Raw genomic sequence first — 60,948 nt, forward strand, 5'->3', positions numbered from 1 at the left:
GTGAGAGAGATGCATTGATTGGTTGCCTCCCACACACTCCTCCACTGGGGCCGGGGATGGAGCCTGCAACTGAGGTATGTGTCCCTGGCTGGAATCGAACCCGGGACCCTTCAGTCCGCGAGCCCATGTTCCAACCACTGAGCCACACTGGCCAGGGCTGTTCCCAACCCTTTAGAGCACCTCTCACCATCTAAAGTAATTGTCATTGATTTGTTTACTGTTCATCTTCCCAATTAGAATGTTAATTCCATGAGGACAGGACCCGTCTTGTTCACCCTATCTCCCCTTGGGCTCATATGCTCAGCAAGTATTTGTTGAATCCATGTTTTGCCATAAATGCCTGCACCAGGTCTGGAAGGCTAAGTTTCAAACTGACAACCATAGTTACTTCTTAGGAGGGAACTGGGATTGAGGGTGACAGTCAAGCAGGAACTTTAGCTTTATTTTTAATTTTTTGATAATGAGAATGTATTCACTTCTAAATTGATAGTGAAAAAATAAAAATAAAAGCACTGCATGAAGGACCCAAAGCCCTTTGTCCTAATCCTGAAATTATGGCATGATTGGGCCAGTGACCTGACTTGCCCAGCTGCCTGTGGCTTCTGACCTCACCTGTAAACATAGTCTCTCCTCCTACCTGAATCCGGATTTACAGTCTACGCAGCATTTTTCCACCCATTATCTCACCTGATTACCCACGGCCCGGGAACATAGGCAAACAAAGATTATTATCGTGATTTTACAGGGTAGGAAATTGGGGTTCACAGGGGTGAGTTGTCTGGCCTGTGGTCATGCAGGCCCTCGCTTCCTATCATAGTGAGCTGACTCTAGTAATTTTATAAAATCCACAAATGGCTAATGGGGGCCCAGAGGGCTGTGCCGTGTAAGCTGTTATGGCAATGGGATCAAGGTCAGACCGGGAGCTATCTTCGGTGACCTGAAGTGAGCCCTAAGTGAGCCTGAAGTGAGCTGGTAAGGACAGGGTTTTAGTGAGAGAGTCCTAGTGGACTCTGAAGACCAAGGTGGGTGCCGGTATAGGGGTCCTGAGGCGATGTCCCAGATATAATGAGGCACCTGGAACCCTCCTTTCCTGGAGCTGCTTTCCCAGAGAGGACAGGGGAGGTAGGCTGGTTAAGGGCCAGGAGGGCTGGCGAGGCAGCCTGGCCCTAGGTAACCTGAGAGTCCACATTCTGGGCCTAGGTGGTAGCCTTCCAGCCTCAGATCCAGGCTGTGAGGTTGGCAAATTGGGGTCCCCTGCCCTGGGTCATCATGGTATCCTGGGCTGGGACTCAAGTGGATCTTTCAGGAGGTGAGATTCCCCAAGTCAGCCTCTCTGCTTGATAATTTACTCAAGGCCCAGGAGACAAGCTTGGTACGAAACGGTTTCAATCCATCTACCACATGTTTACCAGGTACCAGGTATCAATAGTATTTATGAATGATGACTGAAGGGGCAGGCACATCCTAATCCCCTTAGCCACCTTGTAAAGAAGAAATTTCCCCCCTCGCCGGTGTGGTGCAGTTGGTTGAGCATGGTCCTGTGTACCGAAGGGTCGCCAGTTGGATTCTTGGTCAGGGTACATACCCAGGTTGTGGGTTTGATCTCTGGTTGGGGTGTGTGTAGGAGGCAACCAATCGATGTTTCTCTTACACATCAATGTTTTGTTCTCTCTCTCTCCCTCTAAAAGATAAAATTTTAAAAACCATTTTTTAAAAAAAAGAAATTATTCTCGTTTTTAAGATGTAGAAACTGAGGTTCAGGGTGGTTCAAGATCACATGGCTGGGTGATCAGGAAAAGCCAGGATTTGAGCCTGGGTCAATATGACTCCCAAATCCTGCTTCTTTCCATTCCCCAGCCCCACCTCACCCCAGGGCTGAGGGGTGACACAGATGACTAAGACCCTGCTCCTTCTGTTGGGTGGGTGGTGTAGCCACAGACCTATCCTAGCTGACTAGCGCACTAGTCAAAGTGACATCAGGCCATGAGCCGGCAGCCAGCCAGGGGAAGGCTGATTCATCTCTTGGAGGAGAGGCCTCTGGGGAGGGGTCCCTGGCCCATGTCTTGAACGGGGAGCAGATGGAGAACCATTCCAGGCCAGGCCCCTAGTGTCCTGCCAGACAAGGGCCTGTTTCCCACAGGTCCTTCCTCTAGGGTCCCAACTCCCCCCCCCCCCAATTAGGGCAGGAGAGGAGCCCCAGTGGGGAGAGGGGTGACCCCCGAGCCTACACAGAGGGTGAGAATCCTGCAGGGCAGGTGGTCAGGCCCAGTGCATCACTGAGAGGACGCCTGGACTGATGGTGGTGGTGGGGAGCATGGTCTCCCCTGGCTGGCTACGGCGGGGGTGTTTTGGAATGGTGAGACAGGGTGAAGGTGCCATGTGGGGGTGCTTTTGAGTCTGCAGGGGAATTACCTGATTGGCCTGAGATGGGGGAAGCCTCCCCAAAGTTTCAGGTGGGTTTACCGACATCAGTGTGGAGGATTTGCAGGTCCTTAGGCCAAAGAGTGGGAAGGACTGAGGATGGGAGAGAGAGGAGAGTTCCCGGTGGGCAGCGTGGTGGAGGTGGCGGGGTGGAGGAAGTCACTGTGGGGAGGGGCTAGGTACGGGTGGGTGAGGGGTTCAGGGGCTGTCCCCGAGTTCTTCGAGGGGTCGCCCCGTGAGAGGGGTGACTGGGGGTCCCTGAGGAGAGGCGGTGGGTGTCGGGCGGGCGGCGAGGGGGTGTCCGCGTTTGGGGGCGGAGCCGCCGCTGGGTGGGGCGCCAGGCCGCCGCCCCCTCCCCGCTCCCCGGCGGCGGGCGGGGACCGAGGCCAGCGGGACGCGGGCGCCCGCGGCCGGCCCACGGCGAGGGGAGCGGGTGGCGGCGAGTGGGCGGCGGCCGGCCAGGCGGGTCCGGGCAGGTCCGGGCGGGGAGCAGGCAGCCGAGCGGGCCGCGCGGGAGCCGCAGCCGCAGCCGCGGCCGGAGCGAGGACACCAGGCCGCGGCCCCGCCTTCTCCCCGCCCCGCGCCCGCCGCCCGGCGCCGGGAGTTCGGAGCAGCCGGGCAGGGCCGCGCCGCAGCCGCCGCGGGTCTCGGCCCCGCGCGGGTCCGAGGGCGAAGCCCGAACCGGCGGCGCGCGAGCCCCCGGAGCCCCGCGCGACTCATGGCGGGGCCGCGGGGCGCGCTGCTGGCCTGGTGCCGCCGCCAGTGCGAGGGCTACCGCGGCGTGGACGTCCGCGACCTGAGCGGCTCCTTCCGGGACGGCCTGGCCTTCTGCGCCATCCTGCACCGGCACCGGCCCGACCTGCTGTGAGTGCCGGGGCGCGCGGCGGGCGCGGGCTGGGGACCCCCGCCCCCCTCAGTGACGCGGCCGGCCCGCCCCCAGCGGCGAGCCGCCGACCCTGCCCGGGCCGCGCCGCCGGAGGGGGGGGGCCCTGCGACCCCCACGCGGGGCGCCCCCGCCCCACCGGGCCTCTGGCCCCGCCCACTGGGAGCCGGACCCCGCGGGGCGCCGCTACCTCCGCGCCGGGGTTGGGGGTGGGGTGGGAGTGGCCCCGCCCACAAGGCACTGATTTCCGCCCAAGGGGACCCCCACCTCCCCGCGAGGCCTTGACTCTTTGAAGGGGCGCCCAGCCCCCTTTGGGGACCCAGCCTGTCCTGCGCTAAACTCTGGAACAGGCACACTGAGCGCCCCTCCCTGTGAGGCGCTGAGGCCTGTTCCCTCTGGGGCGCCCCCTTGCTCTCGGTTCCGTGAACCTCACTTCTCTGATTCCGGGCGATCCCGTCTCCAGGGCACCAGCACGGTGCCTGGCACGGCGGAGACTGGGGTTAACAGTGGTTGGGTGAGTGGATGTAAAGCCCCCAAGGCCCCCATTAGGACGCGGACCCGTCCCCCCAGGTGTGTGCCCCAAGGTCCTGCTGTGCGCAGTGGGACAGGAAGGCCAAGTGAGGACTCGTGGTGTCTGACAGCCACCAGCAGGCGTCTGCAGAGTGTGAGATGCCCCCTTCTTGTGCCCAGCTGCCCAGTGAGGTTCTCATGGGAGAAAGTATTCAGATCCCGCCGCCAGCAGTTGACTTGGGGCTTCTGTCTCAGCTCCCTCTGCTTTGGGCCCTGGCGCCTCTTCCATTCATTCATTCATTCATTCATTCATTCATTCATTCATTCGTTCATAAAACCCTGAGTGAAAGTTTATCTGGTGCCTGCCATTTCTCCCGCTTACAGCGCCCCCCACCAAGGGCACCCTGAGCCTGGCAGGGTCCAGAGTCTGTGTCTGTTCCATCTCCAGACCTGCCTCCCCAAGGACGGCACCTGAGAGGGCATTGAGGAAGGAGGGAAGGAAGGGAGGAAGGAAAGGACGCCTGGAGGATTCGCTGGCATGTGTGCTTAGTTTACTCTGTGTCATGTGGTACAATGTCTGTAGGTGGAGAGTTGGGCCCTGGAGGAGAGGGCTTTGGGGGTGTGAATGCAGAAGAGAACACACTGAGGTGCAGACAGACGTAGGTGGGCCCTGCCTGCTGTGGGACATGTGACAACTGCACTAGTAGATGCGAGGGGTTCTCAGGAGTGGGAGCCTGAAGGACCGAGAAGGTCACCCAGAATGGAGTGGAGGGCTTGAGGGGGTCTTCTATTTTGGCTGGGGGCAGGTGGTGAGGCAGGAGGCAGGGGACAGGGCCACATGTGAAGGGACTTGGGTGTCAAATTAAGCTGCTTGGTGGGCCTGAGCCTGCCAGCATCAAAGTGCAGGCTGCTGGATTTGTGTTCAGCGCCTCCGTGTCCCAGGTGTGCGACCTTGGGGAAAGCACTGGGTCCGTCCAGGCGTCAGTTCCCGAATGTGTAAAGTGGGTCTGATGATCGGCCTGACCTCGGAGGCTTACGTGAGGCAATGAGCATTCAATTAACATTAGTTATTATAGCGTTATTAGGCAGTAGGGGGATGAAGGTGAAAGTGTCTTATTCCTTCATTTATTCAACAAGTATTTACAGAGTTACTACTTTGCTGGGCACCGTGCCTGGTTATGGAGATAACACCCAACCAACAAAGAAACAAACCCCACACAGTCTCCCACGCTTCTACAGGGTGAATCTGGGAGGAACAGATGTAGAAGCAGGGGTGATCGTTCCCTGTGGGAAGTGCTATATCAGGGGGCCAGGATGGCGGGCCTCCCAGATGCCACATAGTCTTCAAGGGGATAGCAGGAGCCAGGTAAGGGCGTCCTGGGCAAAGGGGGCCACTGCTGGAGCCCATGGCCCACAACGGGGAGGGCCAGAGAAGTGGCTGGGCCAGAGTGCTTAGGGCCTCTTACTGGCTAAGGAAGGTGCACAGGGCCATGGGGAGCCATGCTGATTTTAAGCAGGGGAGGGATGTGGTTGATGTTGGTGGCTCCCCTCCTGAGAAGAGGTCCAGAATCTCACCCAGGCATTCATTTGTAAGGCAGGCCAGTGTTGGGGCTGCCGGACCATTGCATAGGACAAAAACTGAGGCCCAGGTCCCACATAAGGCATAGAGAGGGCCTCCGTGATGCGGAGGGGAGGATCTCCATGAGAGCAGGGTGTTGCAAGCATCGTCTTCTAAAGTGGTTCAAGCTCCTGGCACTGTGGGCCCTGCCTTTGCTGGGGGCAGGGTTCTGCTGCCATGTTCATTCCCTCTTCCCCCAATCCAGGCACCTTTAAGCTCCCTTGAGGGCAGAAACCATGTGGGTTTCACTTTTGTGCCCTTCATCTCTCCCAGAGCCAAATAGAACTTCCCGGGCCTTTGAAACTCTCAGAAAATCTCTGTTACGAAAGCCCAGATGTTGATTAGAGACAGAGATGGGGGCAGGGTAAGAGACTGGAGGAATAATTGTAGTGTCTTGGGGGCCTTTACAGTTTTCACACTGCTTTCGTGTTTCTTCATTCAGTAAACATTTATTGAGCACCTACTAAGTACCGGGAACTGTGTAGAGCGTTGGGGACTCAGGGTGAACAAAACATAATCCCATCCTTCTAAGAACACTATTGGGGAGATTGAAATAAATGGCCGAGACAAGTTGCTTTGTCTCATTTGGTCTGGGAACAAGCCTTAGTCAGGGGCTTATGCTGGTGTCTCTTTGGCCCCTTTACAGGTCACAGATCAGGAGGCTGAAGTTTAGGAGGTTACAGCTCGCTGAGGGTCATGCTCTTAGGCAGTGGCAAAGCAAAGGGAGTTAGGGACCCAGCCAAGGGGAGCAGGAAGTGGCTTGGCCAGAGGTGGCAAAAGGGGGCTGAAGCTCATCCACAGTCACCTCCCTTCTCTCCAGTCCACCCAACCTTGGGGCACCTCCTTCCTGGGTTCTCAACTTACTGTCCCTGGACTCTGCCTGGAGAAGCTAGGGGGTAGGAGGTCTAGGGGAGGGGGGTGTGCTTGCCTCTCCCTTGTCTGTGACGCCTGACCCTCACCAAGCCCAGACTCTACCCGTCCTCCCCACCAGCCTGGGAGGTGGTACTGGAGCTTTACCCAGCTCACAGATGAGAAAATGAAGGCTGCAAAGGCTGCCCACCTGCTCAAGGTCACACAGCTCAGCCTGGAAGAGCAGGGCCTGGGCCCCAGACCTTGGAGGATGCAGGGCCTGCTCCAGCCTCTGGGCCCACTGCATTGAGCAGCCAGGCTGCAGTTTTCAGCGGTAGAAGGGCAACGCTTTGGGCAGTGCACCCAGGAGGCTTGGAGCAAGAAGGCTGGGTTGCCTCCACCGGTTTCAGCCACTTTAGCAGCCTGGAGCAGGGGCGGGGGAGGGGGGTAAAGAAAGCCAGTAGGTTGGCCAGCTGTCCCCTCCAGGCCCCCAGGCTGGCCCTACTGCCTCTCACCTGTCTCAGCTCAGAAACTGGGAAACCCTTCAGTGCTCTCCCAGGAGTGGCCCAGCCGGGGCAGCCAGCTGTTCAGTGCCTGCCAGCAGCTCTAGTCTGTACAATTTCCATCTAGTTCAAACTTGTTCTAGTCCTCGCCCCATTAAAAAACATTCATCTTCCGGGCTGGGTTGGGAGTAAGCATGTTGATGTGGCTTCTCCAGGTTTGAGACACACAGCAGAAGGACCAGGAATGTGGATTTCCAGGGCTGGCTGGTTTCCCCTCTCTGGGCCTCAGTGTTCTCATCTGTAACGTGGGGTAAATACCTGCCAGATAGAGTTGAAAATAATGTAAATTCAAGACAGGAGCTCAGCACAGCACTGGCGTGAGGTCCTCAATCCACGGATGTCGGTGTTTTTATGAGCATTTGTCCTGGTCTGACCAGGATGTGACTTCCTGGGGAAGGGTGTACAGATTTGCAGTGAGTTAAGGGATCTTAAACATGATTGCTTGAACTTGAGCCCTGCCCCTTCCGAGTGATTTGTGGCCTCTGCTTGGATGCCTCTGGGTGCCAGGAGCTCATCCTGTGCCCCCACTGGAAAGGCCCAACTCTACAAGCATGTATGCTTGTTGCCTCAGTTTCCTCCTTGACAGTCCACAGACCCTCCCCTTGGGATGAGGTCACCTCCACCAGGCTCCTTCCAGACTCACACATTTGCCCAGTCACCTTCTCAATGCTTCTCCTCCCCTTTGCCTCTTGCAGAGATTTTGATTCACTTTCCAAGGAAAATGTCTTCGAGAATAATCGTTTGGTGAGTCCCCAGACAGACGGAAGCACAAGACGCTGTGGGGTGTGTGGGGGATGGGCAGGGGTCTTGCAGGGTAGGGTGAGGGGCTGCCCTGCACTCAGGGCCCTGGCTGCTCCTTTCCCCACCCCCTGCTTCCCTCTGGCCCACTTGTTGCTGGAGCACCAAGCCTCCCTCTTCTCCAGGTCATTATGTGGAGTCAGCTGAGGGGAGCCCATAGTCACCCCTGCCCTGGTTCCCCTCATCCCACAGAGGGGCGTCCACTAATCCTGCCTCCTCCCTCTCTTCCTGCTGTGGCTGCTTTCCCCCACCCCTACACTTGCCCCCACCCCAGGCCTTTGAAGTGGCTGAGAAGGAGCTGGGCATCCCTGCTCTCCTGGACCCCAATGACATGGTCTCCATGCGTGTCCCCGACTGCCTCAGCATCATGACCTACGTGTCCCAGTATTACAACCACTTCGCCAGCCATGGCCAAGGTGAGAAGGGGACAGCTCTTCGGGGAGACTGGCCCTGGCCCTGGGGCTGGGGACGGGTGGTAGTGTTCTGAGCTGCAAACAGGCAGCTGGGAGGCTACACATCATTCATTCACGGGATCATTCATTCATTCATTGAAATGCTACTTATTGAGTGAAACAGCACTGTGCTGGGGGTATAGCCGTGAACAGGCCGCTGCCCTCCCAGAGCTGAGTGCCCAGTCATGTGGAGGGGACAGATAACATACACGGCAACCCCTCACTGAGCAGAACATGCTCGAGGAGACAATGCAGGGCGGGTTCACCGCTGTCCCAGTTCACCTCTCTGCGCCCACCCTCACTTCCTGTTTGCAGACACTTCCCTGGGGTTTTTCCTCCAGCAGGGAAGTGGCCCTGTGGGCTGTTGTGCATCTGCCCCAGAAGTGACCTTTAAGGCCTAAGGACTGAGAGGCTGGGGAGTTGGGGGGGCCCCAGGGCACAAGGGTACTTCTCTGCTCTGAGTCACGTCACTGTGGGCTACAGGGCCTCCTGCCTGGAGAATCCCCATGCAGGAATCTCCTGGGGGCAGCTGGGCCTCTCCTGCAGAGAAGCGGGCCCAGAGAGGGGAAGCAAGGAGCCCACGGTCACACAGCAGGAAAGCAGAAAGGCTGAGTCGAGAATCCAGGTGTTCAGACTCCTGCTCTAGGTCACTGCTGTCCATGGGTGCTGAAGGGGTGGGCGCCTTGCCCCTCCCCTGCCCTGTTTCACCCCTGCCTCCCATCTCTGCTGTCCATGTGGACAATCCCAGCCCATCTCTTAAAAAAAGTGTTCTATAAAGTCAGGTCTTGTTTTTCTTCTTAAAAGTAAAACATGTCTACTGGAGACCATTTAGAACACAGAAAAGGGCATAAAAATTAAAATAATCTGGTACTTCCCTAGCCAGTTTGGCTCGGTGTTTAGAGCGTCGGCTCTTGGACTAAAGGGTCCCGGGTTCGATTTTGGCCAAGGGCCCGTGCCTCGGTTGCAGGCTCGATCCCCGGCCCTGGTCGAGGCATATGCAGAAGGCAACCAACCAACGTGTCTCTCTCACATCTATGTTTCTCTCTCTCTCCCTTCCACTCTCTGAAAGACAATGGAAAAAATATCCTCAGATAAGTGTTAAAAAAAAAGTATCTGTTACTACTCCTTCCCAAGACAGTGCTAGGGATTAATATTATACTTGAACAAATAGTGTATATTTCTACTTTGCTGTTGTTGTTGTCAATCTTTACCTGAGGATATTTTTCCATTAATTTTTTTTTTTAGAGAGAGTAGAAGAGGGAGAGAGAGAGATTGATTGGTTGCCTCCTGCACCAATCAGCTGGGGCCAGGCAACAAACCTGCAGCCCAGGTACTTGCCCTTCACCGGGAATCGAACCTGCAACCCACCAGTGCATTGGCTGATGCTCTAAACACTGAACCGCACTGGCCAGGGCATATGTATTTTAGTAGAAAGCAAATTAAAAGGATTTCTTGACCACTGAGTCTTTGGTGAGAGGTAATAGGGTGGAAGTTAAGAGCGCAGACTCAAAATTTTTTCTCTATTTACTATGTGGGTGACAGTGGCCACCATGGTGACCTCTCCACCTCAATTTCCCCTTTGCAATGGTGATAAGAATAGTGCCCATCTCACAGGGTTGATGTGACTAGTAAACGAGGAAATGTAAGCCTGTGTCTGGCTCTTATTTAGGACTCGGGGTTAGTATTATTATGACGTTTATTCTGTTTTCTGGAGCTTAACTTACTTAGAATCACAGTTCAGTCTTCTCTTCTGGGGCATTTCCTGACGCAAACCCCAGTTTCTCTCTACTAAGCTCTTCTCTGGAGGGTCACCTTCTGGGGAGCTGTGGGGTGGGTGGGACAGTGGGAGGCCCTTGGTCCTACCATTGGTGGTACCTACTTTGATCTTGGGTCCTCTCTGGGCACCCCTGTGGCCCAGCTCCCTGAGCTGTGCCTGGGCAGGAGCACCCTTTGGGCCTGTAGGGATTCTTGTTGCTAAAATTACAGCTTGTACTTTTCATATAACTTGGCCCCAAAATGTGAACCATTTTTATTCCACCTGCTGCTCAACCAAAGGACACCCAGCGATGTGTTCCAATCCTGGAGGCAAAGCTGGCTGCTAGGCTCCCCAGATGGTCCTGTTTTGTACTTGCTGGGCAAATGGAGGGATTTCAAGGGTGATTTTGACTGGACTTGACTCTCACTGGACTGGGTGGGTAACCTTGAACCTGGCCTCGACTGAGTCACTGAAGTGCCATGCTGAGCGCTCAGCTTGTGCCAGGCTCTGTGAGTGCCAGCAGCTGACCCCTGTCCTCCAGGAGCCACAGCCTGGTCTGGAGCCAGAGTATGAATACAGGAAGCCCAGCATCTGGGAAATCGGAGGAGAGGTACCAGCCCTCACAGGGTGGTAAGGGCAGGTGTCATCAGAATAAAGTCCAGCTTCTTAGTGGGGCCCCTGAGGGCCCCCACCCTTAGCTTGTGCCACTCACTGCCCCAGTTTCTTGTGCTTCTTGGACACGTCACATTCTTTACTGCTAAGCCGTTCTTCTTAGTGATCCTCCCACCCCAAACTCCATTTTCTGTTCCATCTCTTCCACTCCAGCAGATTCTTTCCTGCTGATCCTTTAGTCTTCACATTTTGCCTCCAAGTGCCTGCCCCGATATACTCCAGGTGCTCTTGTAGCCCCTGCCCCACGTTGAACATAGTAGACCGTGCCCACAATATAGTGATGACTCCTCTCTCTTCCCTTGCAGACCGTCTCTGTCTAGTTCACAGCTATGTAGCTCCAGCACTTATTCATTCATTTAACAGATATCTACGGAGCTCCTACTGTGTGTCAGGCACTGTGCTAGGGAGAGAGCTGGGGACAAGACAGATTCACACGGCTTGCAGTCTAATGGGTGGGGGAGGGAGAGAGCGAGCAAGGTAATAAGTAATGTAATTTTAGGAGAGGCCAGTAAGGGGACAAAGGAAGGTAATGGGCTGAAAGCAGTGGGAGGGGGGAGCGCCTACTTCAGATGAGTGGTCAGCGAGGGCATCTGAGCTAAGCCTTGAGCAAGGAGAAAGGCCCTGTGAAGATCTGGGGAGGAATGTCCCAGGCAAGAGGGCAGCAGGGGGCCTTGGTGCTTCAGGGGCGGGGGGGAAGGAGGAGATGGGACAGACAGGGGCTGGGACTTAATTAAGGCAGCTAGGCTTCCAGAATTTTCAACCATGATTTCCTGGTAAGAAATACAGCTCCCATCACAGTCGAAGTTCATGCACATGTATGTAACTGACACAAGCTTCAGGAAACGGTTCTTCCCCTCACAACATGTGATGCACACATATATTTTCTGTTTTATTTCATCTTTTAAATGTGCTGGTTGCAGTCCACTAAATTGATTTCAGGGCCCATTAATGGATTATGACCTGAAGTTTGGTAAATGCTATTTTAGACCACAGTAAGGAACTTGGGTTTTATTTTTAAAATTGTCACACAGTAAAATGTACTTTAAAAAATACATATATAAATATATATATATATTTTATTGATTTCAGAAAGAGGAAGGGAGAGGGAGAGAGAGAGATAGAAACATCAATGATGAGAGAGTCAGTCATTGATTGACTGTCTCCTGCACGACCCCTACTGGGGAGTCGAGCCCACAGCCCGGGCATGTGCCCTGACCAGGAATCAAACTGTGGTCTCTTGGATCCTAGGCTGATGCTCAACCACTGAGCCATGCCAGCCGGGTAGACTTTTTTTGTATATTGTTCTCTGAATTGGGGTTTTTAATTTAATTTTATTTTAATCACTGGATACAGAGTAGGTGCTTAGTGAATATTTGCTAAAGGAATGAAGGAGTTGGGTACTGGAGGAGGCTGAGTGGGCTGGGTGGGCGGGTTTCTTCTGGTGCGAGGGACTGCAGGCAGGGTTCTGGACCACAGCTGTCCACTGGGCATAGGTAGGGCAGCTCCATGCTGGCCCCAGGCAGCCAGCCCATTTTCCTGAACCTTCAGGCCAGCTCCATGTGGTTCCTTTCTTTTTCTTGCTGGTGGGAAAGGAGCTGCCCATCCTGCCACGAACTGGGCACTGTGAGTTCTGTGATTGTACTGTTGCCCCCGGTGCACACTGCCCCTGCGCAGTAGGCGTCACTGTCCAACTTTGCAGAGGCTCAGCGAGGTTACATAGCTTGCATTTGGCGCTGAGCTTGGAAGTGGAGGTGCCAGCTGGCCTGTGTGAAGTGGGAAACTGCTCTGGTCCCACTGCATTGGGACCAAAGCTGATGGCTGTGGAGCTCAAATAGGCCAGGTTGCGGCTTCTTTGGACCCCAGAGTCTCCACCTGCCTCAAGTCTGTTTTCTGTCTCTTGGCAGCTGGTGTCTCACCACCCAGAAAGGGCCTGGTACCCTCCTCCCTGCCATCTACTCCAGTAGAACCAGGAGACAGGCCTCAGGTACGCAGATGGCTGGGTGGGCAGGTGGGGTGCGGGTGAAGAGGGTCGGAGGGGCTGGGGACAGATGGCATTGCTGTGTTCAGAGGGCGCTTGGCCCTTTTCCCACTGGCTTTGGAAGTAGTCTCACAGGCCAGGACAGGTGTCAGGGTCAGGAGATGCCAGGACTGGGAAGGGGCACAGGGCAGTCCACAACACTGACTCTGCCACCCTGGGCCTGATGGGATTTACACAGTAATATGGCAGATACTCGCTTGATTCCTGGTGAGACAGAGCTTTTAACTTCCCTGGGTGATTTTGTTTAATCTTCTAATAACCCTGGGAGGTTGGTATTATGTGTCCTGACATACAGATGAGAAAACTGAGGCTCAGACAGGCTTGGTCATGTCCAGGGTCTCTCAGCTGAGAATTGGGGGCCACACTGCCAGCCTCCTGCTTCAAGGTGCTTAGAGGGGTGACACTAGCCCTTCACTTTCAGACAGCACTTCACAGTGTGCAGAGGGCTCTCCCACCTGCTCCCATCTGCTCCTTGCTGGAGCTCCTGAGGGACAAGGTGGCTGGCCAGGGTGGGTGCCCACTGAGTGTGTGCGGGGCTGAGACAGGCAGGGGTATAGGATTGCAATCTGCAGGTGGGAACCCAGGGCCCAGAGATGCCAGCAGCTTGCTCAAGGTCACGGTGCTTAGAAGTAGAGAAACTGGGATTTAAATCTGTTGGGGCTCTAGGAGGGGAGGCAGAGAAGGCAGATGAGGTGGGCCTAAGAGTTCAGTCATCCCCGGGGGCCAACCTGCAGGGATGGTAGATGGGAAGAGCAGCCAAGGGGAAGGGGTCCTGCAGCCCGGAGCCGCCTCTGGTGAGGAAGTCCCAGAAACTGCAAGTCAGGACTTGTATGTTTCCATCCTGACTCAGGGACCTTGCATATGTCTTTTACCCTCTCTGGGCTTTAGTCTTCTCATCTGTGAAACGGTGACACTTTCCCCTTTCTGGGCTCTGATGAAGCACATTAGCATTTGGGTGCACTTGAGGGACAGCGCCCATTAGAGGGGGGAACAGGATGGCTGGTGACCACCCCCTCACCCCCAATCTGCCCACTGTGTTCCCTGCAGGGCAAGGAGCTCTCCTCAGGTCACCTGTCGGAGCAGGGTGCCCAGCGGACCCCCAGCAGCACGTGCGCGGCCTGCGGGCAGCACGTGCACCTGGTGCAGCGCTACCTGGCCGAGGGCAAGCTGTACCACCGGCACTGCTTCCGGTGAGTGGCGGGGGGCCCGGGCAGGGGCCTGCACCCAGCACCCCAGTAGCAGGGCGGGGCTTCCATGGATTGAGCACCACAGTGCACCAGGCACCCTGGCGGGCTCTGTTTTACTGAGGAGCAAACAAAGGCCTGGCCAGGGGAAGGCCGGCTCAGCCGCATAGAGAGGCGCGGGGCTGGGCCCAGGGGCTCTGCCCGGTGCCTGGGCTCCCTGGGGCGAGCTACCTGATGATGTTTAAGGCACTTTAAAAGGCACTGAGGGCAAAAAGATTTTTTAAAAATCACAGTAACAACTTGCATTCTGTGTGTGGCTCCCAGGGGAAGCCAGGTTTAAAGAAAATGGAGTAAGACACAAGGAAAATGCAAATAACTTGGAAAATATATGATACAAAGCAGAAATCAGAAAAGGCCATTGAGGAGCCAAGGGAGCCGGTGCCGGACTCCCACGTGCACTCAGCTGTGGTTTAGTGTATGTGTGGGGCGGCTGCACCTGGAACCCGAGGACACACTCACCCACAATCAGGTGCAGGACTGAGGTGTCACGGGGGGGGGGCGATCCCGAGGAGGGGAACCGTTACACCCACACAGTCACTTCAGGCTGTCAGGGCCGTGTTTAAAGAACTTTTTACAGTGACCCCCTGCGCCCCCAGTAAGAAGTCCACTTGACTTTGTGACCAGTTGTGAGTACACACCTGAAGTAAAACTCGTATAAATAGATACACAACTGGAATTAGAGTTCGTAAAATGAGTGTGATACACTCTGACATTTATTTTTTTATGTCATTTTCTTCTATTCCATAAAACAAAACGAAACAAAGATCCCCTGGTTATTTGGAAACCACTGAATTGATTCCCTGAGCCACTAATGAGTGGCAGCCTGCACACTGGACTGTCCCTCTTCAGGGGAAACCTTTGCTTCCTCTTGCAGCACAAACTGAATGCATGTTTCACAATTTCTGTTGCTGATTTCACGTGGTTTTATTGCTCTCCTATGATCCTGACCGTTACCATTTTCCTTTCCCTCTGGGAAGTCCAGGGTATTGAGACTGGATCCAGGCTGGCAGCTGGGAGGAGGAGGGGGGGGGGAGCAGCCTGCTGGAGGAGGGGCAGCCCCAGGGGGCCAAGGCCTGGCCAGGTTGAAGACCCACCCTCCTTCTCTCTGGCAGGTGTCGGCAGTGCTCCAGCACCCTGATCCCTGGGGCTTACAGGAGTGGGCCTGAGGAGGGCACCTTTGTGTGTGCCGAGCACTGTGCCAGGCTGGGCCCAGGTGGGCGGTCAGGGGCCAAGCCCAGGTCCCCACTACAGCCAAAGCAACAGCAAGAAGACGCAACAAAAGCAGCAGAAGATGCCATGAGCGTGGAAGGAGGCGGCCTCAGCCCTAGTGAGGCTGCAGGGGCTGAGGCCCGGCCTCAGACCCCCACCAAGCCCTGCGTTCCCGACAAGCCACAGGACCTGGCCAGCCCCCAGGCCGGCCGCCCCATGCCCGCCCCCAGGAAGGCCTTGGAGAGCACAGCCCTGACGCCCCCCACGCCCCGGCCCCGGGCCAGTCTGCAGCCTGAGAACTTGGTGGAGCAGGGTGGCAGCGGTCTGGTGAATGGTGAGCAGGGTCTAGCTGGGACGGGCGCACACTGGGGAGTGTCTGGTGTTTGAATGGACGCATGCACTGGGAGTGTGGATGGGGCCACTCTCTGTGCCTGAGAGTCTCTGTGGGGGATAACTCTGTTTCCCAGGTTATTAGTTCATGCAACAAGTAGTGACTGAGGTTTCTGTGCCAGGCTGTTCTCCATGCTGGGGGAACAGCTCAGGCAGGAGAGATACATACAGATGCTGCCCCAGGCTGCCCCAGGCTGTGTATGTTGAATGTGTGTGTTCTTTTGTGTGTCTTGTGTGCTTCAGTTTTGGGGTGCGTAGCAGGTGCACACTGTGTGCCTGTGTCCCAACTGTATCTGGGACTCTTTGTGTCCAGCAGTTTGCATGCTCCTTCCAGGTGACCTTCCTCCCACGCCCAGCCCATGTACTTGTCTGTGTCTGGATGTCTGGCAGGGGAGTGCTCAGGAGCTCAGGGGCTGGGGGCAGGGGACAGGCTAGGATGGGTCCCTGGTCAGGTGGGCCTCTGGGAGCTCTTTTCAGGCTATTCAAGACTGCAGCAGAGACCCCTGCCCCAACCCTCATTGTAGGACCTTCCCAGATGAGCTCCCTGGACTTCCATGAGCTCATGCAGACAGGGCTCTTGGTAACTAACCTAGGATGTGCCAGGCAACCCTTCTCATTTGGTCAGAGAAGGCCGTTAGGCTAGGAAAGCCCATAGGGCCTGGGGGAGAGACTCTCTCTGGCTGCTCAGTTCTGCTCCGTGCTCATGGAGGCCTGCTCCGAGCCAGCCCTGAGCTGGGCACTGGGGACAGAGCTACTGCTCAGACCAGTGTGTGCCTTTGAGATGGGTACAGACACAGGGATTCAGTAGAACTAGGAGTCTGTTAAGATGGGGGCAGCAGAGGCCGTTGTGTGATTCATGGAGGACGCTTGGGAGTCAGGGGCCTTCCAGGAGAAGGTGATGCGGGGGCTGTGTTGAGAAAGTTTCCTGTCCATCCTGGGGAGGTGTCTGAGGGGCACTTGGGTTCCCCCTTCTCGACTGAAATGCAAATGGGGTCTCAGATGTCCTGTCCTTGTCCCTTTGACCTTCTGTATCTGTTACCTTTGGTGCCTATCTAATCTCCCTGAGCTCTGGGGTGGTGAGGTGCCCTTGTGCAGGTGAGGTTGCCATGGTCACCTGGAGTCCATGACCTGCCAGGTAGGAAGGAAGGGCACTCCTTGGTGAGGCAGGCACTCTGGCCAGCACCCCCGGGTGCCCTACTCCGTGCCCATCCCACAGCTGCTCATGAAGGCCTGTCTCACTTTCCTTTCCCATCTAGGAAGGCTTCACGAGCCCCCTGTCCCCAAGCCAAGAGGGACGCCCAAGCTGTCAGAGAGGTACGCTGGCTCTGGGAGGCTTTCAGGCCCTGGTGGTGGGAATGGGGGGCCCCTGGGGTCTGCTGGTGGTGGGGGAAGGCTTCCTGCAGGCATGGAACCCACTCCACACCCTCCCGAGAATGAGCTGGGTTCATTTTTGGGTGGGGAAGGAGTGCTGTGCCCACATCCCCTCTCCCAAGGCTCCCCTGGGAGCCCCTCTCCTGTGAGCACCAGTGCCTGGTGGAGACAGCCGCCTCTGCAGTCCCATCACCTCCCCAAACCTCCACTGCCTTTTAACATGGGAGGCCTAGTGGGAGAATTAGCAGCCCAGGTATGGAAAAGCCCAGAATAGCCCAGCTGTATACTGGCTCGGGTCTTCCACCCTGGGACCCTGCATCCCAGGCGAGGACAGCTATTTCCAGCTGTTCTTTGGAGCTTTGCTTCCCCTGTGTGATGTGTGAGGGCGAGAGGTGGGCCACGGCCGTAATAGTTGTTGAGGCTCCATGAGCACGTGCGGAGTGCCAGGTGCTGTGCCCGCTGGGCCTTACAGTGACCCTGTGAGGGAAGGGTTACTACTGTCCACGCTTCCTGGGTGGGAGACTGATGCAGAGCCAGGTGACTTTCTCAGCGTCACACACGGAGCCCTGTGGGTCCTTCCCTGGGCTGGGCTAATGGAGGCTGTGTGGCGGGAAGGCTCACCCTCTCTGGGCCTCTGGGGGTCCAGTGGGGATGTGACTGTAATAGTCCGCCTCAGCTTGGGGCACAGACCGGCCCCACTGTGCTGGGGCAGGAGAGGAGAAAGGCGGTTTCTCACCCATCCCCTTGGAAACGGACTCAGAACTGTCCAGAGAGAGAAGGACCCTGTCCCCTTACCTCCTAATGGTTTCTGCCTCTTCCTGCTGCCCTCCAGGACACCGGCCCCCAGGAAGGACCCTCCTTGGATCACACTGGTACAGGCAGAGCCAAAGAAGAAGCCGGCGCCGCTGCCCCCGAGCAGCAGCCCCCGGCCGCTGGGCAGGGACAGCCCGAGGGTGGAGAATGGAGGCTTGGAGGAGGTGGCCCCAAGGAGCCCGGCGGCGGCCAGCCTGGACCCCAAGCCCTACAACCCCTTCGAAGAGGAGGAGGAGGCGGAGGAGCCCCCCGCTGCACCCAGTCTGACCACCAGTCCTGCCCAGGCCCACCCAGAGTCCACACCCAAGTCCCTGCACCCCTGGTATGGGATCACCCCCACCAGTAGCCCCAAGACAAAGAAGCGCCCTGCCCCCCGAGCACCCAGTGCATCCCCACTCGGTGAGTGCCATCCCTGGTAGTTCTCTTGACCGTCGGGACTCTGGGGTCAGGGTCGGGAAGGGGTGTGTGGTTCAGTAGGATCCCTTCTCAGCCAGGTGCCAGGTGGGTCATGTGTGTCTTCATTTAATCCTGGAGCTAGCTTGTGAGGTAGGCATCATACCCCCATTTGCAGGTAGGGAAACTGAGGCACAGAGAGAGTAAGTGATTTGCCTAGGGCCTCACAGCACTTAAACAGTGGAGGCACAATTTGAATCCAGGCTCTAGACTCCATTCGTTTAACCCTTTGTGACCTACCTCACATGTCTGTTGTGAGAATTCACTGCACTTTCTGGTGAAGTGTTTAGTGTAAGTTGGCTCCCAGGAAAGCACGTGGCAGAGGATAGCTGGCATCCTGCCTAGCTAGTCATTCCCCTCCGGTTGCTGGCAGCCTTGGGCTCTGACTGGCTCGGTGTGACTTGGCCCTTGTGACTTTGAGCAGTTCTTTCCCTGTGTCTGTCCTCAGTCTGCTCATCTGGAAGATGGTAGCAGTGGGCCAGCTCCAGGGCACTGTGTTCCTCTGCCCAGCCTGCCCTCTCTCATCCACGCATGTTATATTTTTGGCTCTCACTGTCTTGCAGTCTTCTTAGGCCCTGGGCCCAGTCACCTTCTACCATGGCTGGGGTCCTGCTGCCTCCAAGACCTCAGGGAGAGCTCCTCAGACTGTGGGGCTGAGAGCATGTTGGAAATGATCAGAAGCAGGTGCTCAGGTGGTCTAGGGCCCCCACTCCTGCCCTGCTGGAGCCCTGGGACCCTCTAGCTGAACCAGGGAGGTGGTGGATGGGTGTGGGATGCAGCCAACAGGATGAGCTGAGTCAGACACAGCTGGGCCCAACTCCAGCATTGCCAGGGCCAGGGCCTTCTCTCTGAGCCTGTTGCCTTATCTGGGAAAGGGAGATGACAATGCTTTTGAGCCTGGTGTCTGTCGCCTGTAGGAAGATTAAAGTGGTGCAGGCAGGGCCCGGCCCGGAGCTGGCCGCTGCGAGGGCTGACCGCTCCTCCCTCTCCTGTGGCCCTCCCTCTCTCTGCTCCTGGGCGGAGGGACAGGAGGGGCCAGCCTTGGTTTTGTCTGTGCCCTCCCCTCCCCTGACAATTTGCCATTTATTTATTCATTTTTTAAAAATATGTTTTTATTGATTTCAGAGCGAGGAAGGGAGAGGGAGAGAGAGAGAGAAACATCAATGATAAGAGAGAATTATCAATCGGTTGCATCCTGTGAGCCCCCTACTGGGGATCGAGCCCGAAACCCTGGCATGTGCCCTGAGCGGGAATCAAACCAACTTCCTGGTTCATGGGTCAATGCTCAATCACTGAGCAACACTGGCCGGGCCAGATTTACCTTGGCCTTGAGTCAGATCAGATATGGGAGGGGAAGTGGAGATGGCAGCCATGCTGGGTTAGAAAGTGAGAGGCAGGGTCTCTGGGCCCTGGCTTCATCTGGATATGGAAGGACATGGGTGTCCAAGGCCACCTACAGATCTGTTGAGAGTAGGCCACGTTAGATGTGACGCCCTCTCGCTCATCTTTTGTACAGCTCTCCATGCCTCCCGCCTCTCACACTCAGAGCCACCTTCGGCTACCCCATCGCCAGCCCTCAGTGTGGAAAGCCTCTCATCCGAGGGCTCCAGCCAGACCGCCAGTGGGGAGCTTCTGGAGCCGCCAGTTGTGCCCAAGAGCTCCTCAGAGCCTGCTGTCCATGCTCCTGGCACTCCTGGGACCTCTGCCAGCCTCTCTGCCAACTCCTCCCTGTCCTCCTCTGGGGAGCTGGTGCAGCCCACTGTGGACCAGATGCCTCAAGCCAGCCCTGGCCTTGCCCCCAATACCAGGGTCAGCCTGGGTCCCCAGCCAGCCAAGCCCTGCAGTGGTGCTGCCCCCACCCCTCTCTTGTTGGTAGGAGACAAGATCCCCACGCCTCTCCCTGGCACCTCATCCCCGCAGCTCCAGGTAAAGGTGAGTGCGTCATCCTTGCTACAAGCTCCTGTCCTGTCTAGTGGATGGGGGTCTGGTCTCAGGGCAGGAATTTCCAGGGCTTTCCATCTTTGCTGGCCAATTCTTGACTGACCTGGCTGTGTCCATCTACCCATTCACCACTCCATTCACTGAGGCACAGAACGATCTATCATTCCATCCATCGGCCAGACCTCCCACCCATCTCTTCACCTGCCCACCTGCCTGTCCCTCCATGCATTGATGCATCCAGGCACCTGCTTACCTGCCTGTCCCACACACTTGCTCATTTGGGATCCACTCATCCAGCCACCATCCATCCCCACATCCTTCTGTCCACCCTTCCATTCACTGAGGCCCTATTTTTGCCAGAGGCCCCCTCCCCAGCCCATCCTGCACTCTGCCTCCTCTTGGAGGTGGTGTGGGCATGAGATGACCATTTCAGGGAGCTCAGGACCTATGTGGGCTATTTGTATACTTGTTCCAGTTCCACGCCAAGAACCAGGGATCACCAGGGGTCAGGACATTCCTCTGGGCACCTAGTTCCTGAGGGGCCTCTCTTGCAGCCGCAGCCCCTCTGGGCCACCAGGTCCTGATTGGCCACTTTTGCCCCACACTCTGCAGCTCTCTGAAGGCCCAAGCCTCATCCAGCCCCGGGGAGAGTGGCAGGAGAGCTCATTTGGGGCGGCTACGGTCATGGTCTGACCTTACAGAGGACAAGACTGGGGAGACAGCTGAGCTATTGGTTCAGCCCCTGCCCGTGTGCCTTTCAGACATTTAACCTTTCCTGACCTGGGCAACAGCCTCCTGTCCCCCTCTGCTACCCACCTGCTGTGAGACCTGGAGAGGGCCCTGCCCTGACCCTTCCCTGGGCCTCAGCAGCTCTGAGAAGCCCCAGGGTTCCTTGGTGGGAGGTGGGGGAGGGCGTTGACTTTGTACACCCTGTCCCCTTCAGGCAGCTCCTTGGGGGGCGGTGTGAAAGGTTGGTGTGAAGGAATTGTGTGCCTGAGAAAAGGCTGAGAACCCCCGAGGGGCTGGGGCTTCAAGCTGTTTGGCCTTGCTGGGCCCCTCTGGATACTATTGTGGAGGGAGGAGGCAGAGTCCCAAGTAGGCTTCCTTCTGGGGCACCCCCACACCCCACCCTAACCCGAAGATTAGGAGAGAATCACAGAGGCACTGGGGGCAGGAGACTTGTGTGGGTGCTGTTCTGCAAAAACCATACCCTGTCTCCCTGCCATGCCTGAGCTCAGAGCAACTACCCACCTGAGAGAATCTCTCCCTGGGCTGGCACAGGGGAGGTGATCAGGGCTCCCCATGCCTCCCCCAGCTGCTGGGAGAAAGCTGGGTAAACACTCTGGAACACTTCACAGCCACTGTGAGGCCTCTTCATGAGGCCCTGATGACTGCTCTGTTTCCAGTGAGGGAGGGGTGAGGGGTTGGGGGGGAGTTGTTGGAAGCTAGGGCTGCCTGGCTGTGCTGGCCTCAAGGCAGGGCTCTCCCTAGAGGGACAGAAAGATGCAGGGCTCTTGGTGCATGAAGGGGGCCGGCGGAGGATAAGGGTCTTTCCTGGGCAGGGAGGGAGCTACTCTCTTCCTCCACCTGCTGGCCAGATGGAAGGCGGGATCCTGCTTTCGTACTTCCTGACTGGGCCCGGCTGGGGAAGGGGTGGTTGGTTACGAGGCCTGAATGAGCTGCTACAGCTCTTTGTGCCCTAAACTCCATGTCCTGACCACTGCCCCCAGAGCTGATGGCTGCCCTGCCCTGAAACATTCTCAGCCTTGTTTGGGCCCTTGGGAAGTGTGTGACCTTGAGCCAATTACTTAACCTCTGTGAACTTGAGTTTCAGCTGTAAAATGGGCATTACAATACCCACTTTGCGGAGCAGCTGTGAGAATTAGAGGAGAATTACACATGTTCCCAAAGCAGCGACTGCACAGGGAGGTGCTGGGAAATGGGAGTGTGTGTTGGATGACTGGGTGCCTCAGAGATTGAATGCTGGGAGATTCCCTCGATGCCAGGCCCTCCTCCCCCAGTCTAGCCTGCTTTTCAAAGTCCCATCTGCTTAGGCACCCGGGGTCTTACTGCTCCCTTCCCAGACTTATCCTCTGTCATGTCACCCTGCCTTTAGTCTTCCTGCAAGGAGAATCCTTTTAACCGGAAGGCATCACCCACAGCATCCCCAGCCACAAAGAAAGCCACCAAGGGACCCAAGCCAGTGAGGCCACCTGCCCCAGGACACGGCTTCCCTCTCATTAAGCGCAAGGTACCAGCTGGGAGCTTCCAGACTGCCTGGGCCCAGGCCCCCTCCATGGCAGCCTCAGGCTCCCCGTGGGACACTTGGAGAGGATGGGCGGTCTGGGCAGCTGCGCTTGTATGTTCGCGAGGGGGCACTTGGGTGGTCCAGCTGGAAGGTTTAACTTTACAGGGGGAGATTTTGAAAAGATCAGCTGTTCACAAGCAGGAGCAATGGGTGGTGCATTTAACTTGTTACTAATAATAGTTCCAGGATCAAAGCACTCACACTATACACTTCTGGTTAAATAGACTGGAGTGTTCTCAAGTTTATCTCTGTAACAAGGTCACTCTCACATTGTGATACTATTTATGGAGTGGCAGAGAAGGGGGCAGTGTTGTCACGAGAGGCAGGAAGTGTCTCCCTCTGGGTGTGCCTATTGGCGCTGGAGCCGGAGGCATGGAGGGGTTGTGTCTGTACCCACACCAGCCCTTGACCACCCTGGGCTCCTGCACCTGGCCCCGCCAGGGTGTGGGATAGAGCTCAGGCCCTGGGCCTGTGGCCGCCAGTCCTGGCAGAGAACAGTGAAGCTCCTGGCAGCAGGGGTGGGCTGTTCTTCAGGTGACCGGGGTGCTGTTGCAGGTCCAGGCTGACCAGTACATCCCCGAGGAGGACATCCACCGGGAGGTAGACACCATTGAGCGCCAGCTGGATGCCCTGGAACTCCGTGGGGTTATGCTGGAAGAGAAGCTGCGCAGCGGGATGAATGGTTCGAGAGCTGCTGGGAGGGCCTGGGGGGGGGGACTTGGGGGTGGCAGGAGCCTCTCCCACTGGGGGGAAGCCTCCCTGGCTCCTTTGAGGGCGGGAACTGCTGCCAACCCTGGCCTCAGTGGGAATCTGGCTTCCAGAGGGTCGTGAGGACGACATGCTAGTGGACTGGTTCAAGCTCATCCACGAGAAGCACCTGCTGGTGCGGCGGGAGTCTGAGCTCATCTACGTGTGAGTCCTCCCTCTCCTCTGTCCCCTGCTCCCCTCCCGGAACCCGTACAGCGTAGGATGGAGAGACTCCCCTGCTCCTTCCCCCGCCACTGACAGCACAGGCCAGGGCAGCCTGGCACGGGTCCGAATTAATAGTCGGCTTTTTCCCACCCTGTAGCTTCAAGCAGCAGAACCTGGAGCAGCGTCAGGCCGATGTGGAGTATGAGCTCCGGTGCCTTCTCAACAAGCCAGGTGCGTGTGGCCTCGCACACTCCCCGGGCACTGCCCAAGGCCTGGCGATACAGGGGAGCGAGCCCAGCTCTCCCTCTTCAGGCTGGGCGGTGGACGGACAGGGCCCTGATGGGGACACATAGACTCTGGGAACCAGCCAGAGGAGAAGGCCTAGAGGTGCCCTCTGGGTTGTAATAGGTGATAAATAGGCTTGATCCATGGTGGGAGTGTGGACACACATGGTGTCAGGCATGACTGGCTCACAGAGAGCAGCAAGCTAGGAACAGACCACCTGTGGCTGCCCCCTCTCCTGGACGGAGTGGGCGGGCGGGTTCCCCGGGGATGGGCTCAGGGACATTGGGCTAGGGCTTGGCAGGGCTTGACCGGCAGGAGGAGGGGAGGTAGAGGGATCCCCTGCAGAGTGACTCAGAACAACTCTGGGAGGAGGCGGTGGGGGCCGTAGGAGGGATTGAGTGTGGAGTCACACAGCCTTGTGTTTTGTTGTTAATGTGCTGGGGGCGGGGGACAGGGAAGGAAGGCGGGTTTCTCAGCCTCAGTGAGCCATCGTGGCTTCAAGTGTAAGACAGGGTGAAGGTACTTGCCTCATAGGGTATTCTTGGGACCAGGAGACAGTGGTTGTGGAAACACTCTGTGGCCTCTGAGGGGCTGACAGTTGATGGTTATTATGTGGCCGAGTTGGGGTCTGTGGCTGTGACATGGAGTGAGCCGCAGCTGCATGCCCAGAGAGACTGCAGGACTGTGGAGTGTTTAGAGCGGGAGCAGGGCTCTGACCACTTCCTGTGGCCCTGGTGGCGTGCACCGTCCTTTCCATTAACAGATGAGGAAATGGAGAGCCAGAGAGGTGGAGTCTTGCCCGTTGGTAGACCTGGGCTTCTACCTATGCCCCTGACCTGGGCCCGACCCTGTAGACACAGCCCTTCCTGCCAGCTGCGACGTGGCCCTGCCTCCCCATTGACTGGGGAAGTTGGGAGGTGGGATGAGCCCCTGAGGCAGGAGTGTCCCTGGGGACGCCAGGGAAAGTCCCAGTTTTCTGAGACCATCTGCAGTCATTGCCAAATCTCCTGGGAGGCTGGGCATAGCCGCCACTCATAGGGAGCCACAGGGACACCCTGTGGCCAGAGAGGGCACAGCACCTGTATGCCCAGGCCAGCCCGGCTCTGGCCTTATTGTGTTGCTTTTCCAGCCCTTTGCATTAGCAGCAAAACACAGGACTATCTGACTCCAAACCCAGGCACAGCCTGGGTTTGTCATCCTGTCCTGGAGGTTGCTTTTGCAGGGTGAGACTGGTTTATAAGGGCCCCAAGTAGGTTGGAGACCCATTGATACCGTAAGGGCTATAGCTTGGGGGTGTCAGGTTGCCCAGGTTCAAATACTGGCTCCATCCTTGCTGTGTGACACTGGTCAAGGACTTAACTTCCCTGAGCCTCAGTTTCCCCACATGTAGATCAGCGACATAATTTACCCAGGCCCCAGATTTGGGAAGTGGCAGAGTAGGAACTTGAACTGGGTTGGTGCCTCTGAAGCCCATGCTGTCCCCAGAACTGTGCTGGGCCACCTGCTCCAGACTTGTGGCAAAGTGAAGTGGTAGGGGCTTGGGCATGGCTGAGGGGGCCTCCGGTTGCTTATTTCATAACAGGGAGTGCAGGGTAGGTTTTTGGTAGGTAGCCCAGTATCTTTGGTCCTGTCTATAATAACCTTGTACCCCACCCATCTGGGCCTCTCCTTACTGCCCTCTAGCATAGGGCTGGCCCAAATTTAGCAGCTAGGTGCTGCTTCCTGGCTTCCCAGGAAGGCGAGAGGCTCTTCCTCCCACTCATACCCCCAGCTTTTCCCCTCGAGCAGAAAAGGACTGGACAGAGGACGACCGGGGCCGGGAGAAGGTGCTGATGGGAGAGATCGTGACCCTCATTGAGCAGCGCAATGCCATTGTCAACTGCCTGGATGAGGACCGGCAGAGGTGATATGGCTGGGTCAGGGGCTCCCCTGGGGGTTCCTTGGGGGAAGGGCCCAGAGTAGGCTGGGCCAGCCCTGCCCTCACCACCAGTGATCCCAGTGCCCCCTTGTTAACCTGTGTGGAGTTGGAGGCTAGAAGGGACTGAGACTTTTTGGTCCTCCCTCCTGTGGGACATTCAGCTTCCCTTTCTTGTTTCAGGGAGGAAGAGGAAGATAAGATGTTGGAGGCCATGATCAAGAAGAAAGGTGAGGCCCTCCTAGGGTGCTGGCCCATTCGAACTCCTTGGGGGGGCCAGGTTGAACAGAGGGGCAGAGTGGGTGCTACAGGATGGTGTGTGCCAACTCCCAGCTTCTGCTCTGGGGGGAAGGCCATGTGTGGCACAGCAGGCAGCCTGTAGCCAGGAAGGCTGTGGCCTGGGCTTGGAGGGTGGGGCCCACAGGGAGGACGGGTGTGCAGTGATCACTTTCCCAAGGTGGTTTGCCTTAAGCTCTGCCTTCCTCCTTGAGATCTGCAGCTGGTCTTGGAAGAGTCTGTGGGCGCAGATAGCAGTACCCACCAGCAGTAAGACAGCGCCTGGAATGGTTACGAGAGCACTGGGCTGGGAGTCAGGAGACCTGGGTTTAATCTTGGTTCCACCAGTGACTCATTTGTGGCCTTGTGGTTAAGTCTGGACTCCAGTCAGACTGCTGGGGTTCCAGTTCCAGCTTGCTAGTGGGTGACTTAAGCCAGCCACTTCTTCCCTTTAGTCCTGACTCCTGGTCTGCAGAATGGGGGTGGGGGCGAGAGGCCACACCTCCCCAGAGTGTGCTGAGGACCACTGGGACAGTGTGTGGAAAGCATTCCACCTCCGGAGCTTAGTTGGTGCTAGTCCATTTCCAACTCACACTTTCTTCATCTATAAAGTCAGGGGCAGGAGAGACGATTTCTTAGGCTTCTTGTAGCTCTGACAGTATTTGTGTAGTAACTCAGAGCTGTGAGCAGCAGCCTGGGGAATTGCCTTTTAAAGATAAATTTAGACCATACTTCAGAGTTCTCACATTCCTTTATCTCAGATCCTTGTCAAAACACTGGGATGGGGTATGTTTCCCATCCCATAGGCAAAGAACCAGAGGCTCAGAGAGGTGAACCCAGGGCTCCCCAGGAGGTGCTGGAGCTGGGCCAACACTCCTAGGCCTCTGTCACACCCACTGGCCTGCCCCATGGAGTCCCCTTCCCCATGTTGTTAAGAACCCCCCCCCCCTTTTTTTCCTGCAGAGTTCCAGAAGGAGACTGAGTCTGAGGGCAGGAAGAAGGGCAAGTTCAAGAACATGAAGGTGCTGAAGCTGCTAGGAAACAAGCGTGACATCAAGAGCAAGTCCCCCGGGGACAAGAGCTAACAGCGAGGGGACTTCCACCCACCCCCTGCTGGCTCAGCCCTGTCCTGTCTGGTTCTGATGACTCCAGATGCTGTGATGGACCCAAGGAGCAGGCAGGGTCCTGGTCCGGAGAACGGCAGCGGCTTAGCACCTGCCCTTTGTCCCGCCCAGCCCTGCTGTGACAGGCAGCTCCTTGGCCCTCCTTCCCTGTCTTGTCCAGATGGGACTCTTAGCTGTCCAAGTTCTGACCCCAGGGCCCTTCCCCCCAGGAGGTGCGCATGGCTCTGCTGCCTCCTGGGTTCTCCTCGGCGGCAGGAAGCCGGGGGTGGCTGTGCTGGCTGCTTGTGGCCCGGGCCCTGGCTCCGAGGCCCTGTCTTCCTCTCCAGGGCAGGCAGCCCGAGTCTGATTCTCCTCACTCAGCTCTATTTATGAAGTCTCTGTGCTGGGTTAGTGACTGTGTCCTCAGACATGAGTGGGGCTGATGGACGAAACCCTTCCTCTGTCTCCCAAAGTTCCAGGAGGTGCTCCCTCCTCTTTCCTTGCTTTGTGGGAACCTCAGCAGGACGGGGGCTATGACGGCCGCACTGGGTGGGGGACCCTGTGCCGAGTCTCCCAGCAAGGGTCTCCGAAAGGCAGGCCCCAGTTGCGGTTCTGGTCCCTGGTCGACTGAGGGGTTATGCTTTCCGTAGGTGCTAATTCTGGTTCTTTAACACACCCTGGTCGGACGCCTCACCGAGGCTCCCCCACCCCACCCGCCTCAGGAGGGGATGGTGGGCCCATTCCTGCGTGGTCACCACCAGTGTCTCCTCACATTCCTCTGCTGTTTGTTCTTTCCTGACTCATTCTCACCAAAGGACTGATGGCCACTCACCCCACTGGGAGGAGCCGATGGGGACACCGCCTTTTCCCCAGGGACTCTGCCAGCAGCTCTTGGTCAAAGCACTGTTGCCATAAGCTATTTCTGGGGACCTAGTGCCCCCTTCCCTCAGCACACCTCTGGGGAAAGATCGCACTGTATTAACTCGTGAGGGTTTTCCTCACCAACAATAAATGGAGACAACCTCATTGCCAGTGCCCTGCAGCCTCGGGGTGCTGCTCCCTTGGCCAGGTCTGCCTTCTTTCCTGCCCCCACTGCGCCTGTGGCCGGGCATCACTGGTGGCCCAGGAGGGGCATGTAGGAGCTGTCCTCCAGCAGGGGCTTTGGCCCTCGCTGTCTGCCATTGAGCAGGATTCCCTTGCTCTGCAGAGAGAGGTGGCTCCTGCCCCTGTGTAGCCCCTGGTGGCCTCCGTCCAAATGTGCCTGTTGACCTGGAGCCAGGACACACGAACTGGGCTGGGGGTAACCTAAGGGATGGCTCCGCTGGGCTGCCTCCCTGTCAGGAGACTTGGGTGGTGGGGACTAGGGTGAACTGGATGTGTCCCTGCCACAGCTAAAGGGGGAAGTTCTTCCTGAGGTCAAGTAGCTGTGGGAAATATGGCCCAGTGTCGGCAGATCTTTACATTTTTCAGAAGCTGCTAGAAATCCAGGTTGTATGTATGTGTAATTTGTAAACGTTGGCAACTAATAGGAAATTAAATCAAGGGTAGGCTGAACTTCTCCTGGGGTTCGTTTGCTGCCTCTGGGCCATGTGGTGGGGTTTCTGAGGTGGAGGATGGCTGTCCTTGTCATGCTGCGCCCTCACCTTGGCTTCTGGAGGGTGTGTGGACACAGGTTCTCGTGGAATGTTTCTGAACCAGCCCTTGATCTGGCCCCCCTGCTCGCTTATCTGTTTGAGGCTGCAGGCAGAGTTTGCCCTACAAACCAAAACTTGGGTCATGTGGCCTGTACGATTATAAGAATCCCTCTGGGTGGGAGGGTTGGTTGAAATTTCCAAAATATTTTGATTTATGGAAATGGGAAAGTGACACAATACTGGGGACTGTAGGGCTCATGGTTATCAAAAGACGTGGGGACCATGTACTGTGTGCCAGGCACAGGGACTACTCGTGGGCAGATGCCTCCGAGGCTGGGCCTCACAGATGAGCAGTCGGAGCTGGGGGTGGGGGTGGGGGTGCCCAAGCTCATGCAGCACAGGCTGTGATCGGAACACCAAGGCCAGGCTCTTGGTCTGCATCCTTCCCAGCCCTGTGTTTCTTCCTGTGGGCCGTGGGTTTAGTGGAAAGACATAAAGCTGACTTTTACTCCTGAGTCTGTACTTGCTAGTGAAATGTCCTTGGCTGTAGTATGGTGGTGAGTCTTCGTTTTCACACAGGGATGACAAGCCACTGCAGGGGTGTATGGAGAGAACTGCCTGCAAGGGAGATTCCGCACCTGCCATGGTGCCCGCCGTGGGGCGCTCACGAAGCGCTGGTTCCTATCCACTTGAAATGTGCAAACAGCTCGAAACATGCTTGAAAATGTCTAACTCCTTGAACAAATAAGCCTTATCCCTCTGACAACAAAACAGTGTGTGTAATGACCTGCGTTACATGTGTTTTATTGGCCAATTAATTACAGTGGTTAAACATTTGCCTAAGGCTGTAAGAAGTCAAATAAGTAGGTCCTAAGACGGGTCGGAAGAAGGGGTCATATTCATTCCCAAGTTCAGAAAAGTAAATGAGGGGACACACAGTGGAGATGGTGGGAAGAGGGCTCGCTGGATGCCCTTAGACATTTGCCCAAGATGGTGAGACTCAGGCCTTGCTTTCACTGTGTACGGGGCTCTTTCCCCAAGAAAGGACTCAAAGTCACCTGTGTGTGTGTGTGTGTGTGTGTGTGTGTGTGTGTGTAATGGGATCTCAGAGACACAGCTGACCCAGGACCCCTGGGCAGTCTCGAGAACAGCTCATTCTCTGATGTGGTCCATTTCCCAGGGTGCTGTGTGTGCCCTGGGTACCCTAGGCCAGGGCAGTGCTGTGTGACCATTTGACATGGCCGAAGGCCAGAGTGGGTGGCTGACCTGGGGGTGGCCCTGCTTGGCAACGGGGTGGGCTCCAGCCGTCAAGGTTTGGCTACTCTGCCTCCATCTCTGGAGACAGATCAAGTGGTGGCGAGAGCCTTCCTAAGTTCCTCGCTCCTCTGGCGGTCAATGTCTTCCATTTCCCGTACTTTCTGCAAAGGGCATCAGGGAAAGCCGGGCATAAGGGCAGGAACTCTAGGAGCCAACATAGATGTGAGGCTAGAGCTGGACTCCGCAAACCTCAGCCACAGCTGGCTCTTCATTTCTACTCGGATCTCACCCTCCACGTCGCGGTGGACGTGTCCCCTCCCGCTTGCCTGCTGCTTCTCCTACCTGGGAGATTTCAGCAAGGATGATCCCTTGGTACTGTCTGCCCTGTCCCAGGGCCTCCATGTCAGCCAGGAATTCCTTCCTCTCCTGGACTTCCTTGACCACTGGACAGGGAGAAGGGTCGTCATTGTACAGGGCAAAAGGGGCCACCAGGCTCCTGGAGGGGTGGGGGCAGGGGCTGCCTCCGGGAGAGGAAGCGGTTCTGTGGTCAGACACGTCCTCGCTAGTCGGCCCTTGGGCTCAGCCCTCCCTGGTTCTTGGCCCCCACACTCCCCTCCCCAGCATAACTGGCCATGGTGACTCACGTTCTTCAAACCGGTCGGGCGCCGGGGCCGGGTCCTCATGGCGCACAGGACGGGGCTTGCTTTCCAGTCCCTCCTTATCTTTCCCCGTGGCAAAGATGCTTTGGAGTCTTCGCTTCTCCTTCTCTAGATCTCCTGGAAGGCCCAAAAAAGGCCTAGTTAAGGCATGAAGGGCACCCCTGTTCGTGGTCGGTGTTCCCAGGCGGGTGTGCTTGCTCCTGGGCGCCTGGGGAACAGGGAGGGGGCTTCTGCAACTCTGGCACCTTCTGCCCAGGGTGCTTCTGAGCCTGTGATGTCACGATAGGCAGGAAAAGGGGTTGGGAGAACCAAGAAGAGAGCTTTGTCAGAGCCCACACACTGCATTGGTACAGAGCAAGGCTAAGAAAACTCGGGATCGCCACCTGGCAGCCTGTGTGCAGAGACTGCGTGCAGAGTGGGAGGGGCTGGGCCAAGACTTAAGTGCCCTGGAGGAAGGCGGATGAAGGGCTCCCCAAAGTAGGCCGAGTGCAGAGAGCTCTGGATTCAAGGCACCGTGTAAACTTGAGAGAGCAGTGATCATGAGATCTGGCGGTCAGCCACTCATCAGAGATTCACAGAATTCAGTTAATTGTTAAAGAGCATTCTGGAAAAATTTTGAAAAGGACCACCTAACTGTTTTCCCCTGCACCCCGAATGCCCCCAAGCTAACATGCCAAGGCTCAAGAACATTGGTATAAACAGCGGGAGATATTTGACTAGACACATGCGCACCTGCCCTGTGGGCTGCTCATCCCCCCTCACCCCCACCCCCTCATGGAAGGAGGTAGAAGAGGGGCTCTGGTCCAGGCCCTCTAACTTACGGGTGGCTCGAGGCTTGAACTGCTCCCTGCTGTAGGCCCCATTGGCCTGGCACATGCTGGCAGGCCGGAGGTGGGACCGGACCGTCAGGATGGGAGGCAGGTAGACATCTGAGGCCGGCTGCTTGGAAGGCACGACCCTCTGGCTGGATGTTGGGCTGCAGTATAGGGGCAGAGCGTCTCCTTCTGAGGAAGACAAGGTTGGGGTGGGTGGATCCACTGGCCTTTTTAAACTTATGAAAGTGGTACCTGCCTATTATAATAAGGCTAACAGTACAGAAGAGTCTTCCCTTCTCCCTCCAATCTCCTCTGCAATGAGCAATGGTAACAATTTGGTCTTGGTCCATTTTGTTTGACGCTTATATGAACATGTTCAAAGATATATGCGCATAGGTAAGACTCGATTTTCCAACAGTGGACCATACCGTGTTACATTCAATAATAGATTCTTCACTTGATTTATCATGGCTCTCTTTCCAGATCACTCCATTTATATATAACTTATTTTTTACAGCTGTATACTAGTCCTTACAGTGGCTACATTATATATCCAACTAGTCTCCTAGTTTCAGAAATTCAGGCTGTTTTTATTTTTACTACTTCAAACAATGCTGCAATAAACATTCTTGTACATCAAGCCTTCGTACTGGTGCTTTTATTTCTATAGATAGATTCCTAAAACCTGCTTGATCCACGGGTAAGGAGGGATGGTTTAGATGGTAATAGACATGAATCCTTCCTTCTGTCCATCCCCACTGCCTTGGCCCAGACCTGGGGCTCCTCCGCCAGGCCAGCTAAGTGTGTCACCTCCTATCTGGTCTATTGGGCCCTCCTTTCAATCGTCCTAAAGCCCAGCTTGCCCCGCCCACTGTTTGGATCTGCCCCTGTCTACCTCTTCTATCATCTACCCAGCAAATACAAAATTAGCATCTACTCTGTGCCAGGCCCAGGACACTGGGGGTAGAGTGGTAAGTAAGACAAACTCCGACCTTCGTGGCACCTGCATTTGGAGGTGTGGAAGATGATGAAATAAAACATATAGTATATTAGGTAGTAGAGAATAGTGTGTGACAGAAAGATTTACAATTTAAATAGGGAAGCCCCCAGGAAGAGGATAACATTTGAGAAAAGACCTGATAGTGGTGAGGGGCCAGCTATGCAGATATTTCAGGGAAGAGCACTTGAGGCAGAGGAAACAGCTGGAGCAAAGGCCTGAGTGGGGAACCTGCCTGGAGTGCCTGAGAAACAGCTAGGGGGCCGGGGGCCGGGGAAAGGAGTGAGCAAGGGAGTGTAGCCGGGGTAGAGGTCAGAGGTCATGGAAGACAAGAGAAGTACAGGGCCTGTGGCCTCTGGAAAGACTGGCTCTTACTTTGTGTGAGGTTAGGAGCCATCGGAGGGCTCTGAGCAGAGGAATGCCATGATCCTCTGGTTGCTGTTGAAAATACAGTGTTGGGGCCCAAGGGTAGAGGTGGTCAGAGTCAGGATATGGTTTGAAGGTCAAGCAATGGGCTAGCGATGGGTCAGATGTGGGGTCTGGGAGATGAGTCCAGGATGACTGAGGTGTCTGCGCTGAAGAATGGAAGGATGGAGCTGCCAGTATTTCCCATTGACCTTCCCCTTCTCACATCCTCTATCCGGAAACATGGCTTTATGCATCTCTCTCTTCTAAAGAGATGCTGTTTGCCCTGGCCGGGTTTCTGAGTGGTTAGAGCATCACCCTGTGGACTGAAGGGTCCCGGGTTTGATTCCGGCCAAGGGCATGTACCTCAGTTGCAGGCTGCATCCCCAGACCGTGTGTGAGCGGGAGGCCACCAACACGATGTGTCTCTTTCACATTGATGTTTCTCTCATCTCTCTCCCTTCCACTCTCTCTGAAAAGCAATGGAAAAAATATCCTCAGGTGAGGATTAAAACAAAAAGAGATGCTGAGCTTCCTAGAATGTCCTTCCTGCCCTCTCCACTCCCTCTTATCCAGTGCCAAATGCTACCTCTTCCTTTGGCCCATTCTCAGCAAATAATTATGGCCCAAGTAATTCTGGGAGTTCAGGTAAAGGAGATAAATTTGTGGCTTGCAAGAGAATTTGAACTAAGGCTCAAAACAACAGTAGGATTTGGTTAAGGGGAGAGAAGTAAAGAGGAGATTCTAGAAGAAAGCAGACTCAACAGCATTGCTTGGAGGCAATTTAAAAAAAAATAAAATTTCTAAGGGGAATAACACTGCCAGGTGAGCCATGGAAGTTACTCGTGTGGCCTAACCACCAAGGATTAGTCCTTCAATAAATATGGAGCACCTAGGTGCTGGGGTACCATGGTGAACAAGGCAGACATAGTCCTTGGTCTGGTTACCTTTAGTGGAATTTCTGGGATAGTCTCTTTGTAGTCGTGCTACAGGGGACACCAGTTTATTAGTATGTTGCTGAGTGTGGAGACTGAGCTATGACTCAAATGTGTATGGCACTAGGCTCTGGCAGCCTGAGTTGTCCTCGCCCGCAATGAGGAAGGACATCTGACCCCTGACCTGGTCTGATGGAGCCTCCCTCCCCCAGCCAGTGCTGAACAGTCACTGCCATTATCTGCCTCTCTGACTCTCCCTTCCCTGTGCTTCTGCGGTTGATCAGATGCCCTCCTGATAGGCACATTCTTTCTTCAGAGGAGGCAATAGCTTTAGATAGATTCAAGTAAAACTTGTCAGGCTTGTGTTGGTATCTTCTTTCTCTTTTTTTAAAAACTGATTTTAGAGAGAGAAAGGGAGAGGGAGAGAGACAAACATCGATTGGTTGCCTCCTGACTTGGGATCACACCCGCAACTTGTGTATGTGCCCTGACTGGGAACTGAACCACGACCTTTTGGTGTACAGGATGACACTCCAACCAACTGAGCCACACCAGCCTGGGCTGGCATTCTGTTTCTTAAAGGCAACTTTACAGGTCTCTGTTCTGATCCATTAAGTGTTGATTCATTTATTATTTATTTATTTATTAAATATATCTTTATTGATTTCAGACAGAGGAAAGGAGAGGGATAGACAGATAGAAACATCAATGATGAGAGAGTCACTGATCGGCTGTAGCCTGCAACCCAGGCATGTGCTCTGACCGGGAATCAAACCCGGATCGCCTGGATCCTAGGTTGACGTTCAACCACTGAGCCACGCCCGGCCGGGCTAAATGTTGACTCATTTAAATGTCAGAAAGTAAGGCTGCTTTCAAGATCTTAGTGCCCATGTACTTCCACTTTTAGTTTTCCTTAAAAATAAATACTACAACGTATGGTCAGAGGTGAGCTGTGTAAAGGTCTTGCACAGTCTTCCTAAGTTGGAATTCTGCCAGTTTTCTTGTTTCTGCTAGCTAAGCTGTGAACAAATAAAAGGACACAACACATACACGGTCCTCTCCCCTGCAGAGCTCATATGGTATGTGTGTAACAGGGAGGGACAGGTTGCAGACATGACCATTTTGAGACAATTTTGGCTGGGCAGAAAGTTCCCATTGCTCTGTGATCTCTTGGGGAGATTGGCTAGAGCAGGACTGCAGGAGGCTTGTTGTTGTGCTAGGATGCATGTCAGGGGGAAGTAACAAAGGCCCCTTAAGGTTAGTTCCCCAGGGGCAAGATAAAAAAATCTATTCTATACTATTTTGGTCTTTTAAAATAATGCCCCGTACCCTTAATATGGAGGAGCATTAAAAATGTAGCCCAGAATCCCTCTGCCCAGGAAGCCTCTGTGGACTGACTTACTTTTCATGGTGTCCATAATGTGGCGCTGTTGGAATTTAGTCAGTTTGGATTCCTTCATCATCGCTGCAAGATAAAGCACTTCAATGAGGCCTCCTGGGCTGCAGGCAGCAGCCTTCATCTCACACCACGGAAATTTAAAATTGTCACCTCCTACCCCCATTCTGCACTTGAGTACTCCCCCTCTTCCTCTCCTGCTTTATTTTTTTAATATAGGACTAATCACCATCTAAGTTCCATAGATTTTCCTCATTTATCATTTGTTAGCCTCCTACTAAAATATTTGCTCCGTGAGAGCAAAAGTTTTTGCTGTCTTTTTTTTTTCTTTCTTTTTTCTGCTGTATCCTCAGCACCTAGAACAATGTCTAAAGCACATAGTGGGCTTTTAAATTTTTTTCATTGAGTGAATGAATGAATGAATGAGAAAGTATTCATTAAGCATGTGTCAGACACTGGAGCTACAATAGGGAGCCAAGACAGGAACAGTCCTACCCTGATGGAGTTCACCAGCTAGAGGGGTAGATGGATACTGATCTGACGGGACACACTAAATACCTGACTACAGGCTATGCTGAGCCTAATGAAGAAAAAGGTATTTGGTAGGGAGAGGGCACATAATAGTTGGTCCCACTGTGGTGGTGGGTGAGGAGGAGATAAGGCTTCCCGGGAGGCGCGTGATCTAAGGGATGCACAGGAATTATCAACTCTAAAATTCTTAGTTCTTTGACTGTTGGCCACTTGCAAGTTGTAGGACCTGAACCCAAAGCTTCTCATCTGTAAAATGAAAATAGCAATTGCTAAGCCACAGGTCACCTGAGGGAGACCTGAGTTTCAGAGGGTAACTGTTATCACCGCTCTTACCCAGTCCTTTAAGCGCACTGACCTCTGAGGAGCTCGCAGGTCCCAGGGGTGTAAGTGGCCTGCTTGGGGCAGCGCCACGACTCCGTTCCTTTGGTTACTGCCTTTACCCGATCCTGGGAAGCCATGGGAGGGCCCTATGGAGGGAAGAAAGGCAATGACATACCCCGTCTCCCAGGTCCAATCTCATTCCAGCTCCCCTGCCGCCACCACCACCAAACCCTGCGAGCGGTCCCGCCGAGAGAATTGTGACGCTGCCCTTCGCTATTGCGACAGTGCCCGAACCTTCCACCCCGGACAGGTACACAGCAGACACACGCACATGCACACACGCACACGCACACGCACACGAACGGAGACCTCGTCTTGACCCGGTGTCTGTGGCGGGAAAGGCCCGAGGAAGGGGGCCTAAGATAGCCCTGGTCCCACACGCCTTGGGTGTTAACGCCCAAACTGAAAGCTCACCCTAAAATAAGACGCAGGTTGGGTGGGTCCCCCCCGCAGAGAGGCCGCGGCGGGGACCCCCCCCCCCCAGCAGAGAGCAGCGGCTGGGACCCCCCACCCAGGAGAGTGGAGGCTGGACTCGGGAGACCGTAACCACGGTTCTACCGCGCACGGCGCAGAAGTACTGAGCCGGCAGCCAGACGCTCTGGCTACCATGGTAACGAGCTCGGCGCACGCGCATATCTACAGCTCTGGCCCACCTCCTGGAAGTGATTGCTTCCGGGTCACCGCGCCGGCGCAGAATACGTGCGGCGCTGCGCGAGGCGGCGGCGCGCTGTTTGCGGATCTCCTCACGGGTCCGGGGCGCGGAGTCGGGGCGCTGCGCCGCGGGCATCATGTCAGACAACGAGGACAAGTGAGTGCGGGAGCGAAGTGGCTTTTGCGGATCCTCGGAAAGGGCAGGTGAAGCGGGAACCTGAGCGGAAGGAGGCTGAGGTGCCAGGAGTCGAAGAGCAGTGTCTGAGGGGACTGGGCTGTTGAGGGGCCCGCGCAGCTGGAGCCGGGAAGGGCGGGAGCCAGAAGCATAGCCCGAGGTTGGGCGCAGAAAGGCTCGGGCTCGAGGGTCCAGAGAGGATCAGCGGAAAAAGTGTGTCCCAGCAAACTTCCACTGACCCGGGCTCAGCGTCTTGCTTTGGGAATATTGAGGTGTGTTAGGCGTAGTCCCTGCTCTCCACGTGCTCCCTTCCTAGAAGAGGGGCCAGGCCCATGAACAGGTAGCACAGCATCGTGTGAGATTAGGCAGTATAAGCATGTAGTACAGCAGGCTCTCGAGTAACGTTTTGTTCCAACGTTGAGGAGATGCCGTAGGAACTTAACTGCTGTTTGTGTCAGTTAATCTGTGGTAAAATTGGTTTCGTGGTGCATTGTTTTGCTAAAGTAACAGAACCTAGCTGTGATGTTGAGTGAGGACTTACTATGTAGAAGTGCTTCAGAAGAGGTGACAAAGGTCTGGAAGGGTTGCAGTAATTTGGGTGAGAGAAGGTAGTGGCTTGTATTAGGGTGATAGTAGTAGAGAGAGTGAGAAGTAGTTTTTAATTCTGGATTTATTTGAAGCTAGGGCCAAAATGATTTTCTGATGTGTGGGGTCCACGGAGAGGTCTGTTCTGAAGATAAAAATAGGGGAGTGGTCAGCTAAGCATATTAGTCCAAACTAAGAAACAGGTGAGCTCATTAGGAGAGTGTCAGTGGAGAAGAGGAGGTGAAATGCTGGACCCTGGAGCCTGAGTCTTTCTGTGCCCAGCCTCGGACTGTGCTTGCGGCTCCCAGCCCTTCGCTGCCCCAGCTCCAGCTGCAAGGGCCCCCTCAGCAGTTGGAGCATCCCAACAGGAGTGCTGGGGGGAAGAGGAGATACCTGCAGAGGAGACTGAGGAGGAGCAGCCAGTGAGAGGGGAAACACCGAGAGAATGAGGGGTCCCTGCAGCTAGGGGAGGAGAGTGTGTTAGGGAGAGGGAGCAGTCCAGGGTGCCACCTGATACGCCAGGCTCAAGGAGAACAAGAGCCTATTGGATTTAGCAACATGGAAATCAGTAACAAATTAAAGGAGTGGTTTTGATGGAGGTGGGTGTCTTTTTGGAGTGAAATTATGACAGGATGGGAAGAGAATGGGAATCCATGACATTGGACAACTCTTCCATGAATTTTGCTTCCAAGGGGAGTATGGAAATAGGGCCCTGGGGGAGAAAATAGAGAAGTTTTGTTTGTTTTTTAAGATGGGGAAGTAACTACATGTTTATATGCTGATGGGAATGATCTAGTAGAGAGAGAAAAGACAGTGATGATGAATGAGGCCTAGCAAAATTTGGGCGCTGATGGGGGTAAGTTTGAAGGAATTAAAACGAAACACAAGTTTAATTCACTCATTTTATATATTTTATATATATATATGTATATATTTAATTCTCACCCAAGCAGTGAGGATATTTTTTCCATTGAATTTTAGAGTGAGTGGAAGGAGGGGGAGGTGGAGAGAGAGAGAAGCATCGACGTGGGAGTGATACATCGATTGGTTGCCTCCTGCACACCCCCCCCACCAGGAGCGGGGGTTGAACCTGCAACCCAGGTGTGTGCCCTTGACCAGGAATTGAACCGGAGACCCCCCATGTGCGTGCCCACTGAACACACCAGCCAGGGCACGTTAAGGAGATATTTGTTGAGGACCCTCTCAGCATTTGTCCTCTGGGGCTCTGGCGAGCGGTGCTCTGACGGGCTGCCTCTGTCTGCAGCTTTGATGGGGACGACTTCGACGATGTGGAGGAGGACGAAGGGCTGGATGACCTGGAGAACGCTGAGGAGGTCAGTGTCCAGCCCTGGGCGCTCCCTTCTCAGCCCCGGCTGCTGGTCGCCTGACCGGTAATAACTCCCTGAATGCATCTGCCTCCTGTTGTGCCCCTGTCGCAAGTACCCCCAGTTAGAGTGAGCAGAGTTTCAGTCCCAGGGAGTGAAGAAGCCCTACAGGGTGGGTCTGAAGGCTTTTGTCCATTTGGATCACAGCCCATGGCTTCTGGGACAGTTCACTGATGGGTGAAATGTCACCTCCATTCATTCAACAGACGGGTCGAATGTTTATTATGTGCCAGGTATTCTGCAGGGTGGGGCTACATAGGAGCGAGGGGGAGAGTGACCTGGGATAAAGGTGGATAGGTAAGGCCCCAGATCAGGCAGATTTCGTAGCCTGAAGGGTAGTGGGAAGCCACTGATGAGTTTTGAGCTCCAGAATGGCACGATCCAACTTGCACTTTAGAAAAGAGCATTCTGGCCTCAGGATAAGAAGTGAATTGGGGAGGAACAGGAAGAAAAGAGAGAGACCAACTAGGGAACTCTCATAGACCTCCAGGTGAGAGACCTGTAGCTTGGACTTGGGCACTGCTAGTGTCATGATGACAGAGCAGATGAAAGAGATACTTTGGTGGATTGGAGAAAGTGGGAGATGACAAGGATGACTCCAGGTTTCTGGCTGGAGCAACTAGGTGGATGGGCTACTAGCTTCATGAATAAAATAGGGCTTTCTCTCTCATGTGACTGATGGAGGAAGAAGTGCTTTATGTCTCCTGGAGAGAGTGATCCCTTGACTTTTAGGCTAGGAAGCTGAAGCCCCTCTTTTTGAATTTTCTCTCTGCATGGCACTCTCAGGTACCTATTAACTGTGTCAGAAGCCTCCTTCCACATCCTTCTGGTCCCCTTCCAGTCCTCTCCGGTCAATTTTGCCTCCTACATGTGGTTCAGCCCTGTTCCCTTTCTACGTACCTAGTGCTCAGCCTGGTTTAGATCTTTATTGCTTTCCACCATTACTGCAGAAATTGTGTTCCTGGTTTCCCTGCCTTCAATCTGCCCTGATTCCCTTTCTGCTGCCAGAGTTATCTTTCTTACCTGCCACATGATTGATTACTGTTGGTCTTCCTAAAAATGGTCTCTTTGCTGTTGCAGAGATCTTGCCCCTAAGGAATATTCTCAACAGAGTATCTAGAGTGATCATTTTAAATGTTAAGTCAAATTGCATCTGCTCAGAACCCTCATCCAGTGGTTTCCCATTCCATTCATAGTAAATGCTAAAAAGATGTACAGGGTTCTCCATGATCTGGCCATTTGCTCCCTCTATGACCTTATTTCTTCTTGCTGTCCCTGTCATGCCAGGCAGATTCCTGCTTAGGACTATTGATCATGCTGTTCCCTCTTCCAGGAACACTTTTCCCTAAGATATCCACATGACCTGTTTCTCGCCTTTTTCAGGTCTTTGTCCAAGTCATCTCAGTGAGGCCTTCTGTGAGCATCCTATTTAAAATTGCAGCATTCTCCCCTTCCTCCCACACCACTGCCCTACCACTTCCTGTCTTTTTTCTCTGTTGTCACACTATACATTTTACTTATTACTTTATTGTTTATCTCTTCTCATTATAATATAAGCTTTATAGGGGAAGAATTTTTATGTTTTTCTGCTCTGTCCCAAGGACTTAGAACACTAGCTGATATGAAGTAAGCACTCAATAAATATTTGTTGACTTAATTCTTAATTATAGAATTTATTCTCCTGCCTACGACCCTATATCCACTTTCGCTCTAATCATACTCCATAATTAGTTGTCTGAGCCTAGTACATTCTCCGTCCTCTGTCCTTTGGACATGCAGTTCAACCTGTCTGGAATGCCCTTCCCTTCCTCGTTGGTTTGGGAACTCCAGTGAATTCTTCTAGACTAGCTCAGGTCTCATCTCCGGACTGTTTTCCTAACCCCTGTGGGAGTTAGCTGTCCCCTACCTTCTTGTTAACTTTGTTGCACACGTGCATACCTTCAAAGCACCTGCTGTGTTGTTTACTCTCGTCTTCTTCCCACACCATGAATTCTCTGAGAGCAGAAACTCTTAGCTTTCTATCTCAGCACCTATTGTGATGTCTGGTATGTAACAGATACTTAATTAGTAACTGTTAAATATATGGTTATATAGATGAGAAAAAATTGTTATGTTTCTGACTTCACTCTGACTTTTTAGCCACTTGACCCATTGACTCAATTATCCCGTCTGAAGATGGGATGATTGTCCCTCACTTCCTGCTTAGGGTGACTTGTTGTCTGTACTCAAGAACTTCTTTGTATGGGACCATTGTTCCTGGACCCCCCCATCTCTAGACCCTCCACTTCTCTCTTCTGGATGAGGCAGCTGGCTTTGGAATCCTGATCAAGATTCCTCTCTTTTACTAGGTCTGAGACTGGCCAAGTTGGCTAACTCTCCAAGCCTCTAAAATGGCACTGAATCCCTACCTCATAAGGTTATTTGTGAGGGTTAAGGAAGGTGTCAGTGAGGCAGTTGGAAGGTCCCTGGCAGGTAATATGCAGTGGTGGTAGTGGTGGTTATAATCACTGTCATCCTTCTCCCCCTCAGCAGTAATGCACCCTGAGATTTTCCCTCTTTCTGCCTTGATGTCCAGGAGGGCCAGGAGAATGTGGAGATCCTCCCCTCTGGAGAGCGACCGCAGGCCAATCAGAAACGAATCACCACACCATATATGACCAAGTATGAGCGAGCCCGCGTGCTGGGCACCCGAGCCCTCCAGATCGCGTGAGTTTGTGCCCCTTTACTGCCTTTTCAATCCGTCAGGCCATAGTGAGCCTCCAAGCTGTTGATGTGGCCCAGCGTGTCACCTAAAGACAGACCCTCCCTGCTTTCACATGCTAAAAGTGTGGATTTAGAGAGCCCTAGACCATTGTGGGCCAGTTAGTTGGGGTTGTTGTGGCAGCACCCATTAGGCTTATGGTGGGTTTTGATCCGAGGTAGACTATGGCCAGCCCAGAGGAGTGAGAGAGCCCTCCATGTAGAGGCCGTGCTAGAGATGTGAAAACAGAATAATGGTGGGGTTCTAGGAATTTGAAATTAGCAAACTTTCCTTTATCTTCCAAGTTTAGAACCAGTTGAAGAATAACAAGATTTAGGAGATAGCCAGTGGATAGGTGGAGATCAAAGTGTCTGTGAGTGCATGTTCAGGCAGTGCAGGCACCGAGGCTGTGTCTGCAGGGGGGAGCCTGCCTTCGAAGATTGGGGTCCTTGTGAAAGCGCCTTCTCTGCAGCAGGTTGCTTTGAGGAAGCAGGGACTCCCAAAAAAGCTAGGCCACAGATGCCTGCTTTCCCCCCAGGACCCCCTGTCAGGTAGGTTACCCTCCTTCCTGGGGAAGAGTGAGCTGGGGGACAGAGAGGGCAGGGGTGGTACTGTTGCTCTTGTAGAAGGTCTCCTAGGGACACCTGAGGCCGAGGAGGGGAGTCCTACCTAGACTTCTTACAAGCTGATGTGGGAAATGGTGGTTATCTGGCAGTTGGGTTGCTTCAAGTAAAGAATATCAGAAACTAGGGTAGAAAGAAAGCGGGGGCCATCGTGGTGGAGTTTGGCCTGCTGGAGGAGCAGTGATGCCCAATCTGTGTGCTCCCTCCCTAGTTTCAATTAGCACTGGATTTGATTTCCTCCAGCCCTGCGGGGTGACAATGACCACCGTGTCCACCTTGATAAAGGGTTTTACGGGCACTATTGTTCCTCATCCGTTCCGCAGCAGACTTCCTGCCAGTATGGTTGCACTCTTCGCTGGCTTGGGAGAAATTAGAGCCTCAATCCGTATGATAATTTTGGCATCTCTGGGCTCCGGGCCCTCTACGCCCACACCATCAATTATGGTAGCTACTAGCTAAATGTGGCCATTTAAATTTAAATGAAGTAAAAGGAAAAGTTCAGTTGTTTGGCCTCGTTAGCCATATTCATGTACTCAGTAGTCACCTGTGGCTGTTGCTTCCATAATGGATAGTGCAGATAGAAGACATTTCCATTGTTGGAAAGCATTTTATTGGTGCTCTAGTGCTCATTTCTGCTAAAAATGACCCAGCAGAAAGAATAATTCATAAATTACTTTAAGTAAGTTAGTCTTTCAACATTGAATGAGATGCTGTGCTTGTACCTTTTGGGGATGCGAAGATAATTAGACACAGTCCTCCTGTCTTCCAGATGTTTATAGCCTGGTGGGGAGATGGACCCCTTCACAAATACCCAGATCCCAAGGCAGACAGGTGTGGTGCTTTGTAAGAGGTGCAAAAAAGGGGAGAGGGCAGTAATTGCAGGGGTGACTAGAAAAACCTCATGAGGTTAGGGTTCAAGTGGGGACAGGGAATGGGAGGTGGTTTTGAGGGTATCCCAGGGACCAGAAACAGCACAAGGAAAGGTCCATGTGGAGGCAGGCAATTGTGGCTTGTGGTAGGGAATGCAAGTGGCTTGGGGCACAAGACTGGAAAAGATATCACTGGTGCCTTGAGTGACAAGTTCAGAAGATTAGTGTGCATTTGGTGGTCAGTGTGCAGCACTTAAAAGTGTAGAGACAGACATTCAGAACACTACCGAATCCCAGCGGCTTAATGTTCTTTGGGAGCAAGGCATGGTCCCATTTGGTTGGGTCTACAGGGCTCCTTCTGATTAAGGGGTAGGACACTTTCTGGCAGTTCCGTGCCTGCTGTGAGCGGTGGACAGCCAGGGCTGTCACTTATCCCTAGCACTAGGCTTGCAACTCTGCATTTAGGTGCTGAACAAACATTACTTGGATAGTTTTTGGATGAAGTCTCACTCCTTTCATTAGCACCACCTAGCGGCAAAGTGTACCACAGCCACTTTCTAAGGATTGGCGCCGTGTTCTTTGTGGAGGCTCTGGTGCAGACAAATTTCCTAAGGGCACTCTCACACTTAGCACATTGCATGCACACACTAGCTCTGGATGAATGGATGCTCTGTAATTATTCATATCTTGAAAGAAAGAAGGGCTATGCAGATCATGAAAGGCATTTTTGCCACATTCTTTAAAGCTTTAATACTTAGTGAGAGAGGATATAGGGAAAGCTAAACACTTGGTCTCTGCCCTTGGGAAATTTTCAGGCTTTCAAAAGTAATACATCAAAATATTTAGTAATAGCCCTAGCTGGTTTTTCTTAGTGGTTAGAGCATTGGCCCGTGTACTGAAGGGTCCCAGGGTTTGATTCTGGCCAAGGGCACGTACGTGGGGTGCCCAACTCCAGGTGTTTCTCTCCTACTCTCTCTGAAAAGCAATGGGAAAAAATATCCTCAGGTGAGGATTTAAAAAAAAAAAAAAAAAAAATATATATATATATATATATATATATATATATATATATATACACATTTAATAAAATTGGTAAATTACTTGGTGTAAACTGGTGGCCCTCTGAGTGGCTGATTACCAGAATCACCCAAGGAGCTTTGTAAATGCAGGTTCTCAGGCTCCTTCACTTGAGAGGCTATTTAGAGGGTCTGGAAAAAGGACCTGGGATCCTGGATTTTTAGCATATTCTCCTAGTAATTCTCGTTATCAGGCTTGGGATCCATGAGTGTAAACCTGAGCTGGAATCAAGTGTGGCTTCTTAGAGGAGGCAGGCCTAGAACTGGCACCCCACCCATTTGTGTTCAGAGCCTTTGCTGTGAGTCAACCACTGTGCTAGGGCATGTCCAGGGCCACCAGGTGCTCATCATGGTCTAATGTGGGAAACTTTAAACAAATAGAGTACAGTGAGATTGGTGCCAAGAGCACCATATGTAAATGAGCTGGGCACTGGGGATCCAGCAGATGATCCCCAGAGTGGAGACATTTGAGTCTCTCCCAGGCCTATAGGGAGAGGAAGAGCTGTAAGAGGATACAAAAAGGTAGCAACAGTGTCTGTCCAGGGAACCTTAGGAGTTTGGTTTGGTGGGAATATGGGGTGAATACAGGCAAGTAGCATGAAAAGGTGCTAGAAAGGTGAGCAGGGGCCAGACTGGGTTCTGCCTACTGGGGCATCATGGAAGGGTAGTAAACAGGTGAGCACCTGATGCAGGCCCTGTGGAGGCTGGAAGAGCAGGACTTCTGAGGGGTGCTGCCAAGGTAGGGAAGGAAAATGGGAGCTGGGCCTCTAGGGCAGTTGCACCATCAGAAGGGGAGCCTTTGCGCATGCCATTTATTTGTGCTGGAAAGCTCTGCCATGGCCACCAGGTTCAGGAGTCTACAATAGGCCCTGAGGAAGGTCCCTGATAGGGGAGCCAACACAGTGAATGTCATGTGACCTTGTGATTAAAGCCTATTCTTGTCCCATTCACAATACTTTTTTAAGTTTGTGGATCTTTAGCCTGTAAGTGGTAGGTGTTACAGCACAGTGGGTAGGAGCATGTGGGGTTCACATCCTGGCTTTGCCACTTCCTGGCTGTGTGACCTTGGACAAGTTACTGACCTCCCTGTGCCTCACTGTCCTCATCAGTAAAATAGAAGTAACACGAGTACTCACCTCAAATAAAATAATCTATGTAAACAACTGAGAGCAGCGTATGTTACTTAGTGAGTCTTCGCTTGTTAGCCAGTATCCTAGCATCATTGTAGACAAGGCAGGGCTTTTTGTCTTTGTTTTCAAGTGAGGATACTGAAATTTAGAAATTTAGTGTCTGGAGTCAAAATTTAAACCCATTCTACTGGCTCCCACTTGAATACCCTCACAGTCAGTGCCCCTGAACCACTGCTCCCCACGTACCAGGCCTGTCTGCCTAGAAGGTGACCTTTCTAGGTGAGGACTGGGATGCCCATCCAATCCTGTGTGTGAAGTAAGCCCCACTCCCCACTCCCAACTTCCTGCCAGACCTTTCTTCCTGTGTTTGCAGTCTCCCCAACACCTGTCCCTATACCTACAGGATGTGTGCCCCTGTGATGGTGGAGCTGGAGGGGGAGACAGATCCCTTGCTCATCGCCATGAAAGAGCTCAAGTAAGTTGCCCAGATCATGGTTCGCTGCTCTGGAGCCCTGGGAGGCATCCTCTGGGTTCTCTTATGGCACAGCCTGACCCTCACTTCCCTGCCTGGGGAAGTTGGTGATTGTTCCCATGGATCCTTAGCTTGTTCAGGAGTCACCCCACCAGGAAGGAGGAGGGAGGAAGGGGAGGGGCAGCCAAAGGGGAGGGCACTGGTGAGACATACACCTCTCCTGGCCGTTAAAATTCCCTGTGTCTGCTGCAGTCTGCCTTACCATCACTCCCCCACTCCTCCTCCTCCCCCCTTCCACACCCATTGTCCCACACTCAGGGATGCAGGAACTTTCTTTTTTTTGGAATCCTTTTCTTACAAAGTATACTCAGCCCCAGGAGGATGCTCCTAAGACTCTCTTTGCATTCTGCCTACGACCTGTCCCTCATACTGTAGAGCTGGGGTCTCCAGGGTCTCCAGCCCTCATGTACTTGTGACTTCTCCCTGCCACAGGGCCCGAAAGATCCCCATCATCATTCGGCGCTACCTGCCAGACGGGAGCTATGAAGACTGGGGGGTGGACGAGCTCATCATCACCGACTGAGCTGGACTCATCTTCCCAACTGTGGCTCATCCCCAGCTCCTACACTCACATTCTTTATACATGTAAATAATAAACTATTCAACCTTTCTGCCCCCTCTGCCTTCGACTGTCTGCTATGCCCACCTGCTTTTGCCCTGCTGTCTGGAGGCTGCACCCACCCCAGTGGCCCTGTGACTGTCAGCTCTTTAAGAAGCACCAGGGGCCCTTACCCCCTGTGGGTACCCCACATCCCTCCCTCCATCTCTCGTTCACCAGAGCAAAGGCTGCTGCAGGGAGACACCTCAGCTGCCTTCCCAGCAGACAGACGAGCCTTTGTGCCCAGGGAGCTGGTTGCCATGGAAACTCCCAATTTCCTTTCCAGTGGGGACTGGCTGCAGGGGCTTCTCCCTTCTCAGGAGTATCACAGAGCAGGTCTCATCAAGCCACCCATTGTTTCCTAAGGACCTGCCTCGAGCCTCTTATCATGGGCTCAGATCCCCTTTCAGGAGCAGTGCCCCAGCAGGAAGCTTGGGGACAGCAGCGATCTCTGCCCTCCCCAAGCAGAGCCCTGCTGGGCAAGTCAGCTGGAGCAAGGACGGAGCACCTGCCCACCCCTGCCCTCCTTGGTCCTCACTCCCCAGGCCATTGACCACACAGTGTCCTCTGTGGCCCGCCTCTCTGGTCTGCCACACCCATACCCTCTCCTTCCCAGCCTCTGGAAGATGTCCTTTCCATTCTATGTGGGGCCTGTTACCCTCTGAGGCCTTAATTTGGATGGGTGCTGGGATGACAGTAGGCAGGGAAGCAGGGCTCCTGGGTCTAAAGCGTGACATTAAATCAGGATTGAAGCTCATTCTCTGGCCTAGGTTCTGATGGGTCATGTTCTCTTTACTCTGCTTACCCAACATGTGGTAGGACCAATCACTTTAGTTCCTCCCTCCCTTTGGGGGGGCAGGGAGAGGGTTTATATTGACACCAGCAGAGACAGAAGGAAGAATTGGCTCCCTGAGTATTCTAGCCTTAACCTCCATTCTACTGCCAGCTCCCCTTCCAGGAAGAGGAGGAGCTGGGCTAGCCTGATCTCTGCAGGATCCATGGCCCTGGGGTGGGTGCACCTTGGACAGGGTGGGAGTGATGAGCAGTCAGTCCCAGGAGGGGGTGTTTGCTGCCTTGGAGAAGGGTTAATTCAGGGAGCAGTGGACTTCGCACCCCCTTTCAGCCTCCTCCAAGCCTGTGGAATCCTTTAATCAAGTTGGGTGCTGAAATTTCAGCTCTGAAATGCCGCCTTTGTGCTGGCATCCAGGCGGCCGCCCCAGAGTGCGGGGGTCACTTTCTCGGCCCCGTTTCTCTAAATGGTCTCTTTGTTCCTGCTGGGCCGCTCAGTATCAGATGTGATTAAAGGGAGATGGGGTTTGGGTGGGGGAGGAGAGGGGGCTGGGAGAGGGAGTAGGGGGTTAACCCTTAGGGGATAAGGGTGTAGGAGAGATGGAGAAGGGGGTGTTTTTCCTCCCACCTCCTTTCCACTCTGCCCCTCTTTCAGGGAGTCAGTCCCTTGCTACTTAGCTGGCCAGGCCTGGGCATAGTCGCTTCAGTCTTCTCCAGGAACAACTGGCCTCTTCTCTCTACATGTCACTACCTGACTGAGGCCCCAGCACATCTGAACCTTGGGTCTAAGGGATGAGCACAAGCCAGGTCTTTGAACTTCTCCAGGCTATTTGCCCTCTCTGGGTCCATTTCCCCTCTTCCCATATCCCCAGTGACTTCCCAATCCATCTCATGAGATGCAGGGGCCAAGAGCAGGAGCAGTGAACAGACAGGAAATGGACTCATACCATTTTTCCATAGAGGCGAAGGTGTGTTGTAAAAATTACAAGTGCATGTTAGTACTGATTGATCCCTAACACATCTGAATAGGTTATTGCATATTTTGAAACACTTAGATAAGAGATCCAGGAGCTAGCATGGGGTTTCTCAGAATATTGCCAAATGAACCAAATTTTGTTGTTTTCAATGGTGACGGGTCTGGAAGGTGAGAGGATACAGCAAGTCTTGGTTTTAGTAAGGCATCAGGAGGCCTTTGTACCATGCTGGGGAAGTGTGTACTTCCTGGTGATACAATTCTGTTCGGAATGGCTTGCAGTCTTGAGCATGGGCAATAGAACTAATGATTGGGAAGGATTTAGTGGTGTGCACAGGGCCTGCTTCTCTTCAACGTTTTTTATTAGTGACTCGCAGGATATTCAGGTTTGCAGATACATAAAGCTCAGAGGAGAGCTAACAAGTTGTATTCAGGATTCCAGGTTTAGTATAGGTGGGAAATGGTGAAATCCAACAAGATGAAATCTGTTAAAGATCAGTATAAAATCCTGCAATTTTCTACAATGAAACAAAACACCAGAGAACATCTTATATACAGTTTGTGGTGATCTGACTTGGCAGCAGATATTGTTCATGAGAATGGGTTCGCAGCTACTGCTAAGCTTCATGGAACCAGCCGTTTTGGTGAGGTTGCCTGAAGAGCTCACATGATGAAGCTTCCAGATGGGCGTCTGGCCACCCCAGAGGACTGGGCTAGGTCTTGGCGCGCTCCACCCCACCCCACCCAGGTCCTGACTAGGAGGTGAGAGGTGGGTAAGGGAGCTGAGGTTGCCATTCTGGAGCAGTGCAAAAAGTATCACTTCAGGTTAAAAGTAGGGCCCACAGAGGATGAGCAGGAAGAAGAGGTGATGGTTAAGAGCACAATGATGGAGTCAGAACATCAGCACTTCTTAGCATGAACCTCACAAAGCTGCAGCTTCCCCATCTGGAAAAGGGGGATAAAGATCGGATCTACTCCCTCGTAGGCTTGGATGACAAAGCACTTGGCCAGGGAGCACGCCACACATGGTAGCTATTGCTGTTAGTATCAGCTGGGTGTAAGGAAGACTTCCAGCTGTCGGAACCATCCATCAAGGGAGCATGGTGGTGATTTCCCCTGTCCCTGAGGTGGAGTGGCTCCTGGCCTACGAGACAGCTTGGAATTCAGCTGAGGAGAGAGCTCCTAGGGAGTAAGCACTGAAGGATTAGATTGCATGTCTGCCATACTGGGTTTACGCTGGCACAGGCAGCTGCTGTGAAGATCAGCTAGATCCTGGAATGGACCCGTGTGTGTGTGTGTGTGTGTGTGTGTTGGGGAGGTGACAAGTGGAGGGGTGCAGCGAGAGAAGGCCCAGCAACACATCCTAAAGGACTGGGCCAGCTGGCCAGACACCTAGAAGTCAGGCCTGACCGGCGTCTCTCTCAAGTACCTGTCTCTTTGCAAGCCCCCTCTCCTCTGCTGGGCAAGCTAAGGGGCTGTTTTGAAGGTGCTCTGGCTGAGTTCCACCTTGAGCCAGGGAGTGGCCCACCTGTAGTGTGGGCACCACGGGGCTTGGGAAGAGCCCCCCCTGAGGCCTCAGCCCCTGAGGAGAGACTGACCCCACTGTGATGCCAGTTGTCCTAACCCACTGCATTGCCCCGCCTTCCTAGGGCAGAGAAGAGACCTTTGGGTTAGCTATCCTTGCATTCCACCCCTAGCTACTTCCAGAAAGTGTTTGAGGAAGCACAGATAGGTACAGGGATAAGAGACCAAGAGACAGGCAAGGTCAGGCCCACCAGGCAGGTAACTGGAACCTTTAATTTTATTATGTGGAATGCTTAATGCAGAGTTAATAGGGGCTGGAGAACCTAGGAGAGGGGTGAGGGGAGAGGGAGCTACTGAGATAAATAAGAGGGGGCAGTAATGAGTTACATGTGGATTGTGGGGGCTGAGAACAGGAAAATAGGGGCAGACAGAGCTACATACTTTATTCAGATATCACTAGGAAGCAAAGGGCAAAAGGTAAGGGCAGAATGTACACGTCAGGAGTTTAGTGTTTTCACCTGCTGCCAGCAACTTGGTGCTGGGGCCTGCGTATCCTGGAGCCAAGGGTTTGGGCCTGAGCAGCTGTAGCTCTCTGGGAAGCCCAAGGAGTGTGGGGCTGAGAGAGCAGGAGCCACAGAGCCTGGTGAGGGAAGAGGGAGTTGGCGGGGAGCCAGGAGGAAGGCTCCGTGAATTGTCTCCGGATCCTTTCCTCAACTCCGGGGATGTGCCTCAAGGTCTAGGAGGTTGTAGTGGAGGAGGACCTGGGCCCTCTTTCTCGATTAGACAAAGAATGAGGTTGTTGGCATAGGATTGGATCTGGGGCTTCTATGCCAGTTCCTTTCTGTGTTCAGGAGGGGCAGGGGAACTGGGGGGATAAGGAGACCTCCCTCTGAGCCCCCAGCCCACCTCCACACCCTCTGAGGCTATTCAAAGCTGTCCTCAGCCCCCAAGGGGCAGACCTAGCCCACTCCAGGCACTAATGCAGGTCTTGGGTTGGCCTTGATGTTAGGCACGCGGCACAGGCGGCACAGGTTATGTCAGACCCCTCATTCTCCACGAGAGAGGGAACAGTCACAGGGATGGCAAGGCCTCCAATTCCCATCCGACCCTGGATGCTTCCCCCTCCCAGAGGAGGGTGAACCGGTCCTTCTCGGGTCCTGGGATCGAGGGTCATCCTAGGGGGAGGGTGCAGCCCCTCACCATTCAGTCTAGGAGCAACAATCAACCTCCTCCTCCTCCGCCCAGCCTAGTAGTCCAGGGCTTTGCCTGGGCTGGAGCCTGGATGGATGGGGTGGGGGTCATCAAAGGCAGTGAGCCACACAGAAAGCCTTCCCTCAGCTGCCAGCCTCTGCAGCCTCCTCCCCGGCCACCACCAGGCCTGAGATGGGCGAGGACCAGGGCTCGAGGGCTTGGGGAAGGGGCGCGCTACCCAGAGGGCCTGGGAGGGGGTGTGACAGGGCCCCCTTTAAGGCCGGGACAGCGTCGTATATACTGGTTGCTCCCAGTGTGTGGGGCTGTGGGACTGGGGCCCTGAGGGGCTGGGATCAGAGATGGCTGTGTAGAGGGGCCGCTGTGAGGGCCCCATGTAGGAGAAGGCCGAGTAGAGGCCGGAGGCCTGGCCTGAATGGCCATAGTAGGGTCCTGAGGGCTGATGGTCAGAGTAGTCGAATTGGGGGCGGGAGATGGAGGGGAAGGCAGAGCCGTAGTGGGGCAGGCTGAGGGAAGTGTAGGCGATCTGCGAGGTGGACGGCTGGTCGCTGTAGTGCGGGGGCCCCTGGGGCCCTGCGGTCTCCGTCTTCACCTGGGCTTTGGCATCCACGCCAGGTGGTGAGACTGTGGGCAGAGCCACACCTGGCGGCTTGGAGATCCAGGCGGAGTGTCCACTGGCCACAGCCAGGGCGCTGCCCAGCCCATAGCCAGCTGCTGAGTAGCTGCCTACATGGCCCGGATGCCCGTTGGGTGGCAGATACTGGTCCAACTCAGCCACATCAAAGGTTTCCATGTTGGACATTACCTCGTGGCTGATCTCCCCGATGTCGACGTTGCCGAAGTCGATGTGCGGCTTTCCGCCCTCCCCCATGGAGCGCCCATCCCGCTTGGGGTCTGCCTTGCCCGACTGCAGCTCTGTCTTTGGGGTGGTTGGAGGGGTGGGTGGGCCATGGCTCTGGCCTGGGTGGAAGGAAGACAGAGAAGCAGGAAATGAGGTCAGAGGCTTCTGAGGGTTCACCTGCAGAGAAGATGTCTCCAGGAGGCCAAGGGCTGATCCTGTGTGACCTTGTACATTACATGTCTAAGCAGTCTGAGTTGCATTTATGTACATAACGGTCTTGGATTGATCTCTAGTTGTACTTGAAATTCCGCACCCAGAGCAAGACTCCCTCTGTCACTCCCTCCTGGAAAGACCTGCATCCTCACATCAGCTGAAGTCACTTCCCTCCCTGGCTCCTATCTGCTAAGCCCAATGGGGTCCTGCCCTCCATCCAGCTCCCCTGCTCCCCTTATCACATGCTCGCTGGGCCTGCTGGCTGCTCTCCTTACTGACCTCACCTGCCTGCCTTTCTCTTGACTCTCCCTTTCACTTTTGCTGACCTGCCTGTGTTCCTCCTGCCCCAGCCCCCAAACAGCGGAAACCTTCCCTCTGAGCCAGTCCCACTGGTTATGTTCTCGACTCCATCACACACCACGCTGCCCACTGTTCCTCCAGCGGCTTTTCCCCCTGCTCAGGAGAGCACTGAGATAACTGACCTCCACCCCCATTCCTTTGTCCATTCTCATGTTCACATATTCATTCGGCAAACACTTAGGAGGCACTGTGCCAGGCAGAAGGAATACAAGTGTAAATAAAGTGGGTCACTGTCTTCACAAGCTCAGAGGCTTGGGGAGACCCTGAGACCCACAATGTCTAGAGGGCAGCTTCAGAAGTGCTGTGGAGATGGGGCACGCAGGGGCTCAGGAGGCCCAGGAGGCCAGTGGAAGAAACCACTCACCCTGCCCTGGGGATCTGGTGAAGGTGTCACTGAGGAGAGGGAGCTGAGCTGGGCCTTGAGGGCTGAGAAAAAGCCCGTGCCCACAGTTATATTCTGAGGTAGTGGTTCTGTACATGGTCCATGGTATTCTGGGGTGTGTGTGTGTGTGTGTGTTGTGTCCCTGAATGTTGGAGGGTGACATGTATGTGTGTGGGAGGGATGACTGGACTGGAGATCCCATCAGAGAAAGACTAGGAACTCCTGCAGGGCAGGCCTGCACCTCCTCCATCAGTCCAGAGGAAGTGCCGAGTTCTGCACTGGCCAAGCACTTGGGACTATCACTTACTGCATGACCCTGGGCAGACCCCTATCTTCTCTTCACTAGTTTCCGTATCAGTAAAACAGAGACAGTACCAGGTACTTGGGAAGGCTTCCTTCCCAAGGCCTTCCTGGGTCAGAGTCTGGCGAGTGGCTGGGTATTTTTGGAGACCTGACTGATGGATAGTGGGTGACTCCTCCCTAGAGATCATGCCCCCGCTGGGTCTTGGACAGGCTTTGTGTGCACTTGCCTCTTCCTATACCCAATTCATATGTGTTCCTCCCGGCTCCTCCCTCTAGACCCTGGGTTCCTAAGTGTCTGTTCCCAGGCTTGAATATAAGAGAGACTCGGGACATGTCTTCTAAAGGCAGAGCTCTGCTCACTGAGACCTCCCGTGGGCCTCACCTACATGCAGCATTCTATACATTCTGAACCCAAGTGAGGAGGCCATGGTGCTGGTAGAGGCCCTGGGGCCATGCCTGGGCTCAGACCTCAGCTGTGTGGCACATCACCTTGGTTTTCTCACCCTTCAAATGAGAGTAACGAACCTCACCACTGAGGTTCGAGCCCAGGCAAGGTGGCTGCCTCATCCCAGTTTAGAATGATTGAATGAGTATGCACACAAGGCAGTTAGCACAGTGCCTAGCACACAGCAGGTGTTCAATTAATGCTAGCTGTTATTATCATTAATGAAACAAGATGGCCTGTCTGATCCTTGCATGGCATGTGCTCAGTGTCACATGCTGTGTCTCCCCCGTTAGACTGGGAGGTGGGACCTCTTTTCCATCTGATCTCCCATTTCTCAAACTCATCCTGTTCCACCTGCACCACAGCTGGGGTGACCACACAGCCTGGCAAGCCCTTCCCAGGGCACAGGGCTATCAAGTGTCAGGGTCTCACACCCTTCATCCAGCCTTCACCTCTCCCCACGCCCGGCTCCCCCAACCACAGCTCATGATCACACTGCATCCTAGCTCCCAGCCCAGTGTTCACCTGAGGGGTGCTCAGGGTTCCCGTCTGACATCGGGGAGCCCTCTCCCGGGTGCCGGTGGTCCAGGTGGGCGCTCTTGTAGTGGGCCTGGATGGCCGCAGCCCCGCCTGGCTCGGCCTCCCCGGGGCACTCCGACTCCCCCTGGGCTGCTTTTCCGTTCTTCCGCCTCCTGGGCTGGTACTTGTAGTCCGGGTGGTCCTTCTTGTGCTGCATCCGGAGCCGCTCTGCCTCCTCAATGAAGGGGCGCTTGTCACTCTCATTCAGCAGCCTGGGGTGGGGAAGTTGGGGGAGACAGCAGAGGGGTCAGTGTGAGTCTTCCCTGGGAAAAAATGAGGCCTGAGGATGGAGTGCCCAGTGGGCAGAGCCCAGCTTGGGAGCCTGCCCTTTGATTTATGGGCTGGAAGATGTGAGGCTGCGATCTCACCCCCAAATCTCTCAAGGGCTGGGGTATAAGAGGGGTCAGCCTGCTGCTCCTGGTAGCCCCTGGATGGAGTTAGAAATAGGAATAGAACTTAGGAGGGACAGGCTTCAATTCCAAGAGAGGAAACACTTTCTCCTCCTCAAAGCTAAGTGGATTTGCTGCCTCGTCAGGGGTGAGCTCCCTGGGACTGGAGGTGTGCAAACAGAAACAGTGTGGTGAGGGGGAAGAGCCCCCTCTGCTACTTACTAGCTGCGTGACCGTGGGCAAGTCACTTCTCTGAGCCTTAGTTTCTTCACCTACAAAGCGAGGACAATACCCACTTCACCAGGTGTGGGGCTGACCACGATAACGGGCGTGAGGCGCTTTGCCCTAGGCCTGGGGTGGGGGCTGGCGTCTGAGAAACAGGTGCTGTCTTGCTGCTGCTGGGGTTGGGAGTTGGACAGGAGGGTCTGGAGTGGGCCCATCTCAACTCTGGAATACTGGTTCTGTAAATTTCAGTGTGCTGGGGCCCAGGAGCCGACTGTGAGTGCCCTCCACTGCCTCCTGGGGGAGATCAGATCTCCTTATCCAGGGGTGACAGAGGGTAGAGGAAGCTAGACGCTGTTCCCAGACCAGGGACAGGGAAGACAGACCCCCTCCCCAGTCCCAGGCCAACCAACAGAGGGAAGCCCTGAAGGCACTGCCCCTGCCCACCCGACTTCAGCCTCAGGCCAGGGCTGGAGGGTGGGGAGGGTAGGTGTTCCCGGCATGGCTGCCCCAGAGTGAGGAGGGCAGGAAGGGGTACCTTGCAGAGGGTGCCCAGGGGAAAGAACACAGACCCATGGAATCCTAGACGTGAGGAACTCTTTGGGAGCAGCTCTGTTCTCTGCCCAAAGGGCTGCTCTCTCCAGCCTCCCTTCCACCCACAGTGGGAGCCCTCTTCCCCTAGTCAGCAGAAGACTGAGCCGTCCCACCCAGGGTGGGAGGGGGTGGTCATACCAGGCACCTCCTAGTGGGCAGCGGGCAGCGGCATTCCTCCGCAGCTTAGCCTCCCCCACTGCCCCTCTCCCCAGGCCCTGGAGCCCAGCCGGAGCCCAGCTTTCTCCCAGGGTCCCTCTAGCTGAGTGATGGGTTGGGAACTCCAGATCAGGGCCTCAGGGGCAGGGAGTGGGATGCCAACTTCCTCCCTGCAGGCAGGTCTCTGGGAGGCTGGGCCCAGGGCAGTGGGTGGGGCAGGCCCTGAAGGTGTGTAGGGGGTGGGGATAGGGGTGGGGAGACAGAACTGCACTTGAGGGTGAAGAGCAGGCGTAGCCAGCACAGAGGTTCCCTGGATGACTGGGGACACTAAGCTCACTCTCCCACCCCAAACCTTCCCTGACCCCTCTGCCCAGCTGTCAATCAGTAAGAAAATAGCAGAGGGTGCAGAGGGAGGGCGCAGGCCAGAAGAGAGGGAAGATTCCAACATTGCATTCCACTGTCGCCTCCCTTGCTAAGTTCCTCCCAGTATCCTAACCTTGAGAGAAACCTAACCTTGAGCCACCTGCCCCCTGCCCCCACCAGCCCTAACCCCAGCCCATTCCCTCACAGGCTGGAGTCTAACCCACCTCCAACCCCAACCCCAGCCGCACCCCGACCTCAGCTCTGTTTAGGCTCTCTCCTGACCACAAGCCCATCCTGCCCCACCGCGTAACCCCCCCCCCCCCCCCCCCCCCGCCGCAGCTCTTCTGCAAACCCAATTCTCATGTGTACCTTCACTTCACCTCTGTCCTCTGGGTCTCCAAGGTTTGGAATAGGGGCAGGAAGAGGGTAGGCTGGTTCCCCACCCAAATTGGAAACCTCAACCTGGGGGCTCCCAAGGTGGGCACTGGCTGCTGCTCCATTTGCTCCTCCTGGCAGGGGAGGGGCCTGTGGGCCTAGGGGTCCAGCCTGTGACCCCCTTTTAGTCTCTTGGCTCTAATTATTGTGTCCAGGCAGGTCAGCTAACATACAGCTAGCGCCACATGATCCCCATCTCACTCCTTTCCCAGATGCACTGAGAGTTAGTGACTGCCGGAGCCCACGCAGCTACTTAGGAGCCAGGACCTGGACGCTGGTGTGTCTGACCGCAACTCACTTCCAGCACCCTATACAGTCTGTCTGTCCCGTTTTCCAGTTCTGCCTATGTAATCATGCCCCTTCCTGATGGCCTGGGAGTCATGACCCTGGGGCGGGGGACCTCAGGAAGAGCCCGTGGAGACAGCCAGCCCAGTCTAAATCCCAGGATCCCAGGATGCACCTCAGGATCCCACCCAGGATCTAGGTAGCTCGCCCACATGTTGGCATAGTCTTTGATCCTTGCCAGTGTCCTGCCTCCCTCCCACCCTTGGGATTGGGTCCTGGGCAAGCAGTACCTGCTTTCCTGATTGCCCCTCCCCAGGTTGGCCCTTGGGCGGGGGGGCACCCTGGGTCCCTGTGCTCACACTTTGAGTAGTGGCCAAGAATGAGTCCTCTTGAGGGAGCCCAAGCCCAGGGTTCTGGGCTGTGAGGACAGGGACAATGGAGGATCTGATCTTAAATCCTTGATGCTGGGGTGCTGGGAGAAGTGGGGGTCCATCCTTGCTCTGATGCTCTCACTGTGGTCTGCTCACTGTCCCCAAGGCCTGCTCTGTCTGCCTGTCTGGCTCTCTCCTGCTTGTGTGTCTCTCACTTGCTCTTTTCTATCCCATGGCACCGACGGTACTGGCCTGGGCTGAGCCCACATGGGTGTGAATGGACCTTGGGCAGAGCTGGACCCTCTGGGTCTGAGGCCTGTGCTGAGCTGAGGCCTCAGGATGAGCCCAGGATGAGCCGAGGGCTGAGGGCTGAGAGGGGAAAGGGGGCACCAGGTCTTCAGCAAACACATGGCCAAGGACAGGGCTGGGGCTAGATGTGAATCCCTCTTGGTCTCTCGGAGGCCCTCCTGCTCCTTCCACCATCCTAACCCTTTGGCCTTCAGGACCCAGTCTCCACTGTGCTGGGGGCCAGCAAGGGGGATGCAGCAGGAGGGCAGCAGGTTCCTCTGACAAAGCCCAAACCACTGCTTCCTTCTCTGCCCCCATCCTCACAATGCCCTGAGCACACCTTAGAGAGAGGGTGACCCACCCTTTCATCAGGGACTGTGGGGAAGACCGCTGGACGAAGAGTCAGGAGCCCTGGGTTCTGGCCCTGCTCCCTGGCTCCGCCACTAGTTGCTATGTGGCCTTTGCCGTCCTTTTGCCTTTCGGGGCTACCTCTTGGGCACTCTAGTGGGGAATCGGGTGACCTCTGCAGGCTCGCATCTCCTGGAGCCCGTTCTCTTTGTGAGCTGCCCAGGACTCTAGGGTGGGGGTTGCCTTGCTCAACATGTCCCTGAGGAGGCCAGGCTGAGGAGGGGGTCCGCAGACTTCCTCCTTGGGGGGCTGCTTTCCCCCAGAGGTTTGAGCTGGTCCCAGGGAGCCCGGGAGTCTGAGGGACCCTGGGTAGGAAGGGGGCCAAGGTTTCTTCCTGCCAGGGCTCTTAACTCCAGCTTCAGGGTGGAGGGGTAGGAGGTTACTCAACGCTGGGTGGGGCCCTGGAAAGGAAGATGGCGCTGAACTGGGAGAGGGAGGGAGAGAGAGACAAGCCTGGCAGCTTTGGGGGGTGGCGGCTTCTTTCTGTGTGTCCCCTTCCCCCCTCGGATGAAGAAGCCCCCAGACGGAAGGAGGGTGGGGTCAGGAAGGCACAGTGAAGGCGGCTGGGGTAGGACAGGATCCTGCCCGCACGGATTTGCCCCTCAGCAGTTCTCCATTCCTCACTCTTGCAGACTCCTGTCTAAATTGCTTGCTTTCCTTGAACTCTCACCACCTCAGGGTCAGGCTGCCTCAGTTTCCTTGCCTCTCCAGCCAGGCCCTCAGTTATTTGCCAAGCGTCTCCCCAGCAGCCCCCACCACCAGCTGGTGGCAGCGGCACCGCGGAGAGCCTGTGCCTGCGGGGAAGCGGTTGGTGAAGGCCTGCGGGTGAGCCCGGCCCGCCAGCCTGTCCTCCCTCCAGGCTCCGCTCCCCCAGGAAGAAGCCCACCGCCTGCCACCGACGGAATTCCAACCACGAGGGGGCGCCTTTCTGCCCGCTGCCCCGGGTGGGAGCCAACCTAGGCCCCAGGAGTTCTGAGCCAGCAGCACCCCAAAGGGGTACGTGTGGGGGGCCTTCCAGCCCCATCAGGCGATGGCTGTCCCCGGAGAAGGGCCCAAAGAGCGCCCGTCCGGCCTGTACCCCCCGCAGCTGGAGGGCCCGCGGGAGGTCCCGGCGGGCGGCGGGTGCGCTCACCTCCAGAGCTTGCCCAGCGTCTTGCTGAGCTCGGCGTTGTGCAGGTGCGGGTACTGGTCGGCCAGCTTCCTGCGCGCCGCCTGCGCCCACACCATGAAGGCGTTCATGGGCCGCTTGACGTGCGGCTTGCTCTTGCTGGCGCCGTTGACGCGCACGGGCATGGGCACCAGCGTCCAGTCGTAGCCGCTCAGCACCTGGCTGACGGCCTCGCGGATGCACACGGGGAACTTGTCATCGTCCGCCTCGCCGTCCTGCTGCTCCTTCTTGACCTTGCCCAGCTCTCCCGGCCCCGGGCTGGCCCTCAGGCCCGATCCCCCGCCGCCGCCGCCGTCGGGCCCCAGCGAGGGCGCGCTCCCCGGGGACAGGCAGCGGGGCTCCTCCGAGCCCACGGGGCTCAGCTCCACCTCGGAGAGGTCCTGCTCCTCCGCCATGTCGCCCCCGACCGCCGCCGCCGCCTCGGCCGCCTCCCCGGGGCCCGCCGCCGGCGTCCTCGCGAAGAGTCCCACGCTCACCTGCGCGGGGAGGAGAGCGATGGAGCGGCCGCGCGCGCGCCCCGACGGCGGCCCGGGACGCGACGCGGGCGCAGCCCCGAGGTGGCGCCCGCCCTGCTCCCCCTAAATCCACTGCAGCCGGGGGCACGCGCACATGCCAGACCCGGCTGGGCCTCCTAACTCCTGCCTCCACGTCTTCCCACCACCTGGTCCCAACCGTCTCTTGGTGTGGGTGGGTTTGGGATTTTTTTAAACCTCCTTTTGGGTGGAGGGAGGTTTGTTGATGGAAAGGAAGAAAAACGGACTCTTTATTCTGCTCTAATCCTGGCTCCTGGAATTTCCCACCTTTTCTCTCACCTTTCCGCCTTCCCTTCCGCCTGCCCCGACGGGGGCTAGAGGAGCTGGGTGGGGGGCAGGTGCGTTGTCAGCCTCTCTCCAGCCCAGGCCTCACAGCAGGTCCCAGGCCTGGCCCGCGGAAGGGAGGAGCGGGCTGCGCACTCACCTCCTCGGACCTCTCCTCCAGCCTGGGGCTCGTCCTTAGGAAGTGGAAAACCGCGTCCCAAGGTGTGCGGTCCAGCTCGGAGCTAGGGGTTGACGCTGGTGGGCTGGGAGGGAGGGGCTGGGGGGCCCTGAGCCTCAGGCCACAGCCTCGAAAGGACGGAGCCTGGATCCTCACCACCAACCACCCTGGCCGGACAGCCTGAGACTGACTGAGCACTGAGCTGCTGCCGAGGGCTGGGGAAGGAAGGAGGGGGAGAGGGGGGAGGGGGAGGGGAGGGAGGGAGGGAAGGGCAGAAGGTGGAGCCTCCAGCGCTTTCCTTCGTCCCCAACACTCAGGGCTGCTCCATCAGACCCCCCCACCCCAGCGCCCAGCGCTGCTGCCCCAGGCTCACCTTGAGGCCTGAGCTCGGCTGGGGAGGTGTAGGAGCGGGATAGTCAGGCCAGGAAAGTCGAGGGATGCATGTGGGCTGGGTCAGTACCTGTTGCTTAGAGGAAAATTGGGGGCAGCTGTGACCCCCAATCTCTGCCTCAGGTGGCAGGGATGGGCAGTTGGCAAAAGATTGGGAAGGGATGAGAAGGCGGGTGAAGGTTCTGTTGACCTGTGCGGGCGGCTGGCTTGTGTCGTGTTAGTTAGGACATCCTATGGAGGGCTGTGGGCAGCCCCGCTTCCCCGCTGTCTCGCTGCCTCAACCCCACCCAGGCTGCCCTCTCTGCCTCAGCTTACAGAGATCCAGCTCTGTACTTGGCATGGCAGTGGGCAGCTCCCACCTCCCACCCACCCAGGGCACATGCCTCGGCCGGACCTGGTCCTGTTTCAGCGGACACTGGCACCGTCGCACCGTCCGGGTGGGCTGGCTCACGGTGGACAGACGGGACCGAAGTTACCACTAGGCTGGGCTTGGGGCCGAGGGCCCTCTTCAGGTGGGCCTGAGAGGCTTCTGGGCCCACTTCCTGGGACTCGACTCCCTTCACACTGGGTTCATAGTCTCTTATGTGGGAAGCCCCAGTCCTGGTTATCATGGAGCCCCCCACTCCCACACCCCGCCCATCTTCCTCCTCCTTGCCCACCTCTCCCCTCAGGCCCTCCCCAGCTGGAGGAACCGCCATTGTCTGCCTTGCCATCACCCAAGGCTCCTTTTTCTCTCCTCGTTCCTAGGTCTCTCCCTTCTCTCTTCTCAGTGGGTGGGTGTCGAGGCAGAGGTCTGGGTGTGCATGGAGGGACAGGTGGAGCCTGGGCCACGTTGGTGACCAGGTATGTTCTGAGCTCTTCAGCAGCTGGGCGAGGCCCCAGGCCCACCCCAAGGGAGTCCTGTCTGGAGTGGGGCTGGAAAGGGGGTCTAGGCAAGGCCTTATGCTTGGGAAAGGCCAAGCGGGGAGGGGGGTGGGTAATGGGACACAATGAGGTAGTCACACGAGGCGAAGGCATGTTGGGGGTGGGGGGAGCGGACATTGGAACACACACACACACACATGCTCGCACACACAACCAGCCAGACAATCGGGCCAGTGTGTCTGGGGCCTCGGAGCCCAGTGAATTAGGA

General features: G+C 55.3%; 4 protein-coding genes across 7 annotated transcripts; 2 read left to right on the top strand and 2 right to left on the bottom strand.

Moving 5' to 3' along the window:
* Positions 1 to 2,796: 2,796 nt before the first annotated feature.
* Positions 2,797 to 28,338, top strand: MICALL1 (MICAL like 1). The gene is made up of 16 exons (XM_081130037.1): positions 2,797 to 3,285; positions 7,540 to 7,588; positions 7,917 to 8,058; positions 12,427 to 12,506; positions 13,608 to 13,750; positions 14,917 to 15,347; positions 16,660 to 16,717; positions 17,607 to 17,986; positions 19,557 to 19,972; positions 22,098 to 22,232; positions 22,845 to 22,971; positions 23,111 to 23,201; positions 23,359 to 23,432; positions 25,275 to 25,389; positions 25,585 to 25,631; positions 26,641 to 28,338. The coding sequence occupies exons 1-16, from the start codon at positions 3,140 to 3,142 to the stop codon at positions 26,760 to 26,762; spliced, it is 2,556 nt and encodes an 851-aa protein (XP_080986163.1). The 5' UTR covers positions 2,797 to 3,139; the 3' UTR covers positions 26,763 to 28,338.
* An 849-nt stretch (positions 28,339 to 29,187) lies between these two features.
* Positions 29,188 to 36,414, bottom strand: LOC308553778 (UPF0193 protein EVG1). Of its 3 annotated transcripts, none has more exons than XM_081130039.1 (7): positions 36,302 to 36,414; positions 35,765 to 35,876; positions 34,885 to 34,947; positions 31,152 to 31,334; positions 30,316 to 30,447; positions 30,014 to 30,114; positions 29,188 to 29,832 (listed from the first exon to the last, which is right to left on the bottom strand). In XM_081130039.1, exons 2-7 carry the CDS (start codon positions 35,865 to 35,867, stop codon positions 29,761 to 29,763), a joined length of 654 nt encoding a protein of 217 aa, XP_080986165.1. In that variant the 5' UTR covers positions 35,868 to 35,876; positions 36,302 to 36,414; the 3' UTR covers positions 29,188 to 29,760. The 3 variants fall into 3 exon arrangements, with proteins under 3 accessions (XP_080986165.1, XP_080986164.1, XP_080986166.1); XM_081130038.1 differs by having other exon boundaries at positions 36,205 to 36,414; XM_081130040.1 differs by lacking the exons at positions 35,765 to 35,876; positions 36,302 to 36,414 and adding an exon at positions 35,906 to 36,023 and having other exon boundaries at positions 29,194 to 29,832.
* Positions 36,415 to 36,475: 61 nt separating this feature from the next.
* Positions 36,476 to 46,177, top strand: POLR2F (RNA polymerase II, I and III subunit F). 2 transcript variants are annotated; one of them, XM_081127427.1, is made up of 5 exons: positions 36,476 to 36,598; positions 38,466 to 38,535; positions 41,162 to 41,292; positions 45,428 to 45,499; positions 45,989 to 46,177. In XM_081127427.1, the coding sequence occupies exons 1-5, from the start codon at positions 36,579 to 36,581 to the stop codon at positions 46,077 to 46,079; spliced, it is 384 nt and encodes a 127-aa protein (XP_080983553.1). In that variant the 5' UTR covers positions 36,476 to 36,578; the 3' UTR covers positions 46,080 to 46,177. The 2 variants fall into 2 exon arrangements, with proteins under 2 accessions (XP_080983553.1, XP_080983552.1); XM_081127426.1 differs by having other exon boundaries at positions 36,479 to 36,598; positions 45,398 to 45,499.
* Positions 46,178 to 49,699: 3,522 nt separating this feature from the next.
* Positions 49,700 to 59,592, bottom strand: SOX10 (SRY-box transcription factor 10). Its single transcript, XM_081127425.1, has 4 exons — positions 59,409 to 59,592; positions 58,416 to 58,927; positions 53,719 to 53,984; positions 49,700 to 51,609 (listed from the first exon to the last, which is right to left on the bottom strand). Exons 2-4 carry the CDS (start codon positions 58,844 to 58,846, stop codon positions 50,906 to 50,908), a joined length of 1,401 nt encoding a protein of 466 aa, XP_080983551.1. The 5' UTR covers positions 58,847 to 58,927; positions 59,409 to 59,592; the 3' UTR covers positions 49,700 to 50,905.
* Between the last annotated feature and the right edge of the window lie 1,356 nt (positions 59,593 to 60,948).

Source organism: Miniopterus schreibersii (genome assembly GCF_964146895.1).
Source record: "Miniopterus schreibersii genome assembly, chromosome: 2".
Lineage (NCBI taxonomy): Eukaryota > Metazoa > Chordata > Mammalia > Chiroptera > Miniopteridae > Miniopterus > Miniopterus schreibersii.

Bases quoted from the DNA above. Each gene is read 5' to 3' on its own strand.
- MICALL1 (XM_081130037.1), top strand. From the start codon at position 3,140: ATGGCGGGGCCGCGGGGCGCGCTGCTGGCCTGGTGCCGCCGCCAGTGC. The intron at 7,589-7,916 runs GTGAGTCCCCAG...CCCCCACCCCAG, and splicing joins TCTTCGAGAATAATCGTTTG to GCCTTTGAAGTGGCTGAGAA. The intron at 23,433-25,274 runs GTGCGTGTGGCC...CCCCTCGAGCAG, and splicing joins GTGCCTTCTCAACAAGCCAG to AAAAGGACTGGACAGAGGAC.
- LOC308553778 (XM_081130038.1), bottom strand. From the start codon at position 36,399: ATGGTAGCCAGAGCGTCTGGCTGCCGGCTCAGTACTTCTGCGCCGTGC. The intron at 31,335-34,884 runs GTAAGTCAGTCC...TGTCTTCCTCAG, and splicing joins CATTATGGACACCATGAAAA to AAGGAGACGCTCTGCCCCTA. The intron at 30,115-30,315 runs GTGAGTCACCAT...CTCCCTGTCCAG, and splicing joins GCCCGACCGGTTTGAAGAAC to TGGTCAAGGAAGTCCAGGAG.
- POLR2F (XM_081127426.1), top strand. From the start codon at position 36,579: ATGTCAGACAACGAGGACAA. The intron at 36,599-38,465 runs GTGAGTGCGGGA...CTCTGTCTGCAG, and splicing joins ATGTCAGACAACGAGGACAA to CTTTGATGGGGACGACTTCG. The intron at 41,293-45,397 runs GTGAGTTTGTGC...CTGTGTTTGCAG, and splicing joins ACCCGAGCCCTCCAGATCGC to TCTCCCCAACACCTGTCCCT.
- SOX10 (XM_081127425.1), bottom strand. From the start codon at position 58,846: ATGGCGGAGGAGCAGGACCTCTCCGAGGTGGAGCTGAGCCCCGTGGGC. The intron at 53,985-58,415 runs GTGAGCGCACCC...TCCCCACCCCAG, and splicing joins ACGCTGGGCAAGCTCTGGAG to GCTGCTGAATGAGAGTGACA. The intron at 51,610-53,718 runs GTGAACACTGGG...CCTTCCACCCAG, and splicing joins GAACCCTGAGCACCCCTCAG to GCCAGAGCCATGGCCCACCC.